Consider the following 60948-nt stretch of genomic DNA (forward strand, 5'->3'; position numbering starts at 1 on the left):
TATTTATTTATACTGGGTGAAGGTTTGCGTAGCAGATGAGTTTTCCATCAACAATTCATAGACAAGTTGTTTCATTTCATTAATTGCATTGTTTTTATTAAAACAATATTCACCACCACCACCCCCAGGGGGAAGAATAAAAGAAATGTGGGTAAAGGGAGACAAAGGACAGTGTAAGACATGAAATAACAACAATAATATATATTTGGACAAGGATTCACAAGGGTGGGAAGGTGGGGGAGGAAAAGGGAAAAGAGTTGCTGATACTCCAAGGGCCTGAATAGAAAGAACGTGCTTTGGAAATGTTGATGGCAACATATGGACATACGTCCTTGATATAATTGAATGGTGGATTGTTATAAGGTCTATAAGAGCCCCTCAATAAAATGATTAATAATAAAAATTCAATGGGGGTTATTATATTCTTTTTCCTTTCCACATCTCTATATAAAAACACAGTTTATTGATTTTATAAATACTTGAAAGTAACATGGAGTGCCAAAAAAAGACCCATCTGGATTGAAATACAGCCTGAAAGTTCCGGGGAAGTGAAGATGGAAGATGGCAAGGTTCCTTGGACATGTTATCAGGAAAAACCTGTCCCTGGAAAAGGATATCATGTTGATAAAGCAGAAGATCCTTGAGGGATGTGTGTGTGGCAGTTACATAATCTGTCAACTTCTGAAGGGGTGGAGGCTAGCCTGTCAATCAGGTCACAGACAATGAGGCCTCTGTGTGGGCATGGCCTTCTCCTGAGGATTCTGGGAACTCCTGTCTTCCTCACTGAAGGCACAACACAAGCTCTCCCTGTAAGAGAATTCTGTTGACAAGCCTGATGGAGCTACACTGATGCAGCCAGAGCCCTGGAGCTGCAGAAGCCACGAGGAGACCCAAGCCAGCACTGAGATGTTTCCACCACCACTGGATCCACAAGACTCTCCACCCACTGGCCTGTGAGCTTCCTGAATTCAGCATCATTGCATGTGTTGCATGATTCTCAAGAGGAATTTATAGATTGGTATTGGACATATGGGCTAATATCGGACTTATGGACTTGATCTTGTCTGGGCTAAGATGTGTTCTTCATATACAATTATTTTGGGAGGGGCGTTCACAATTTATTTCTGACCCCCAGGACTCTCCTGAACCAGCACAGGTAGTGCCACATCGTTCCCATTAAGGACCCCCCTCTGTCCAGGATTCATGCCATCAGAAGTTCTTGGAGACGATGTCATCCGCCTTGGCGCCAATGATGCGGTTGCTGGCTGAGCATATCCGTGGCATGTACAGGTCCACAAACTCGCCTGCGTTGTTCTGCATGTTGGGGCCAGGCCTGAGGACACCATGCTGAAGGCGACCAAAGAAAGCACAATGACTTTTTATATAAAGCTCTTTTTTATACACATGAGTCTCCCTAGATTTGTTTCTCTAGTCCACCTGGACTAACACAGAGTGGTATAGGGGCCACACCGGACCTCCTCCAGCTTCACAGGAGGAAGGAAAATTCAACTCCACATCTGCCCAAGGATGATTGCCACAAGGCAGGGGTCCGACATACCTCCACTCTCTAGCCTTCTTTACCCTTCCCTGACACCAACCATCTCCCAGTGGCACTCTATCTCTCTGCTGGGTTGTATAATCCATGCAATGGCCACACAGAACTCACAGAGAATACTCACACCTCTGGAAGCATATCAGAGAAGTTAACAGGTTACTACAAATTAGGATCAGAAAAGATTAAGGATACAGTCCTTTGTCCCCAGCAGCACCTTTCCTCTGCCGTGCCCGCAGCCATGTCTCTCTCTGGTCCTCAGCATCTCAGCCGCACAGCCCCTAAGCCTTGACTCAGTCCATAGGCCAGGAAGCCCACGGCGCTGTCTTGTGGTCTCGGTACTCTGACCTCTTGTGCCTCTGCTCCTCACGACTTCAGGCAAGAATCTCACACATATTCTACAGGTGGATCTTCTTTCTTTTTTTTTTTTTTTTTTTTTTTTTTGGATCTTCTTTCTTGATCGCAGTAGGATTCCTTTCTTCCTGCTTCTGTGATGATGACTTACTGAGATGATGACTTACCTGGCCAATAGGAACACGCGGGATTAGTACGGTCACAGTTTGATTGTAGGGCAAAGAGATAAATGGCTCAGCAAGCCCGCCTCTCTATCTCTTGCTCTCTGGTGATCAGACCAGCCTGCAGCTGCCTTTAGCTAGTTTTCTGCCTCGACTTGTGAGCTACACTACCCGTGGGACACCCAATCCATGCATCATGTCGCTAGAACTTGAGTTTCCTTTGAGACCTGCTTCACCATGGTGCTGATGCATACATTGCTTCAGCTTGAGGTTGGTGGATTCTGTCGCCTTGCATTGTTTGAACTCGATATCCCATCCCGGCCTGCTTCGCTAAGCTCCTGAACTGCTGGCTGTTGGTGACTCGCCATGCTGTTGGCTGCCTGTTGGCAGGCTGCCTGCATTGCCTGAGGGGAGGACTCAGCTGTCTGTTTCCTTGACCTTGGACCCAGCAGCCCTTTTGAGTTGTGGGACTCCTAATACATTAACTGTTCCACAGAAGTGAGTTGAACTGAGCCCTCTGAACTGCTGTTATATTCCTTCATGCTGTATAAACCTATTTTTTTATCAATCATAAGAGTCCTGGTTTTGTTTCTCTAGAAAATCCTGCCTAACACACTCACTTTACATACCCAGTGGAATGGCAAAATTGATCAATTCCAATATCTTCAGTGTTTCCCATACCCTGTTTGCATGATCCTGCCCAATCATTTAGTGAAAGTTCCAGACTGGATCGAAGAGCCATACCCAGCACTGTCACTTTACCACAGCCCTCAGCAAGATGAATTAACATATAACAAAAATATAGATATCATAAGTCATTCTTGTTTTGCATGGGGCCCTGATGAGTCAAAGATGCCTCAACAGTACCTAACAACAAAGCAGGTTTGTGAGTTGATGGGTGTTTTGGGTTTTGTTTGGGGGACGGGGGGGGGGTAAGAGAGAGCATTATATCAAAAGAGAAATTGTATGGGATACCCCACCCAAATGGATTTTTCCCCTCAAAGCTATGTATTTAAATTTTTAAAATGTATGCACCCATTTTATCTTCAGCAACTGTGTCGGGAGGGTGAACATCACAGAATGCCAGGTTATTAGAACAAAGTGTTCTTGTGTTGAAGGAAGTCTTAAGCAGATGCCCAAAGTCCGTCCACTTCTTCAATGTGTTGCCATATAGATATAGGTACATAGATCAATACCTCTATTTTAAGAATTAATTTATTTACATAGGTGCACACCTACCTCTATCCATCGCGGTGCCTCCTAGATCTTTCCTCTGTTTCTTATTACCTTCTCCTGCCCCACCATTATACTCGCCCTTCTTCTGCCTCCTAGTACTTCCTCTCAGCTGGACTGCTGTTGCTCCAGCACCCCAGGATCTCTACTGCCTCCCGGTTGTTGCTTTTAATTCCCTAGTTGTTCCCATCTATGGCGCTGCTTTCTCACTGCTCCTTTCCCTGCCTGCCCCTCCCCCCTAAGTCCCTCCAAACCGTTGGTCCCGTTGCTTTCTCCTTGGGCTTGCTTCCTGTGCCTATCTTATATTGGCAGGCAAACCAACAATAACAAAGACAAAACAAAAGAAGATTGAATAAAAAGAGAAAACAATAACAACAAAAGCATACATAATTCCAGGTCTGTCCGCTGACCTTTAAGACTATCTCTCCACCAGACCTTGGGGGTGCTGGGAACTGCTCCTCTATCCTAAAGCCTATTGTGGAGGCTTCTGGGGGGGGGGCGGCTTTGCTTTGCTCCAGTTGCTGACCTGGTATGTTCCCTTCTTGGTTCGCCTCACTGTCGAGGGTTCAGACTGGACACACTTCCTGCTGTGTTGCTGTGTGTCCCCAGTATTGTCCTCTGTCACAGTATGTTCCAACTAGGGGCCATCATGTCACAAGCTGTTATCAGCCCTCCCTGTGCCTTAGCAGCTCTGTGCAGGGCCGTCATCCTCAGGGCTTGGTGTTCCAGTATGGCGGTGGTTCTCCACCTTCCTACTGTCGCCACCCTTTAGTACAGCTCCTCATGTTGCGGTGACCCCCCAACCATAAAATCATTTTCATTGCTACTTCATAACTGTCATGTTGCTACTGTAATGAATCAGGCCTCCCCCGTGAAAGGGTCATTTGACCCCCAAAGGGGTCGCGACCCACAGGTTGAGAACCACTGCAGTAAGGGTCTAGTCCTGTGCTCTCTCTTTTTCCTTCCTGGTTCGCTTCTGTGAGGGCACGGTAGGCCGGCCCCTGTCCCCAGCCTGTAGGCTTAGTGTTGTCCTCTAGAGAACATATTCCCTGGGGAGGGGTCAGTCTGCCTCTGACTGGGGCCTGTCCTGTAGACCTTTCTGTTCATGAGCTGCTCCGTGTGGCTGCATTGCCCTCAAGGTTTGGTGCGCCGTGTGGGACCTGCACGCACACTCCCGTTTTAGTGGAGACATGAACGGTACCCTCCCCACTGGGTGGATTAGGGCCTTGCTCCCCCCGTGCCATCATCTTCCCTTTTTTCCCCCCTTCTCCCTTCCCCGCCCACCTTTCCCCTTCTTTGTGTTGGAATGAAATGTGCATCCTTGGGTTTGGTCTGTCCCCACCTGGTTGCCTGTACCTCAACCTATAAAGTGTGAGATTAGTGGCTTTTCTTCTAAACCTGCTGTGCTGATTATACTTGCCTCAGGGGACTCGTGTACTTGTCCTTTTGTGGTTGCTGGCTTTGCTTCATGTCATTTTGCTGTAGCACCCCTATCTTCAGGATCTCTTCATGCAGTTGAGCATCAAGCAGGGCCATGTCATAAGAACTCGCTGTCCGTAGGTTGGGACTAGAATTGAGTGCAAGCCCCAAGTCCATGCATGCATCTACAGTTGATATAGGTCTCAGTTCACCTAGAGCCATCATTGTCACTTTATGTCATCCCCGCGGAGCAGCCAGTCCAGGTGACTGGTAGCAACCCTGTAGGGCAGGGTAGGGCTGCCCCTTCATCAAGTTTCTAATGGCTGGCTGTTCAGAGAGAAATCACCAGGGATTACTTTGGAGGCATCTCTGGATTTCAGCTTTTCTATTAGCAACGCATCGTACGTGCGCATTTAGAGCAGTCAAGGCCTCCCACATGGATGTGTCTGTACACATATGAGTCGGAACTGACTCAGAGTGACCCTGTGGACACCAGAATGAAACACCACCTGGTCCTGAGCCACGCTTGCAGCTGTGTTTGGGCCCATTGTTGCAGCCACTATGTCAATCCATCTCTCCCACTTGTTCTCTGCCCCTTGACTTTGCTAAGCATGGTGTCTTTTTCCCCAGCGATGGTCTCTGAACTGTGGAGCATTTCACAGGTTTTAAAACAGGATGAAGGGAAGGGAGTTCTCTGAAGTAGCTATTTACATCAATGAAGGAGGCCACAGGAAGGCTTGCACCCCACCCTTCTCTTCCCACGATTCTTGCTTCATTATGTCAGATCACATTACGGGGAAGGTCTTCCTGCCAAACAAGGGATTAACCAGTAGAAGAGTGGGAATTCCAGAACAATTCATTGTATTCGAACATGGGCCATGAAGCAGTGTGGGAGCAGACCAAGGAGGTAGTGCATGGTTTAAAATCAGGAAAGGGGTGCATCGGGGGTGTATTCTGTCACCACACTTGGTCAATCTCTCTGTTGAGCAAATCATCGGCGAAGTCGGATTCTATGAAGAAGAATGCGACATCTGGATTGAAGGAAGGCATAACAACCTTGAGTCTGAGTCTGTCCCACCTGAAGGTCAAGGACAGATTTGACACATTGACCACCCATGACAGAGGCCTGATGAGCTGTGGGAGGACGTCGTTCAGAAAGAAAGCAGGATGGTCATTGCAAAGACAGGACAGAAGGAAACGATCAAAGTGGTGTAGGGGCAGCACCGTCTGCTCCTTGGGCAAGTGGAAGAGGACCACGTCTTCCACGGTCCAGGGAAGGCTCTGTGGGAAATGCTGACGGCTCAACCGGGGAGCTGAGGATGCACTGGATGGTCTGACTCTCCCCTAAGATAACAGACACTTTCCCTCCTGTTCTCTGAGAAAGCTGCTGAACACAGCACTCTACAAGGATCAGTTACTCCCTGTTCCTGGCCTTATCTCCCCTTCCGGATCATAGACAATTTGGATAAGAAAAATTAATATTTCTTTGTTTGCCCTCGGCTCATTGTCAACAATCCCCTTGTGTGGGAACTTGCCACAAGACGCAAGGTATTTTGCAAGCGTGGTATATAAAGCTGCTTTGAATAAAGCTCTGGGTCTTGCAGTGTCTATTTTCCATGTGTCCCTAGGCCTCACCTGTCTCCTTGTCTTTCTCTTAATCTATAGGTCTTCTTTTTTCCTTTAAATCATTTTATTGGGGTCTCATACACCTCTTATCACGATCCATACGTCCATCCACTTGCACATTCATTGGCCTCATCATTCTCAAAGCATTTGCTCTCCACTTAAGCCCCTGGCATCAGCTCCTCATTTTCCCCTCTCCCTTCCCACTTCCCTCTCCCTCATGAACCCTTGATAATTTATAAATTATTATTATTTTGTCATGTCTTACACTATCCGACATCTCCCTTCCCCCACTTTCTGTTGTCAGTCCCCCAGGGAGGAGGTTATATGTAGATCCTTGTCATCGGTTCCCCCTTTCCACCCCACCTTCCCTCCACAATCTACAGGTTTTCTTAATTGAAGAGCATGCGCCTCTTGAACCCTGTTCCGATCTGTCAGAGAGCTGGTCTCATGAATCTCACACAGTGGATGTCAGAAGAGACTCTGAAACTTGCTCTTAATCATAGAGTAGCTAAAACAAACGATGAAGTCAAAGGGCTGAACAGAAACTTCCAAAGGTTAGCTTGAAAAGACAGTCACCCTTTGACATTTTTGGTTCGGCTCTTTTGTTTCATCTGGGCTTTTTGTTTTTGCTTTCAGTATTTATTGTAGACAATACATATACAATGCATGAAACATATATAGGGAAAACATAAAGTGAAGGTAGAATTTAATGGAATATAAGGTAATCACCACCAAGGTCACTCTTTAAAAAAATTTAGTGATCATTTTATTGGGGGGGGGCTCTTACAAATCTCATAACAACCCATCATTCAATTGCAGCAAGCACACTTGAATACATGTTGCCATCAACATTTCCAAAACATTTTTTTTACTTGAACCCTTAGTATCAGCTCCTCTTTTTTCCCCTCCCTCCTCTACCCACCCACCCTCATGAATCCTTGATCAATGATATATTATTATTGCTATTTCATGTCTTGCACTGTCCACTGTCTCCCTTCACCCACATTTCTGTTATTTGTGTCCCTGTTGGGGGGGCCACGATATATCCAACCTGGTGATGGCTTTCCCCTTTCCTGTCCTCCCCAACCCCCCCTGCCTTTATGATATTACTACTCCCACAACTGTTTCTAAGGGTTTTATCTGTTCTGAATTCCATATGTCAAGAACTCTTAGCTATACCAATGTGTGTATTCTGGTCAAGCCAGTTTTATAAGATACAATTGGGTCATGGTAGTCAGGGAGGAGGAAGCATGCAGGAACTGGAGGAATGATGTGTGTTTCATTGGTGCTACACTGCACCCTGGTTGAATTGTCCCTTCCTTACAATCCTTCTGTGGGGGGATGTCCAATTGTTGACAGATGGGCTTTCGGTCTCTACTCCAACACCCCTCTTTTGCAGCCATATAATTGTTTGTTGTGGATCTGTTGATACCTGATACCTAAGCCCGTTGATGCCTCATGATCACACAGCTGGTGTGCTTCTTCCATGTGGGCTTATTTGCTTCCCTGCTAGATGGCTGCTTGTTTAACTTCAGGCCTATAAGGCCCCAGATGCTATACCTTTTGATAGCTGGACACCATCTGTTTTCTTCACCACATTTACAGTGAGGAAGCAGCAACAAAAATAATTTTATGTCCTGGCCCACCAGGCTTTGAGGACAATGACCTCAATTAGAGCAGCCAGTCCACAGGAGGACCACATGGCCAGCCCCACTATAAGACATGACGTCCCTCACTGACCCATGGCCCTGCGGGGGACAGCACCGGAGACACGGTGTGGAAATTGTGCCCCACCTGATCCCACCGCACCGAGGCAAAGCACTGGGGGAGTACAGCGGAACAGCAAGGGAATGGAGCGGCAAGGTCCCCAGGGAATGCTGACGGTGGACTTTGGGGCCAGGGCGTGGTGCCCCAACAGACTGGACTGGAAAACACTCCTAAAGGCCAACAATTGATCCTTGAACTAACTACGAGCTTTTCTTTCTTGTTGTGTTTGTTTTGTTCTTTGTCAGTGGTTTGTTATTGTTGTTGTTTTGCTGTATATTGTTGCTTGATTTGCTGTCTTGTTTTTGTGCATGTTATTATCTCCGCAGGTCTGTCTTAATAAGATTGGCTGGATGAATGAACAAGCTGGAGGAGAAAACAACAGGACCGACAGTTCTCGGTGGGGGGGCATGGGATAAGGGGAGGCGGGGGGAAAAGAAGTGGTGTTAACAAACCCAGGGACAAGGGAAAAACAAGTGATCCAAATTGGTGGTGAAGTGGGCATAGGAGGCCTGGTAGGGCATGATCAAGGGTAATGTAACCAAAAGGAATTGCTGAAACCCAGGTAGGGATGGAGCATGATAGTGGGACAGGAGGAAAGTCAAGGGAATAGAGGAAAGAGCTGGGAGGCAAACGGCATTTATAGAGGTCTAGATAAAGACATGTACATATGCAAATATATTCATGTATGAGGATGAGGAAATAGATCTATGTGCCTATATTTATAGGTTTAGTATTAAGGTAGCAGAAAGACATTGGGCCTCCACTCAAGTACTTTCTCAATGCAAGAATACTTTCTTCTATTACATTGGCATTCCATGATGTTCACCGCTCCGACACAACCACTGAAGACAAAGCGGGTGAACAAGCAAATGTGGCGAAGAAAGCTGATGGTGCCCGGCTATCAAAAGAGATAGCATCTGGGGTCTTAAAGGCTTCAAGGTAAACAAGCGGCCATCTAGCTCAGAAGCAACAAAGCCCACATGGAAGAAACACACCAGCCTGTGCGATCACGTGGTGCCAGATGGATCAGGTATAAGGCATCATCAGAACAAAAAACCTTACCATAGTGAATGAAGGGAGAAGTGCAGAGTGGAGACCCAAAGCCCATTTGTCGGCCACTGGAGATCCCCTCACAGAGGGGTCTAGGGGAGGAGATGGGTCAGTCAGGGTGCGATGTAGTACCGATGAAGAATACAGCTTTCCTCCAGTTCATAAATGCTTCCTCCCCCCCAACTACCATGATCTGAATTCTACCTTGCAAGTCTGGCTAGACAAGAGGATGTACAATGGCGCAGATAGGAACTGGAGGCACAGGGAATCCAGGGCGGATGATACCTTCAGGACCAGGGGTGTGAGTGGCGATACTGGGAGGGTAGAGGGTGAGTGGGTTGGAAAAAGGGAAATGATTACAAGGATCTACATGTGACCTCCTCCCTGGGAGACAGACAACAGAAAAGTGGGTGAAGGGAGATGTCAGACAGGGCAAGATATGACAAAATAATAATTTATAAATTATCAAGGGCCTCATGAGGGAGGGGGGAGCGAGGAGGGAGGGGAAAAAATGAGGACCTGATGCCAGGGGCTTAAGTGGAGAGCAAATGTTTTGAGAATGATGAGGGCAATGAATGTACAGATGTGCTTTACACAATTGATGTATGTGTGGATTTTGGTAAGAGTTGTATAAGCCCCTAATAAAACAATTAAAAACAAACAAAAAATAAAGTATTGAAGAACAAGGAAAAAATAGTGTTATGGTTGGGGGGTCACCAGCACACGAGGAACTGTATGAAAGGGTCGTGGCATTAGGAAGGTTGAGGACCACCGGACAAGAGGGTCTGATTGCACTCTACTTTGGGTAGCGTCTGGGCGAACTAGAGAGCAGCCTGTGCATAACAGAAACATCTCGAAGTAGCCTATTACGGGGGGAGTCTGTGGGGATAATTTTTAGTCAGGAGAAGGTGACTGGGATTCATCTCCAACTCACAAATGTGAAGGCCTTCCTCCACCAGAGTCTGCCTCCCAGACTCCTTAAATGTGAGCATAAAGAATTTGTCCGCATACACTGTCTTCCCGGTTCGCAGTTTCCCACAATTCTTGAGATGACCTCTAACTTTTGGTGGAGTATGCTCAAGGTCATAATCCGGCTCTTGTGGATTTGTTTTCATTTTCTTCATCTTCAGCTGGACTTTTCCTGTGAGCAAATGGGGTCCGCTCTGCAATCGACCCCTGGCTTGACTCTACCGTGGCTGAGCTTCTACATCGCCTCTTTTCACGGGGGCAGTGGCAGTCTATCCCACTTGTGCATGGCATCTGGTGAAGCCCACGTGCATCATCTCTTCTATGTTGTTGAAAAGGGGTTTTGCAATGATTAAGGCATTGGGCTTTCAAAATTCTTTCTTTTTTAATAGTACTTTTATTGCCATATCTTACGCAATTCAATAAATCCACTGGCACACAATTCTGTTGTTCAATCCCACTGCATGGAGTGATGTAATCATCAGTGCTATCAGCTCCCCATTCTCCCCCTTAACCCCACCTGTCTTCCCATCCTCTCAGGGAACCGTTACTGTTACTGCTTCTGCAGGGTTCTCTCTCTTGACTTCCACGTACTGATCAACCTTAACTATACAAATGAACATACGCAAATCTAACATGATTAATGAGGTAGAACAAATAATGGCCTTAATAGTAAGGGGAGGAAATATTAGAGAACTGGAGGAACTACGCGTTTCAGCAGTTCCATACTGCGCCTGGATTGATCATCCTTTCCGTGTGGCCCTTCTGAGAGGGACTGTCCGATTACAGAATTGTAGGTGAGTCTGGGTCTCTGTTCACCCACACCCTTTCACATCAAGTTGGTTGCTTGTTTTTGAACTTCTGATATCTCTTCCCAAGGACACCTCATGATCACACAGGTTGGTGTGCTTCTTCCATGTAGGCTTTGTCACTTCTCTGCTAGATGGCCATTGGTTAGTTACAAGCCTTTAAGACCCCAGATGCTATGTCATTTAACAGGCATGCATCAACAGCTTTCTTCACCACATTTGCTTATTCACCTATTTTGTCTTCAGAGATCTTGACAGGAAAGTGAGTATCATACAATACCACATTATTAGAATGAACCGTTCTTGTACTGAGGCAGGATTTAAGTAGAAGCTCAAAATACATCTGCTTACACATGCATACATGTGTATATTTTAAATTTTTTCATATTTTCCCTCCCACCCCACAGTTATGTTTACCCATCATTCACATATCAGTAACTCCTCTCCAATACAATTCAATTATTTAACTACGTCAATAAAAGCAACCCACAAGCAGCAAAGCCCACGTGGAAGAAGCACACCAGCCTGTGTGATCACGAGGTGTCGAAAGGATGAGGTATCAGGCATCAAAGAGCAAAAAAATCATATCGTTGTGAATGAGGGGAGGTACAGAGTAGGGACTCAAAGCCCATCTGTAGACAACTGGACATCCCCTTACAGAAGGGTGGCAGGGAGGAGACGAGCCAGTCAGGGTGCAGGGTAGCAACGAAGAAACATACAACTGACCTCTAATTTCTAAATGCTTCCTCCCCTCCCACTATTATGATCCCAATTCTATCTTACAAATCCGGCTAGACCAATGGTACAGATGGGAACTGGAAACACAGGGAATCCAGGGCAGATGATCTCTTCAGGACCAGTTATGAGAATGAGGATACCAGAAGGGTGGAGGGAGGGTGGGGTAGAAAGGGGGAACCAACTACAGAGATCTACATATAACCTCCTCCCTGGGGGGACAGACAACAGAAAAGTGGGTGAAGGGAGATGTTGGACAGTGTAAGATGACAAAATAGTAATTTATAAATTGTCAAGGGTTCATGAGGGAGAGGGCAGTGGGGAGGGAGGGGGGAAATGAGGAGCTGATGCCAAGGGGCTTATTGGAGAGCAAATGTTTTGAGAATGAGGAGGGCAACAAATGTACAAATGTGCTTGACACAATTGATGTATGGATGGATTGTGATGAGTTGTATGAGCCCCCAATAAAATGATTTTAAAGAAAGAAAGAAGAGCTACCCACTCCTCTCTGTCAATTTTAGAACACTTACTCTTCTCTTGTACCCCTCATTATGGACTCCCTGCTCCCCTCCCCTGGCCCCTCTCCTCCCAGGCCCCCCAGGAACCGTCAGTCCAGTTGCTGTCTCCCTAAGGTGACCTATCCTGGATTACTTGTATAGATAAACGCCAAAAAGAAACCACCCATAAAAATAGTCCCAAGTCTCGCAAGAATAATAACGTAGAGCAGATTAATGTCTGTCTGTTTAAAGAAAGCAAAGGACGACATGTTCCATTCCCCGTTTATTTCAGGGTTACCACTCATACATACCTTTCACCTTCAGTGATTGTGGTCTGTGCGAGTCTGGGTACTTAAGAGAAACACATCCACAGAAACTCATATGCATAAGAGAGTATTATATAAAGGTTAAGTGCACATCAAGAAAACATCCCAACCCAGTGCTGCCCAAGCCCACAAGTCCAACATTAACCCATATGTCTGACACCAATCCACAAAATCTTCCTCCATCTCACAAAACAGACGCAATGATGCCGACTGCAGGAAGAAAGCAGAGTCAGTGAATGTGTAAGCGTCTCAGCTCTGGCAGGGGTCTCCACACTGCTGCTCCAGCACCCAGGGCTGCATCGGGGTAGGTCCATGCGGCTTCTCCTTGGGGATGTCTTGCAGGAAGTGAGCTTTGTCAGCTGAAATGGGGAACTGGCTAAGGCAGCTGCACGCTGGTGCGACCATCACAAAGCAAGAGACCCAAGAACTATAAAGGTGAGGCTCACCGAGCCATTTTTCCCTCCACCCTTCAATTCACCCCACATGTGTTTATTGGTCAGGTTGGCACATAAACTTTAACTAACTCATGTCTGAAAGGCGAGCATCCCATAAGTTGGGAGTGTCAAACTGGAGACCTGCGTGTCTCATGAGGCCCCCAAGGCAAATTTGGTGGCCCACAATGCTCTGAAATAAAATGTAACAAGGGAATTGTGTATACGGTATTGCCTCGATCTCCCCTAAGTGCTATTTTCTTCATAACAATTTTTCTATTTTCATTTTATTTCAGGGCATTGTGGGCCACAAAAAATTACCTCGGGGGCCACATGCGGCCCTTGGGCAGCCAGTTTGACACCCCTGCCGTAAGTCCACATTGCTATTCCAGTGATTAGGGATGGAGCCATCTAGTGCCCCGCAAAACCCCAGTTAACCCGCTAGTCTTTCAGTGTGGCCCCTTGTGAGTAATCCACATCTAGTTCAGATGGGGTGCCAAGTGCAGCTCCCCAAATCTGAAGTCTATGCGTGGGATTCTTCAGGGACTTGGTGGCTTCCCACACATCACTGGCCTGTTGCACTCTGATCTTGGTCAACAGGCCACTCTCCCTGAAAGGCATCTTCAGGGCTGCCCGATGTGGCCCTGTCACCAAGGGCGAGACGTCACATCTGGAAGCTGAGGGTGGCCCTGCAGTCGTCTCTGGGGACGAGCTGCTCTGAGCAGTAACAGTGTCCTTGGGAACTGGCACACCGGAATCAGGTCTACTTCACTCCCCACTTCCTGGGGAAATGTAAACAAGACCCCGCCATTGAGTGGTTTAGTACCGTGACACCACCCCCACCCCCACTGCCATCTTTATTCTTCCCCCACCCCTCTGTTGGCCTTTTAGCACAAGTGCTTTGTGAACCTGGTGTTGATGATGCCTGAATCACTGGTTCGTCTGGCTCTTGCCAGAATATCTGGTCCTCAGCCTGGGGACTGTGTGTTGTGTGTGTTTTCCCTTGTGCCTGTTCTGCTGTTTGAACTTAACTCGGTGGACTCATGTTGCACTTGACCTTTTGTGCTTGGCTAAGTTCACTCAGCATGCTATCTTCAACTCTTTCTATGAGATGAGGTGCTTCACAGTTTCGTCAGTGTTTTTTAGGGATGTGTAGTAATCCATTGTGGGAATGTACCAGAGTTTTTTTAATCCATTTGTCTATTGATGGGAATTTAAGCTGTTTCCAGTTTTTTGCAATTGTGAACTGTGCAGCAACGAACATTGCAGAGCAGACGGCTGGTCATGGTCTGTTTCTTATTTCTTCTGGGTCTATGCCCAGCAGTGGAATTGCTGGGTCATATGGTAGCTCGATTTCCATCTGCTTTAGGTAATGCCAAATCCCTTTCCACAGTGGCTGCTACGGGACCACCAGCAGTGAATATGAGTTCCTGTCTTAGCACACCCCTTGAGAATTTGTTGCTCTCTGTCTTTCTGAATTGGGCTATCTTTGTGGGTGTTAGGTGGTATCTCATAGTTGTTTTGATTTGCATTTCCTGATGGCTAGTGATTGGGAACATTTTCTCATATGTTTATTGACCATTCGGATTTCCTCCTTCTTGTATCTCCTGTTCAAGTCTTTTGCCCGCCTCCTCAGTGGGCTTGTCAGGAATTTTGTTTGCTTGGTTTGTTTTATTCTTGTTGGAAACTTTCAAGGTTCTGTAGATTTTCATAAGAAGCCCTTTGTTATGTCATGACTAAGTCTCTTTTACTAGTCCTGGGCTCTCATTGCTCTCCTGAGGAAGTCTCTCGCTGTACACCAGGGTTTCATCTTTAGTGGGTCTCAGCTAGCCCATCTTCCTCTTGGAGCGCATCCTTTCTTATGTCCCACAGGCCATGTGTACCCTGCTCTGAAGGACTTAGCTCTGTCCCAGTTTTCCCATGGATGATCCTGATAGTTTGAGGTTGACCTCAAGGTCTGTGACCCCTCTTGAATTTGTCCTCGTGAATACAGTGAGGGAAGGATCTTGTTTCGTTCTTCGGCAGGTTGACATCCAGTTTGTCAGCACCATGTGTTAAAAAGGACCTGTTTCCCATTTGATATTTTGGGGGCCTTTGTCAAAGGTCAGTTGTCGGTATGCAGATGCTTTTATTTCTGGATTTTCTGTCCTGATCCATTGGTCCAAGTAGCTATGATTATACCAGGACCAGGCTGTTTTGAAAACTGTGGCTGTGTAATAAGTTTTAAAGTGAAGTAGTGCAAACCGCTCACTTTATTCTTCTTGAGGAGTTCTTTGCCAATTCTGGGCTTCTTCCCTTTCCCTATGAAGTTGGTAGGCAGTTTTCCCATTTCTTTGAAAATGGCGGTCTTGCAAAATCCTATCATGCAAATGTTGCAGTCATTTTTATCACCAGCATCATATTTTACAATGACCAAGGCTTCTTTGTTCCTGCCTCTCCCACTCCAGTCCCCAGTAGGCCGGCGATTTACGGGCGCGTCTGGATGGGAATGGACTCCGTGGCAGGGAGTTTGGGTTTGGGTTGTGGGTGGCACAGTGGTTTGCCATCAGTTGAAAGCCCAAAGGTCAGTGGTTGAACCGACACCCAACAACTCTTTAGGAAGAAATGCCTGAAAATAAACTCAAACCAAACTCCATGTCATGGAGTTCTTTCTGACTCAGAGCAACCATGTAGGCCAGGGAGAATTGGGTTAGCTGCCCCGCGCTTAACCACTATTCCACCAGGACTCTTGGCAATATGCTTCTAGAAAGATACGTCACAGCGCGTTCTGCCCTTTCCCAGCATTCAAGATGTCAACGTGACAGTGTGGTGGGTTCTCCGGTGCAAAATTGTGGATTTCTCTAAGTGTTTGGGTAGAAGCCGTGATCAACTGGGCTGACAACACAGGAGCCCCAAATCTACCGTTCTGTGAAGGGGAGAAACACTGCTGAACAGATCGCCCTCTGCAGGGCGACGGTCACGGTCAAAAGAGGGAAACCAAAGCTCAGAAAGAAAGTATATTGGACTGCTAACCACAAGGTCAGCAGTTCAAAACCACTAGCCACGCTACAGGAGAAAGACGAGGTTTTCTACTCCCATAAAGAGTTAGTCTCCCAGGCTCCCAGGGTGGATGATACCTTCAGGACCAAGGGTGTGAGGGGTGATGCTGGGAGAGTGGAGGGTAAGTGGGTTGGAAAGGGGGAACTGATTACAAGGATCCACATGTGACCTCCTCCCTGGGAGATGGACGGCAGAGAAGAGGGGGAAGGGAGACTCTGGATAGGGCAAGATATGACAAAATAACTGTGTAAATTACCAAGGGCACATGAGGGAGGGGGGAGCGGGAGGGAGGGGGAAAAAAAAAGAGGACCTGATGCAAAGGGCTTAAGTGGAGAGCAAATGCTTTGAGAATGATTGGGGCAGGGAATGTGAGGATGTGCTTTATACAATTGATGTATGTATATGTATGGATTGTGATAAGAGTTGTATGAGCCCCTAATAAAATGTAAAAAAAGAAAAGAAGAAAATAAATGATTAGGGCAAAGACTGTACAGATGTGCTTTATACAATTGATGTGTGTATATGTATGGATTGTGATAAGAGTTGTGTGAGCCCCTAATAAAATGTTTTAAAAAAAAGAGTCTCAGAAACCCATAGGAACAGTTGAATGCTGTCCTATAGGGTCACTATGAGTCAGAATCGGTTCATGGCAGTGAGGTTGTTTGTTTGTTTGTTTGTTTGTTTCAGCAGGGGGAATACGGAAGTCATACAGAGGGCAAGATGGTGTGTTCTTTCATTGTGAAGATAATGTGGGGGTTGTAGTAACTGACAGAGGTGATATGAAAACTTCTGCTATCACACAAGCAGTTGCAACGGAGTGCACAGACCGGTAGCTCAAGATTGCATTCATTGAGAACGATGAGGGCAACCAATGTACAAATGTGCCTGATACAATGGATGGATGGATTGTGAAAAGAGTTGTACAAGTGGAGGGAGGGTGGGGGGGTGGAAAGGGGGAACCGATTATAAGGATCTACATATAATCTCCTCCCTTGGGGGAAGGACAACAGAAAAATGGGTGAAGGGAGATGTCAAACAGTGTAAGATCGGGGAGGGAGGGGAAAAAAAAAGAGGACCTGATGCAAAGGGCTTAAGTGGAGAGCAAATGCTTTGAGAATGACTGGAGCAGGGAATGTGCAGATGTGCTTTATACAATTGATGTATGTATATGTATGGATTGTGATAAGAGTTGTATGAGCCCCTAATAAAATGTTTTTAAAAAAACAGTGTAAGATATGACAAAATAATAATAATTTATAAATTATCAAGGGTTCATGAGGGAGGGGGAGCGGGGAAGGAGGGGAAAAAGTGAGGAGCTGATACCAAGGGCTCAAGCAGAAAGCAAATGTCTTGAGAATGATGAGGGCAATAAATGTACAAATGTGCTCGACACAATGGATGTACCTGTAGATTGTGATCAGAGTTGTACGAGCCCCAAGAAAATTATTTTTTTAAAGTTTGAATTCAATGTTGGCAGCATGATTTTCCAATGTATTTGTTTTACTTTGCTTACTTTATTTTCTAATTAACATAAAAATGTTCAATTATGTTTTGTTATTTTATAGGAACACTAAATAATAAATACAACTAACTAAATAATACAATCTTGTGATATAAATACAATCTTTATATCAAAAAAATGAATGGGTGCATCATTATTTTTGTCTCCAATGTATTTGTAAAACCAATGACTGGTCTATTAAAAATTATTTACACCCAGAAAGAGAGAGAGAGAGTCACCATGCGTCTGGTGAACTCCATGGTGGCTACAAACAAAAACCCACTACCCTCCAGTCGAATCTGAGTCACCGGAACTGCCCCACAGGGTTTGCAAGCCTGTACAGATAGGCCAAGGAGCTGGGTTGGTTAAAAGCGCCGACCTCTTAGTTGGCAGTCAAGCTACGTAACCACTGCACCCCGCGGAAGTGTCAGACACAGGAGCGGAGGCTTTAAATATGCCTTTGTTGACCAGGCAGAGCCTTTGTTTTCAATCAAAGATGTAGGCCTGTTTCTCTGATTTCATCCTAATAATGCCAAACGTCCTTGAAATGGAGTGTTAGAGGGCACTCATCCCTTCCCAGAGCCCTTACTGCTGATTCCTGGGTGCAACAGAGATAGGAGGCTCTGAACGAGTAGGCAACAGGGTGGTTGGGACTAGGACAGATGTCTGAGATGCCAGGGTTTAGGGGTGAAAGGCTGAAAGGGGGGGGGATAGTAGGAGGAGAAGACACCGGCTCTGAGCCCCTGCGATCTCCTCGGCGCCCACCAGGTGACGCCCCGGAGCTTGAGCTCCCGGCGCCGAGCCAGAGCCTCGGCCGCAACCAGCCCTGGATCTGAGCAGTGCGGCGCCGCGATAAGAAACGCGTGCCGGGCGGCTGCAGGAGCTCTCTCCAACGGCCAGTGGAACAGGGGTACTGGGATCCCCGCCCCCCCCAGCCTTGCTTCCTGCGGCAAAACGTTGCCTTTTCTCAATTCGATTGCTTAACCAGGAAACGCCCAGAAATCATCTCCACGTCGCTGTCCACAAAGCCCGGGTGCGCGGGCGGGAGGGCTCGGGCGCGCTGCTCAGGCTGCAGGAGCCTCGCCCTCCGGCTCACGCGCGCCCCACCCCCGGCCCGCGCGCCCCGAGACCGCCGGCTCCACGAGGACCCCTAGGCCGGCGCTGGGAGCCCGGCGCGGATCCGACTGCAAGCTGGCCTCGGCTGCAGAGCGGTAGACAGGTCAGCCCGGGCGCGACGCGGGCCGAGTGGCAGGCGGGAGGCGTTGGCATGCGCGCCGGTCCCCCCCACCCAGCATCCATCCCTTCCTCCCACCGCTTCCCGAGACAACCCCCCCACACACCAGGTCACCTCCGCCGGCGGGGAGGGATCACCTCCGCCGGGCCAGCCAACAGCACGGCCGGGAGTCTCCGTTTTTCATGACCAGCTGGGTGTGGAACCGCTCTCTGCAGCGCACCCTGGCCCAGGTGATGCTCTGGATGTGGGGCGAGGGCTGGGGGCGGGGTGCGCAAACCGGGGCGGGCGGCGGCCTCCGGGGTATTAATGGCGCTATCCCACCCACGAGCTGCCGCTTCCAAACCGCCTCCTCGACCGTCTATTGTATCAAGATGCTGGGTCTCGGGGCTGCAGACAAACCCAGCTGCTGCCTAGGGCCAGAAGAAAGGAGGCCGCGAGCCCGGCGGCGGGGAGCGAGAGGAAGTGGGCGGCAGGGCGGTGGTAAAGAATCACTGGGCGCACTCTCGATTTCCGGAGGAACGCGCCCCGCAGAGCTGCGGGGTTCCCCGGGCGCGGTCCACGACCGCGCTCTCACGCGTCCCCTTGTCCAGGATGCGGCTGGGCCGCCGGGCCCTCTGCGCGCTGGTCCTGCTGCTCGCCTGCGCCTCGCTGGGGCTGCTGTACGCTCGCTTCCGAACCTCCCCGGGCCTCCGGTCTCCGCTGGCGCTGTGGACACCCCCACAAAGAGCCCCCAGGCCTCAACTACCTGATCTTACTCCTGAGCCCCGCTATGCACACATCCCGGTTCGCATCAAGGAGCAAGTGGTGGGGTGAGTGTGGAAGCTTCCCATTGAGCTGCTAGCTGGAGGGGGGGTTCTTCCAGCGCTGAGCGCTAGTTCCTGGTTTTAGGGAGTATGGTGGGGACAGGACCGACAGTGGGCAAGGGTTCCAGCCCATGGGACCTGGGTGGGGGCGGGGTGGCAGGCGGGGAGGGAATGGCAGGTGGAAATCTATCTTGTCTGGAGGCTGGGTGTTCAGTTAGGGGAGGGGACTGGAGTGAGTCAAAAGGGGGATTCCACATGAGGTTTGAATGGTAGGCAGGCGCCTCCTGAAAAGCCCAGTTAATTGGCCCTGTAAAATCCAGACCTAGGGCACGTGGCATCCTCTCCGTGGGCCTGTCTTGGGAACCACGTGTGGCGCAGGGTTTAAGGGGGACACATATTGGACGGGGCCGTGCTATGTAAACTCTGGCATGGACACAGGGAGCTGGGGGGCTGCGAGTTGATGCCCCACCCCACCCCCATCCCCTCCAGACTCCTGCCTTGGAACAACTGCAGCTGTGAGTCCAGTGAAGGGGGGATCCTGCTGCCCCCCTTCCGGAGGCAGGTCCGAGCCACTGACTACACCAAGGCCTTTGACCCCTCGGAGCTGAGGGCTGCCTTTGCCGCCAGAGAGCAGGAGTTCCAGGTCTTCCTTTCAAGGTGCCAGCAAGAAAGACTGGGGGAGAGCAGAGGAGGGCCTGTGAGGGGCATCTACTAGGAGAGCCCCCTGCCCTCTGACTCCCTTCTCTTCCTCTTCCTCCACTTGTCAGGAGGCAGTCCCCAGCTGACCAGCTACTTATCGCCCCTGCCAACTCCCCGCTACAGTACCCCCTGCAGGGGGTGGAGGTGCAGCCACTGGGGAGCATCTTGGTGCCAGGTGGTTGGAATGGGGTGTGGGACTCTTGATGAGAAGGGGGCTTGGAGGTCAGAGGGGTCTCGGGAGGTGGAAGGTGGGAGCAGAGGGGTGCTAGGACTATCAGGAATTGTGAAAGACATACGCCTTCCACTAGGTACCTAAAGGTTGGCATCCCAAACCTACCCAGTGGTGCCCAGGGAGAAAGGCCTGGCAAACTGCTGCCATAAAGATGTTTTAAAAACGAAAATGAAACAAATCTGTTTGCTGCCTTCTGGTCAATTCCAACTCTGACACTATGAAAACAAACTCCCTGTCATCAAGTGGGGGCCGACTCACAGTGAACCTGGAGGCCAGGGTTTCTGAGACTAACTCCTTACTGGGATAGAAAGCCCTGTCTTCTGTCTGGGAGCAAGCTGGTGGTTTCAAGCGTGGGACCTTGCAGTTAGCAGTCCAACGTGTAGCCATTATGCCACCAGGGCTCCTCAGAGTAAAACTGCCCCAACCGCACCTTTTTTTTAAATCATTTTATTAGGAGCTCATACAGCTCTTATCACAATCCAGCCATCCATCCATTGTGGCAAGCACATTTGTACATATGTTGCCATCATCCTTTTCAAAACATTTTCTTTCTACTTCAGTCCTTGGTTATCAGCTTATTTCCCACCTCTCTAATCCTCCCACATGAGCCCTTGATAAAATAGTCAAAAGTTGGTCACTGTAGGCCAAGACAGCCAATGTGCCCAGCTGAGCCTCAGCAGGAGGATAGGTGGAAAGTGCTGGGTTGTGTGTGCTGAGCCAGGGGAGAGAACTCCAGCTTTCGGTGACTTTACTCTCCATTCTTCTCCCAGGGCTAAGCCTGCTGGCAGCTTCAGGGCTGGCACTATATCAGGTGAGAGGTAACTGGAGGGTGGGGAAACCAGGTAGGCAGTGAGGACGCTGGGGAAGAGGGTCAAGGGAGGGATGGGAGGGGCAGGGAAACATGAGGTGAGTGTGGGACCTAACCCTGTACTCTCCAACCCCTCCCCCCACCCCTGCCCCACCCAGGTGAACCTGACTGCCTCCTTGGGCACTTGGGATGTGGCAGGGGTAGTGACAGGAGTGACTCTCACAGGAGAGGGGCAGCCTGAGCTCACTATCACTAGTCCAGGGCTGGACCAGCTCAACCGGCAGCTGCAGCTGGTCACATACAGCAGCCGAAGTTACCAGACCAACACCGCAGACACAGGTGTGAAGCCTGGGTGGAGGGAGGAGCAGGGTGGGCAGGTAGAGAAAATCCAGAAAGGCTAAGGCTGGGGCTGGGGCTGGGGCTGGGGCAAGTGGCAGAGGATGTGGGAGGCACTGGGGCAGTGGCCAGAGCTGCCAAGCCACACAATGGGCGTTTCAGCTGCATCAGCAGAGCCCAGAGAGAAGGAGTCTTTGTTCATCTAGGGCCAGAGCAGGTCAGGGGAAACTTAAACCTTGGGTGTGTCCCCCCTCCAGGGCAACCATGAGGGCCCAGGAAGTGACCTGGCCCAGAACCCAAAGCCCCAGGCTCTAGTCCCAGGTCACCACATTCTGGAGGACAAAGGTGTTACCTTTCTGAGCTCTTCCTGTGGCACAGAGGGTGTACCACAGCCCTCCTGCTGCTTGTCACACCAAGCCTGTTCCCACCCCAGGGCCTTTGCACTTGCTGTCTCTTCCATCCGGAATGTTCTCCCTCCAGATTTTGGCATGGCTGGCTCCTCCTTGTCAGATCTCAGCTCCAATGTCTCCTCTTCCCTATCACATTACCTGCCTTATTTTCTTCTTAATAGTTATCAGTCTGTGACTTCTGTTTACTTAGCCTGGAACCAGACTGGCGGGCTGCCTACCCCAGTTCTCTTGCTTCCATAGCTGCATAAATTCCATAGCTTTGGACAAATTGGCCAACTTCTTAGTAGGACTCTCCTTAGCAGGGCAATTGTGAGGATTCAGCAAGTGGATACATTTAAGGTATACATCAAAAATTGCCTGACCCAGTCAACATTAAGTAAAGGTGTTAGGGTTTTGTTTTGAATCAGTTTCAACTTTTTTATTCTTCCTCCCACTCATAATAATGTCAGCACCGTGGAGACAGGACTGTGTGTTCTTGCCCACCCAGCCTCGGAAGCAGAACACAGTCGACTGAAGAAAGAATGGGGGACTGACCAGGGCATGCTGCCCCAGACAAAGGCCACTGGGAGCAGCCCCCATAACATCTCCTTTCTCCATAGTCCACTTCTCCACGGAAGGCCATGAGGCTGTCTTCTCCATCCGCATCAGACATGCCCCCAACCCTCGGCTGTACCCTCCCGGGGCTTCATCTCAGGGAGGTGAGGCTGGTGGCTGATGGGGGTGGGGAGGGGCAGGTACCTGGATCTGCCTGTGGCAGGCAAGGTGGGGGCAGAGGCCCTAGGAGGGGGGCTGTCTTCTTTACGTCTTCACTCACTCTCTCTTTTGTAAATCATTTTATTGGGGCCTCTGACAGTACCCGCCTCACTCTTGACCCTCCTTATCTACACCCATGCCCTGGGTGCCCTCTTCTAGCCCAGTACAACATCAGTGCCCTGGTCACCATCGCCACCAAGACCTTCCTTCGTTACAACCAGCTGAAGGCACTCATTGCCAGTATCCGCCGCTTCTACCCCACCATCACCATCGTCATCGCAGACGACAGTGAAAAGCCAGAGCGCATTAGCGGGCCCCACGTGGAGCAGTATCTCATGCCCTTCCGCAAGGTGCAAACCTGGGCTGGGCCGTGCCAAGTGTGCCGGGAGGGCAGGCTTTTGGTCGGCAGGCCGCCTCCCCACACCAGACCCACAGGTTCCCGGAGTGTCAGGGCACAGCCTGTCTGGTTTGCAGCTTCCGTTCAGAGGGTTGCCGCTAGCACATATGGGGCCCCGGGGAATCGCCGCTGCATTACTGCCTGCCCGAATGAACGTATGCATTCCAGGGCTAGTCAGCCCCAGAACACTGACTCACTCCGTGGGCCTGAGAGTGTTTGGGGTTTGCTTTGGTTGGGAACCCAGCGTCCAGTCCATTGCCCTGCTCTGAAAGGCTGGCAAAGGGGCAAATGCAAACCTCGCTGCATCCAGGGAATGCCACTCAGAGCAACCCTGCAAGGCCAAGTAGAAGCGCCCCTGGGGCTTCTGGGGCCAGTCTGAAAGCACTGCTGCTGGCACTTTCAAACTGCTGACCTTGCATTTAGCAACCCGACTTAAGCACTACGCCACACGGCTCCTTGGAAAAGGGTCACAGTCTGTCAATCCGGTCAGGGGCGGAGGACGGAAAGGGACAGGAGGCGGAGGAGGTCTTATCTCGGAGTCTGCTCCATCTGACCCTGCCCATCGAACACTTCCCGTGTTGTCCACTCCTCCCCCAGGGCTGGTTCGCAGGCCGGAACCTGGCCGTGTCCCAAGTGACCACCAAGTACGTGCTGTGGGTGGACGATGACTTCATCTTCACGAGGCGGACGCGTCTGGAGAGGCTCGTGGAAGTTCTGGAGAGGACGCCGCTGGACCTGGTGGGCAGGGGCGCCAGAGGTGGAGGGGCGGGAGGCAGAGGGTTGGAGGAGAAAAGAGGAAGCCAGGGTTGTGGGGGGCAGCCTGGAAAGGGATCTGAAGGGCCCCCCAGCATAGCGAGGGGGCTCAAAGAGGGAGAGGAGGGGGCCAGAGAAGGTGGCAAGGGAGCGAGGGCCACCTGCTTCCTGTGTCGCCAGGGTGTCTGGAGCCCCTTTCCACTCCCCGCAGGTGGGGGGTGCGGTGCGTGAAATCTCTGGCTTCACCACCACGTACCAGCATCGGCTGAGCGTGGAGGCCGGCCCGCCAGGCCTAGGGAACTGCCTCCACCAGCGGCGCGGCTTCCACCACGAGCTCCCGGGCTTCCCCGGCTGTGTGGTCACGGACGGTGTGGTCAACTTCTTCCTGGCGCGCACCGACAAGGTGCGCGAGGTGGGCTTCGACCCGCGCCTCAGCAGCGTGGCGCATCTGGGTGAGTAGCCCCGCATCCCAGTGGTGGGACCTGGCAGAGACCCCCACCCTGATTCCTCAGGGTGCTGGACTGGGGTCCCTCTTCCTCGCGCCCCCTGATTGCTGCTGGGTGCAGTGATAATGCTCCTACACCCTCCCAGCCCATCTGCCCATAAACCTCCACTCCTAGACCACTGGTGAGGTGGCAGGGAAGCGGTCCTCCCCAGACTGTTCCCGCAGAGGCCCCTGGCTCAGATCACACTTGGAGCAGCCAGTGAGGTCTCCATTGGGCTTCAAGACAGAAGTGGTGGGTTTTCCTGTTTTCAAAATGCAAGGCAAGATACGCAACACCAAGACCCAGAGGGGTTTACTGACATGATTTCTTAGCCAGGAAGTCTTTGGGAACCCACCTCTGCCCATCGGTTCTCCCTTGGCCTGCTGCATGCTCAGGGCCTTGCTCTGCGCCCCTCCCCACCTCCAGAGTTCTTTCTGGATGGCCTTGGCACTCTCCGCGTGGGTTCCTGCTCCGATGTCATCGTGGATCATGCGTCCAAGGTGAAGCTTCCTTGGGTATCAAGGGAAGCCAGTATGGAGACTTACGCCCACTATCGTTACCCGGGGCCACGGGACGAAAGTCACGTAGCCAAACACCGCCTGCTCTTCTTCAAACACCGGCTCCAATGCATGACCATAGATTGATGGCCACCCAGAGCCTCGGCCCTGCCAGGACTTCCCAGCAAGACCACCACCCAGTGACCACTCTCCAATGACTGCCTCAGCCCTCCTCATCAGTGCCCGATCCCTAGTAAGGGCTTATCCTGGTGACACCCCTCCTTTCCTTGAGTGCCCAGTGTGGGCACGATGGAGCCAGACTCTCTCCCACAGTACCAAGTTGCCCCACCCTGCTTTAATAGTGCAGGAAAGGGAGGGGTCAGGCTTTGCTTCCCAAGTGCCAAAGAGCCCAGGGGGACTAAAGTAGAAACCTTGCCACTCCTCTCCTTCGGTGTGGGGCTCCTCCCCACAGATGTAATCCCAGGACTATGTCCCCAACTCCCACTGCTGGATCCAGGACTCTGATCACCGCCTTCAGCCCCACCCGGACAGAGAGAACTGAGGAGGGAGTGGCTGGTGACCACCTGGTACAAACCAATCTCCATGGTGTCTTTTATGATGCTGTGGGCATAGAGGGAGAAACCAAGCCTGACTTCATGGGCTCCAGAGGCCCCAAGCTTTGTTTTATTAGCCACACTAATTGTGGGTGCTTAAGAGCATAATCCAGTCCCCCCCAACCCCCCACATTGTTGGAGCTGTCCACTCTCCAAGTGACCGGATCAGACCCACACTGTGCAATTTTTTGGACCAGTGAGTTCCTAGAAAAGAGAGGGGATATGTCAGAGTAGATCAGGAGAAAATGGGCAGCCCCCACCCCTGCCTGAGATTTGGCAGTTCTCTGAGGGCCACTACCACCACCCCGTAGGAGGTTGAGCCTCAGCTTTTTGCCCACAGTGAGGCCCAACCTCCCCAGCCTGCTCTTAACATGGTCTAGTCATTTCAGCCCCACTTGTTCCTCCTTGATCTTTTCCTGAGTGTCCTCCAGCCATGACCCACATCTCACATGCTAGAGCCCAGCCCCTCCTGTTCCCCCCTCCCTTCCCCTTCCCTCACCAGTCTTTCCAGGGCGTGAGCAGCAGCATCCTGGACACTCACAAACAGCTGACCTGGGGTCACTGTGTCCAGGAGTCCAGCCCAGGTCAGGGTCCCCAGCACTGAGGCTACATGGAGAAGGGATCAGGCTCTCAGGTCCCAAGTTCACACCGTGTCCTATTACCCCTCCCTTCCCTAAGTGTCCAGTCATTCCCAGGCCTAAGGTTCCTCCACGCGACGGCTCGTCTCACCATTACACTGAGCCAGGAGAAGGTGGATCCCCGCATCTCGACAGCGGCAGGCCAGCTGTGGGGATGGGGATGGGGGCGGGGGTAACTGAAGTCAGGGATTTGAGTGGAGTGACAGGGGGCTTTATCTCCATCCTCCTCTCCCTCACCTGTACCACTTCTCTGGCCCCAGCAGCATCTGCAAAGGTCACCCCACTGCAGTCAAGGACCACCACTCTGACAGGCTCAGCAACTAGGGAGGAGGGGGGGAAGGCAGGAGGACGGAGATCTTGTCAGGGTCAGTCTCAAATCTCCCTTCTTGTCATCCCAGCTCACCTGCGTCAGGAGGCTTTGGAGTCTCCTGTGGGGAAAGAGGGGCAGTCAGTGGGCACCAAGGGAGACATGAGCCCAAGCTCCCCTCCCCACCACACCCCCAAACACCTACTGCCTCCCAGGCCTAATGGAGCCACTCTCTTGATTGGAGGCCCTTACCTTGCCCCTCTCTCCAAGCCCCAGATGCCACTCTAGAACACGGCGGAACTGCCCACGGGTTCCAAAGTAGAGTGGTGTGGGATAGCTGAGGACACAGAGCCCAGGAACCTGGAGGAGCTAAGGGGCCAAGGGTCAGAGTAACATTCCAATTCCATTGATTGAACGGACTCTTTCCTTCCTTCCTCCCTCAGTGGTAGCCCACCCACCTTGCGGCTCTCCCTGAGCGGCCTGTAGAGCTCTGTTCCTTCAGCCAGTCCAAGCGCCAGGCATTGCACCCTGAGCAGGGAGCTGGGGGTCATATCCCCCAGCTTGGTCCAGCTGGGGAATCACCCAGAGCATCACCCCCCCACCACCCCTCCATTCAGCTCCCACCTCTGAGTTCGGCAGACCACAGTCATCATGGAGAAGACCACGCCCACAGCCAAACCCAGGTCCACACTCAGGGTCACGACAGCAACCCATGTGACCATCCACACAGCCTGGGGACACGGAAGGGGATAGTAGCCAGAGAGAAGGGTTTAAGGCCGTACTGGCAGGGAGAGGCACCTTTGGGAATGATTGCCAGGGCAAGGGTGAAATACTGCCCAGAAAAATGGCTAGAACTGGCCCAACATGGGGGAAACCCCACATGCTGAGCTCAGTGCTAGCTGGAGGGTTATGAAGCTTCAAGACTAAGGGCATTCAATCAACCCCACCCTTCAGTTTATCTCTGAGGAAAAGGTACCATGAGGTATGTGCATTGCAACAGTGGGGGAGGGGAAAGGTGAGGGGGAGGGGCTTGCAAGCTTAGGACCAGGACAAGTGGGTTAATCTCGGGCAGAAGCAGGGGATGCTGGGAAGCTGGAGGGGATGGGCGATGGGAGAGCAGGGCTGCCACTTCTCACAAAGTCCACTCGGCTGATCCGCCACAACTGTGGGAGCTCCTGCATCTGGAAGAACAGCTGGCGCATGCTGGAGATGTTGATGCATGCCAGGACAGCCTGGGTGCAGAAGAGGGAGGCTGACTCCCCCAGGGCCTGGTCCAGAGCCCGTGCACCCAGCTGCCCGCCTATATCTTCTCTGCCCCTTACCTTGGGTAAGTAGTAGAAGAAGGGCCCCAGCCACAGCAGGACCGACAGGACCACGACGCAGGAGAAGAGGCCGGCCAACTGCGGGCAGCGGGGCAAGAAGGAAGGCTCTGCAGTGGGCAAGCAGACCCCTGCCTGCCTCTCCAGCTCCTAAGGAAGTCTCCCTTCCACACCTTCTAGACCTCACCACTCCCATCCACCATTCTCCTCCCCCCACCCAAACACCTGTCATGGCCAGAAAGCTCCTAGTCCTCAGTTCTCAACCTGTGGGTCGTGACCCCTTTGGGGGGGTCAAACGCTCTTTTCACAGGGTCACCTGATTCATATCAGTAGCAAAATGACAGTGATGAAGTAGCAACGAAAATAATGTTATGGTTGTGGGGGTCACAACAACATGAACTGTATGAAAGGGTCTCAGCCTGAGGAAGGTTGAGAACCACTGCCCTGGATGTAGTTCACCTCCATCTTGAAAGCCACGCCTGGATCACCCTGGGGCACAGTTCTAACACAGTTGTCATGGATCAGAATCAACTCGTGCAGCGGGAGACCCCAACGGCAACCTAACACATGCTTTAGCAAGCCCGGAAAGAAAGGAACACCAAAAAATATTCAGGGGGCGGGGGTGAGGATTTTGCTATGATATTTCTTTTCAACACTTTGTCAAAAACGCGCCTCATGAGAGAGGGAAGGAAAAGAGGGATCCTTCTCTCTTAATGTGGTTAGTGGTTGGCAATGTTTCTATCTTCAAATACAGATGGGTCCACACGATCTAACTCAGGGTTCCAGTTGAGTGTTATCATTGCCGTCAGCTGCTGGTGAGTTGGTTCTTGCCGAGTGAAGGGTAGAATCAGGCTGGAGGGTTTTCAAGGCTGAAAACTTTCTAACGCAGATGGCCAACAACTGTCTTCCAAGCCACCAGCTGCACTGGTCAGTTTGACCTTCCAACTTTTCAGCACGGAGCCTTTGTGGCAGAGCAGTTAAGCACGATGGCTGAGTGCTGAAAGATGGGTGTTTCGAGGCCACCTAGCAGCTCTACAGGAAAAACACTTGGCAAAAAGCTCAATGGAGCACTTGGACTGTGTCTCATAGCAGTTGGGACTGCTATGAGTTGAGCTGAAATACAGTTGAACGCACTGTGAGCACAGGGGCACTGGTGGTGTAGTGGTTCTGCATTGGGTTACTAACTGCAAGGTCAGCAGTTTGAAAACATCAGCTGCTCTTTGGGACAGAGGCCGGGTTTCCTACCCGTCCAGTGTTAGTCTTGGAAACCCACAGGGGCAGCTCTACCCTGCCCTATAACGGTTACTCTGAGTTGGCATCAGCTTGATGGCAATGGGTTTACTTTGGTTTGGTTTGAACATCAATGTCAACAACACTGAGTACTTGTACCTCCCAGGGACTCCAGATTAGAGGCTGCTGTTATAGGCAGTAAAGTGGATTCTGGCTCATAATGACCCGATAGGATCCTATAGCGTTCCCTTAGAGGGTTTTCTAGGCTGTCATCTTTATGGGAGCAGATCATCAGGTGTGGACTTCGTTGGTCTTCTCATTACCTTACCATTGACCCTACCTACCTAGACAGTCCACCTCCCTCCCCCAATCCCAGCCTCCTCTATCTACATGCTCCCTGGGTATCCAGTTCTCTACCTGGCCCTGGATGCCCCAGCCTTTCCCTCATGCCAAGATGCCCTCTTACCTGTGTATTTCCCCCAGCATCCACTAGTAGGCTGGTCGTGGCCAATGTGGCAGAGTTGGGAAAGCAAGAAAAGAGGGAGGAGATGAGGTTGGAGACACCGTGTGCCAAGAGTTCCTGGAGGGATGCAGTGAGGGGAGGGAGGTCAGACCAGGGCTGGTCTCTCGAGTGTGGTTGGGCTCCCCAGTCAGAGTCACACCTGATTGGAGTCAATTGTGTAGCCGTACTTATCCGCATAGATGGAGGCCAGAGAGGCAGATACAGCAAACGTCACCAGGGCAATGGGCAGTGAGTCGGCCAGAATCCCGGGCAGCTCAGTCAGGCTGGGAAGGAGAGGGTGAGGGAATCTGGAGAGGGAGGGGTCCGTGATGAGGCAAGGCCAGAGAGGAGAGAGGTGTAGGATGAGAAGAGGTGCTGGGTAGGAAAGGACTTGGGTTGCCAGACAAGGGGTGGGAGGAGCACACAGGCCTCTTACCCTGCAGGGAGCACCCCCACTATCTGGATGTTGTATCTTGTGTCCAGAGAAGAGGTGAAGCAGAGCACTGAGGCCAGGAGCACCTGGGGAAGAGAGACAAGCAGGGGTGAGGGTGGGGACCTTGAGGGGCTCATCATGCAAACTCACTGCCATAAACTGGTGCAGACCCATAGTGACCCCATAGGACAGGGTAGAACTGCTGCTGTGCGTTTCCATCTATCTCCTTTGGTGCAGCTGGTGGTTTTGAACTGCTGCCCTTGGGATTAGCAGCCCAATGTGAATCTCCTATTCCACTAGGTCTCTATGGTTCAGCATGAGAAGGGACCACAATACACTAGGAGGTGATCAGGGGCACAGGACTGAGGGAGCTGAGGTGTGTCTGAGCTCAGGACCTGACAGCAGATGTGCAGAGATACAGGGGTGAGAAAGAACTAAGAGTGGGCTGGCAAGAGCGCTGTTCTCAGGAGCAAGGCTAGGCTACATCCAGCGGGTTGTAAGGTCTCTGGGGGGGCGGGGAGGGGGACATAGCAAATACTCAGTCCCAGAAAGAGAACTGTAGGTGTGTGTGGGACCTGATGGTGGTGAGGACAGGAAATTACCCTGCAGGAGCCTGTGCGGTGGCCAGCGAGACAGCAAGGGAGCCCTGTGGGGAGGACGAGGAGGCAAAGTGACAGGTCTTTGGGACAAGTAGGGAAGTCAGGGTGGGAGGTAGAAGGGAGGGTCATGGCCCATCCTAGGTTTCTGGGAGAGGGCCAGGAAAGGTGGGCAGCACCTCTCGCCTGCAGTGCCACTGCCTTCCACGAGGGGGCGGTGGCGCCCGCACCAAGTCCTTAGGGACCGATTGCCTGACGGTGGGCCGGGACGGACGCGTCCAGCGGGGCATTTGCGCCAGACGCTGCAGGGACCATCCTCACCATGACGACTTCCCCTGGGATCGGGGTGGGCAGTCTGTCTCGGAATCTCACGTTCAGTTCCTTCACCGGCACCAGCAGCGCCAGACTGAGGGCTGAGACGGTCAGCTCCGCCGGGCTGCTGCGGGGCAGCGCCCTCAGCACGACGGCCAGCGTCTGCGGGCAGGGTAGTAGTGATCTCAGCGTCTAGCCTAGCACCAGCCGCCTCCAGCCCCGCCTGCATCCGGGCTTCCACTCCCCACCCGGCGACCTTCACTGGACAGACAAGAAGCCGTTCTCCTTCTACCCGCCTTCCAGGCCGGCCTCCTTCTTCCAGGGCCTGCCCTGAGCCTCCACCCTCACCTTGAAGATGGTGAAGCAGCCGATCTGGCGCGGGAGGGGCAACCCCAAAAGGCTGGGCAGCTGGGACACGAGCACGTGCAGCGCGGCCCCGCTGGTCAGCGCCTTGACCACAGGCTCGGACAAGAAGGTGGACAGGACCCCGAGTTGCAACAGGAACATCCCCAACTGCGAGAGAGAGAGAGAGAGAGAGAGAGAGAGAGAGAGAGAGAGAGAGAGAGAGAGAGAGAGAGAGAGAGAGAGAGAGAGAGAGAGAGAGAGAGAGAGAAAGAGCCCTGAGCGCCGGCCAGAGACCCAGCCCACCCTGCAAAGCCCGCTTGTTCCAGCGCTCCCAGCGCCATGTGTCCCCAGGGTCTCCCCACCCCATCCTCCCTCACCATCAACGCCCCACTCCCGAAAGCCAAGGCAGCGGCTGCCCCAACCCGCTGAGCATCCAACTGCTCCCTCTCCAATGCGCTCAGGTTCCCCCCGGGGGCCTCGGGGACCAGCCGCTCCACAGCCGAGCCAGTCATAAGGCTGAGAACTGCAAACGTTCCTGGGCAGGGGTGGGGCAAGAGGCAGTGAAGAACAAAAGGGGAGATCATCGCAGCTGTGTGGACCCCCGCCTCCCCCCTTACCAGGTCGCCTCCCCCCTTACCAGGTCGGGGCGCTACCCTCAGACCCGGGTCACCCGATGGGAAGTTGCAGGGTGAAGGCTTACCAGCTCAGCCAGGAGCTGCTGACAACGCAGGCAGCGAGAGCGACTAATGGGCGCAGAGCTGCCAGGAACGCCCTACACCACAGGGGGATCAATTGCCCCTCCCGCAGATTGGGGAAGGACTGCCCTTTGGGTGACTATTCATCTCTTCTCCCGGCCCCAAGTCCCAGCGATGTTCATTTCAACTGACTTTTCTCCAGAGAGAAAAGTTCGAGTACATCCTCCCTCCCTGGAACCTCTGTCTCTCTCCAGAGAGCGCTGTGCTGCTGCCGATGGTGTGGGTAGATGATAGGAAGGAGGTGGGAGGGTGAAGAGGGGAATAAGACTGTAGGGGGGCGGGCCTTTATGAGCAGGCAAACCACAAACCGGGGGTCCATTTCCATGCCCGAGAGGAAGAGCAGTCCTGGAAGACGCCGATCACTCACCTGTGGACAGGTGTCTCCCAGTACCCAGCAACGTGTAGATGAGGACAGGGAAGAAAGAAGTGTAGAGTCCGAACACGGGGGGCACAGAGGACAGGAGAGCAAAAGCCATACCTGGGGGTGGGCAAGATAGGGGTAGGAACGATCTGAGGGGGGGCAGGGGGGCATGAAGCTCTGAATTCAACGCCTGGCCCTACCCCCACAAATAGAAGCTAAGATAGGAGATGGGAAACCTGCCACTGGAGGGAAGGGAGGGGTTAACTGGCGTGTCCAGGGGGGAAGTAGTGGGGCGGACGAGGGCACAGATCCGGACGAGGGCACAGATCCGTGGCAGTCGAGTCCTGGGGGGCAGGCGTCTTCTCTCCAGTTCCCTGAGCTGAGCTGGAGCCTGTCCCAGACTTCTTGCAGGGTTGAGCAGAGGAGGTGGCACAGAAGTCGGGGCTAGTGCGCTCCAGAGACCTCAGCCCAAGCCCGCCTTCAGGCCCCTCCCCCTGACCTCTCCGCGCCGGGAACCCACCAGCACGCTCGGCTTCCCCACTCGGGCACCCCCTCCCGGGCTGGTGTTGGGGGTGCTCACCTTGGGGCACATGCACGACGCCCACGGTCACTCCGGCCACCGCATCCCCCAGCAGCCAGGCCCGCCAGCGGTAGCCGGGAAGCCACCGCAGCGGGGGCAGCCGCGCCAGCAGCATGCGCCTAGCCCAGGATCCCGAGCAGGCGCCAGCCCGCCGCCGCCACAACCTCAGCCACGGGGACCATCGGGACTCAGTGGGTAGCACCGGTTCCTCCTCAGCGTCTCCGAAGAGCTGCCGGAACCCAGCCTCGGTGAGCGGTTTCCTGAATCCCGGGCCCAGGGAGGACCTGAGGTCGGAGACCTCTCCTGCGCCTGGGCAGGTGCTGGCACCCAGGAGCCCACTCATTCTCCTCAGCGCTGCCCTGATGACTTCCAGTCTTAAATACCCTACGCTCCTGGGCCCCAGCCCCGCCTCCACCACTATGCAAAGCCCAATCCTGCTCCAGCCTGGGTCAGAGCCCAGGCTGGAGGAGGAAGGGGATTTCTGTGCTAGGCTATCCTCAGACACTTGGCCTTGGTTGATTCTCTGGGGCTACTGTAGGGTGGAGGTGGGAGAGAGAAGGAACCATCAGGGAGCTCCGTGCCCTCAACACTCTACCCCAGCTTTCTACCCCTCCCAGGGCCTCTGACTCCATCCTCTTTTACAGGGGCTGCACTTGGGGGCCAAGCCAGGCGCTTGCTCACACCTGAGAGCAGTTGGGTCCCCTTCCCCACAACAGACCCACACTCTCGTGGGGCACCCCTCACCCCAAGAACGAATGTGCGGTGGACTCAGTGTGTTGGACCCAGTAGTTTCTAAGATGGAAACATGTACTGGGCCAGGGATGATGGGAGAGCGCCCTCTCCCACAATTCTGCTGGGAGTGGCTGGGCCTATGCTCCCAGCTCAGGGCCTGAAGGTGGAGGAGGGGTTGCTGAACTCAAACACTCACTGCCTGCAAGTCATTGCTGGCTCATAGCGCCCCCCTGGGGGAAAGTCCAGTCTTTCTCCTGAGGAGTTGCTGATGGTTTTGAACTGGGGACCCTGTGGATCTCTATAAGGGGTGGGGATGGGGAAGGTGGTTATGCTGAAGAGATAGAAAATTGTATTTTCTAGGAGCAAAAAGCAGCAGCAGCATTTCATACATTCAAGTGCTATCCACAAATTTAACACTCAGAAAATTTGTGGTTAAAATAAGTACAGTGGGGTTACCACCCACCTACCTCATCTACCTCTGGGGTACCTAAGAAAACACAAACATTCTGAGCCCTAGAATCCCATTTGTCTCAACCCCTCCTCTATTCACTGTAGAATCTACCACACCCCTGCCCATCACCCTGTGATTCCCCAGACCCTGACCCCAAAGGTCTGGAGGTGGGGTGTGGTGAGGGCGGTTACCTCTCTTCAATTCCTCCCATTGTTCCCCAGAAGTCTTATCGGGGGGCCCACGTCCTGTCCCCCCCACTCCACTCTGGAGATCCCTCCCTTCATTGTGGGCCAGAGGGACCTCAGCCCATAGGGAGCCCAGCTCATCACCCTCCCACCCATCAGTCCATTGTCTTCTGAGGAAGCTGCAATGCACATGACCAAGCCCAGGGGATGGGTGGACGCTGCAGACACACGTATGCTCAAGGGCCCAGGACAGGGCATCTGGACACACACTGCATCTCGGCCTGTTTGGTTCTCCCGGTCCCAGAAGTTGGGGAGAGACAAAGGGCCCTCTGGGCTCTCACTCTAGGGTCTGGGCTTGATGAGGCATCTCCTGTTCCATTCAGTGCTGCTTTATGGCAACAAGAAGGCCGGCTGGTGGGAGCTCCGGAGCCACAAAGAGGCCAAGGCTCTCAGGATCCTCTCCACCTTCCCTCAGCTGAATGTGGGGCCTCTGAAGACAAGGTACTTTGGGCATTTTCTGCTTTGGTGCCTGGGTATTGGGGGACTGGGTATTGAGGGACAGTTGGAAATCATACTACACTGCACCTGCCTGTGGGACCTCAATCTAGTGGGAGGAGAAGAAAAGAGGGGCTGGGTAAAGGGGAAGGGAAGGTATGTCAAAGATCTAGAGCCTTCCACTGACTCCTGGGTAGGTCTGAGAGGTGCAGAAGCTAAGAGGAACAAAGACAGTAACCGCTTTAATCTTGTACCCGCTGCCCTGGCCCAGACCTCACCTCCCAGAACTGGTGCCAAGTGGCCCTTTTCCATGCCCCCGACTCCAGCAACACCACTCCAACCCCACCGCCGTCCCTGTGCCAAGACAGCAGCCTCGGCGATGTAATAAAACTTTTATTTTCAGAAAACAGGAAAACAAGATCAAAACCCAAACCAATCATTCCTATCAGGCCCCTGCCCTAGCCCTCCCACCCCACCCACTTTTGCTCTTTGGGGGGGGCATTGTGATGCATGCATAAGGATGAGAGCTGAAGAAACCCCGTGTTCCTTGGGTAGAAAGAAGTCCTTTGGGTTGTAGGTATCTTCCTCCCAGGCTGACACTGCTGCTCCCTGCCTGGCCCACCCTCCAGACACACTGGGAGGGAGGACAACAACCCAGCTGGTGCCACAAGGGGTGCCCTGAAGCTCCCTAGGGGACAGAGTGGCGGCTGCCGCAGAGACAGCCCCACCCTCATGGCCTTCACCAGTTACAAGTTACAGCTCATCTTCATCCAGCTTGGCAAGTCTGGCCTGGCAGAGAGGGGCGGAGGGAACTGGAGGACTTGGAGGAGGGTCACGAGGAACCTGGGGGGCTTCACTGGAGGTCTGAAGAGAAACTCAAGTCAGAGGGTCACAGAAGGGTAGAAGTCCACCCCCACTTCCTCTCTTCAGTGTCAACCCCAGCCAAGCCACCCCTTTTTCCAAGCAGCGTAGATGATTTGAAGCCATCAGCTTTCCCCCTGGTTAACCTGGGGTGGGAGGGTGGGAGTGGGGTAAGAGATGGGAAGCTGGAAGGGGAAGATGGGAAGCAGGTGGCAGCAGGCAGGCAGGCATGACAAGGGGAGGGGGCTTGGGGACCCAGAACAAGACAGGCCCTCCTCATTGTGCCCCTGTAACCAAAGAATCCCATTCCTCATACCTGTGTGGCCAGGGGCAGGGGGGCTCTGGCTACCTCCCCTTCAGGCAACAGCAGTAGGGAGGGGAGAGAGCCATTGATGGGGGTGTGTGTGCTGGACTGGGCCCGGTTCCCAGGCCTGGTTCTTCCAGGACTCCCCACCCCAAGCCCTCCTAGCCGCCCCAGACTGTTGGTCTGACTCTCTCGTCTCTGGTATTCGATGGGCGATTGCAATGCTGGGACAGAAAGGATGGGAAGGAGAGTTAGAACAGACAGGTCCCTTCCCTCAGGGCTCTGCTGCCACCCTCCCATCCCAGTCCCACTCCAACCATGCAGTCAATGTAAACTGCTTAGAGCTAGCTTTCGGTGATTTTTCAAGCTACCACATCTTAAGCCAGAAACCAACAAGTGAGGCTGGGGTCCTGGGGGTGGGGGGGTAGTTGGAAGAAGGAGCCAGGCTGAGAGGACAGGGCTTGAAGATGGGGGTAGTGAGGGTTTCCCAAAGTCCAAGGGCTGAAGGGTCTCATGGGGGAGGGGAAGCGGAGTCTCACCGTTGAGAAAGTCCCTCTGCCTTTCCAGGATCTGGGCCACGTGCTTGATCCAGGCCTGGCTGGTTGCAGGGTCTGTGGCCTGCAGGACATAGCGCTGGATTCTACCCTCCGGCCCTCTGGAGGTCAGCGCAAAGCGGCAAGGGTCACTCTGGAGGTTCCCCTCCAGTCCCAGGCAGCTCACCTGGATTAGCAAACAGGAGAGAGCCTCCAGCACCTTCTCTGGCTCCTGCTGCCTCCACAAAGCCAAGAGCCAGGCATCCTTGCTGATGCCTGGCCCCAGTCCCAGCCAGCCCTCCAGGGGACCCCTGCCCACCTTGATGCTGTTCTTATACACGTATCCCGCAGGCTGGGCTACACCTCCTCGCACGCCTCCGCCTCCTCCCAGGGCCTCACTGAAGATGACGATTTGCTCAAAAAGGAAGACGCGCCTCTCTCGGCCCCGGGAGGAGAGCAGCCCCCCTGCCTCTGGCTCCGTGACCCAGAATGTGTCCTGGCCCAAGAGCTTCCCCTGAGCAGTCAGTTTGCCCTAGAACCAAGAGGCAGTGGTTTTCAAGGAAGACCAGAAAGAGCATGGCAGGAAGAAGGGGGATGCTCTGCTCCTCCCTCCCCTGCCGAGCTCGAACAACCCTGGCCAATTCCCCACAGACCTCAGACTGTGGGACAGAGAGGGGACTGGAGCCCCGATCTCCGTGCCCCGCCCCCATACCTCAAAGCCCCGCAGTCTTCCCAGAGTCATCATATCATTGCAGCGTTTGGGCACAAAGCGCATGACCTCCAGGGCTCGCTGGTTTTGCGGCGAAAAGAAGAACGGCGTCGTTTCAGGGAGAGTCTAGGCCTCCGTCAGCCAGCTGCCTCTTCAAATCCTATCTTGGCACCAACCAGCCTCCCCTAAAAGCCAGCACCACTCAAAAACACCCAAAGGCCTAGGAGAACCTCGAGGGGTGGAAGGTGTGGCCTGGAGGAATGGGGGGGGCAGGGGGGCTCACCTCCAGCTGTTGGCACTCCATCCCAGCTCTGCTGTAATACTTGAGGAAATCCTAAAATGTGGTGAAGAAACGCAGGGGCTTCATGAGGACATCCTCAGCAGCTTTGGGAGCCACCCCCAGCCCCCAAGGACACAGGTGGGGACCTCCAAGAGAGGCTGCCCAAGCCACCTGTGCCACCCAGGGAGACGGTGGCCCAACCTTGAGCAAAAGCTGGTATTTCATGATCCGCTGCACAGGCTTGATGAGAAGGTCATTGAGCTGCAGGCGGTGCCCCAACTGCTGGCGAAGCTCCTGGGGACAGGGGCAGTGTGGATTAGCAGCCCGAACCACGCCTGCTGGCGTCCATTCTTCTCCCCTTCCCCAGATACCTGTGGCACAGACCTCAAAATAACTGTCCCCAAACTCCGACACCACATGCTCCGACTTGGGCTTATTCTGGCAGTACACCACATACATATGCAACCGGCGCTCCTTAGGAAGGCAAAGGTCAAGGGTGAGAGAGCAAGGAGAGAAGGCACAGCTCCAGTCCGGGGAGCCCCTTCTACTCCCAAACCCCGCCCCTGCTAAGTCCCACCCTCTTGAGGCTCACATGTTTGATGAAGAGCTGAGCCAGCCAATCAGGATCCTTCAAGCACCTCTGTAGCTCCTGCAGAAAATAGCTGGAGGGGTTGCCAGCGGAGGAAGGGATGGTCAAAGCCATTTCGGATCAGAGCCAGCAGCGGCGAGCACACGCACCTCCCGCCTCCCCAGTTTCAAGTCTTCTGCACTAGGTGTGCTCCAGACCCAGCCCCTCCAGATGTTCATTCTGTTGCACTGCACGAGGCTCCTCCTTAGGCCACGCCGGGTACAGATGTGAGTCCCTCCCTAGCCCTTCGTGCCCAGGATCCCACTACTCACTCTCGGTGCCACTCGTAGATTTGCTGGATGTTGCCAAACACAATCCTGTCGCGGCCTCGAAGGCTCTCCGGGACGCCCTGGGCAGCCATGGTGGCCATGTAACCCTGCGGGAAGGGTGGGAGCAGAGCGGAAAGAAGTTCAGGATGGGATGGGATGGGCGGGGGTGAGGGGGTGAGGTGGGGGTGGGGTGACTGGGTGGATGGAACAGAAGCGTGCCAAGGCATTTCCTGGGCAATGGGGGGAGGGCAGGTGGGTTAGGGCTGGGGAAGGCTAAAGAGGGCTACCTCCACAATCTGCCCCAAGTCCTCCACGTACATCTTCTCTGTCTCCACTAGTTCACTCAGCACATACCTAGGGCAGGAACAGGAGCACCCCCACTTGAGGGCCTAAGCCCATCCTCCTCGGTTTGGGCAGTTCACCCCACCTGGAGTCAAAACCTCTCTTCACCCTTCATCACCATGGAGCAGACCTCAGCGCCAAGTTTAAAATGTGAGAAGACTTAGGGGGAAGGCCCAGTGAGCCAGCAGGCGCTTACCTGCTCCTTTCCAGAGCTTTCTTCTTCTGCTCCTCCTCACTCTCAGGTGCCTGGGAAGCAGTCTCCTCCTCAGCTGGCTGGAAGGAAAGGGTGTTGTTGTCCTTTCGAAAGCAAAGGCATGCCTCCTGGGTGAGGGAACTTCTTGGACCCTTCGCTCTATACCTGAGCCTGGTCTTCAGAGCTCTCCAACAATGTGGTCAGCAGGGTGAGCTCTGGCAGTTCTTCTCCTGTGGCCAGAGCTGGCTCCAGCATCCAGTTCTGGGGGCCAGAGGTCAAGGATAGCAGCTGAGTCTCCCCCTAGACCTGGGGACACAATGTACCTTCTCCCGAAGTGGCCCTCTCTTGTTGATGTATTTCTGCCGCTCTCCCTGCTCACCTCATATGATCCTGGCTGGCCACCATGGGTCTCACTTTCCACACTGAGACAATGTTTGGAGTGATCCAACCATCTCCTCAGGCCACTGACTGGTCCTGGGGGGCCCGGGGAGCAGGGGCCAGAGCTGAGGCCAGAGCTGGGGCCGGAGGGGGCAGCCAGACCCGAAGCAGCAGAAGCAGAGATGCTCCCTTCACTGCCAGCAATGGAATATGACTCTGGGAGGGAGAGGGGAGGGGTGGTAGATGCCAACTGGGCTCCAGCTCCAGGCCCCCAGGGAGCTCCCAGGGTCTCCAAACCCTCCCCCTCCTTCTGCTCAAGGTCTCACTAACTGCTATTCCTCAGGTGAGCTGGTCAGGATAGAGAATCTCACCCAAGGAAGCATCCTCCAGGAGGGAGGAAAACAGCAAACACCTGGAACTCCCAAGCACAGGTGGAGGCTCCCCCACAGCCGAATCACGGCATAAATACCATAAATACGGGTGTGGGGGGGCAGCCATCTGGGCAGACACTGGGGTGGCCATCTGCTCTCACACAACCCACCCCCTTCCAATGAGTACAGACCATTCTCTGGGAAAGGAGGTGGGGCAGGCAGGAAAAAGAGCTGAATCCATCTGGCAGCCCCAGACCCCTCCTCCACCACTTGCAGTAATCACTATAAAAAGAAAGGGCTGTGCGGCCCACCTCCCAGGCAGGCACAAACGCAGCAAGGGGCCCAGTGGGGGCAGCTCATGGGGTCATCTCTGGCTAGGACTCTTGTGCAGAGGAGCTGCGTCTCCCTCATTATAAAGCCCCTCCCCCTCAAACCCTCTTATCCCTCATTCTTCCAGGCCCCCTTCTTCAGATCTGAAGTTGGCAAAAGGGTTTGTGAGGAGGAGACCAGTTCCAGGCCCAAGGAGGTTGGGGAATGGGTTTTTCCGCATAGCCAGTTGACGCTGGTAAAAAAATAAAAATAATAAAAAAAAAGTGCCCCCTGCCCCTATTTTCTGAACTTGAACGAATAGAATTTGATGGCAAAGGAACCGGAAGAGACCCACCATGAAGTCACTTTCCTGGAAAACGCCCGCACAATCTCTAACCCTTCAATCCCCAGGGCCAACCTGAACCCCCAGCCCACGCCCCAACTCAACACTGGGCCCCTCTGACCTCGAACTCACCACGTCCCCCCCGGGAGAAGCAGCAGCCGCATTTTGCCAGCACTTTTCGGATCACATGGGGACAGGCACAGCGACCCCCCTTGTGCCCCCCCCGCATGGCGCCCGGGGCCCCCCGCGCCCCCCACCCGGGCCGGCCATGCAGGGGGAATCACGGGGGCCGGGGCGGGGACGGCGCAGGGCGCACACCCCCCCTCCCTCCTACCCCGGTCCAGGCTGGGGGAGGAGGAGAGGGAGGGGGCAGATAAGGGGCGTCCAGGGGTGGGCGGAAGTCTGGTCTGGAGAAGGGCGGGGGGTTCGGAAGGGATGGCGGCTCGGGCCCAGGTCCGCGGAGCTGGGCTGGGAAGGTTTCCGGAACCCTGCCGTTGCGGGCCCAGAGTCCAGATGTCCAGCTGGGGAGAGGGATGTTGGGGGGAGGCTGGGCCGGGATGAAGCGGCAGCTCCAGCTCTGTCTCTGGCTTCTCAGGTTGGGGGTGGCTCTAGGCTCGGGCGCGGGAGGAGCCGGGGGCTGACACCCCGTGGCACGGGCGCTGCGCGGGTCTGGGCAGTGCGGCGAGCCGAATAACAGGCCGGGCCGCGGTGCTGCCGCGGGGAGGGGCCTCCGAGGCCCAGCTCCGCCCTCTCCCCCCACCTCCCGCGTTCCTGCTCCAGCGGGTGCGGGGTTCCCGCCCCAGTGCCCCCTCCCCCAGGCACCACCACGTTCTCATTCCACGTCCCCTGCGCCTCGGTCTGCCCCCTTCCCCAGGCTGGGCAGCTGGGGCTCGGGCTGCGGAGCGCTGGGGTGGGGGTTAAGCCTGCTTGCCGCGTCGGCCCGCGTTGCCCTCTCGGTCTCTGCGCTGCCCGAAGGCCCCTGGGGGATGGGGTCTTGGCCTATGTGGAGGTGTCCTGGGGTTGGGTTGCCCCTTGTCCCTGGACCAGGCCCCCTCTGCAGGGGGTGTGCGCATGGGGAGCTCTTGGCGGGGAGCGCAACCCAGGTGCCGCCCCCTCATCGGACCCTCCAGGCCCCGGGACTCCAGCTGAGGCTAATCACCAATTAAGGCGAAGTCCTGGAGCCCAGGCTGGCGAGGGGCCAGGGGTGGGGCGCGGGGACACTCCGCCTGCAGGGACTCAGGACCGGCTGGGTGGGGGACACGCATCGGACTAGAGGGTAAGAAGAAGCGGGGAGGTCCGTGCGATGATTAAACGAGTGTCTTGCAAAGGAGCTGCAAGCCCTCCTGCTCTTAAGAGCCGGGGGTTTTAGAGTTCACCTCTCTGCGCAGGATGGCAGGCCTTGCCCCACCCTACCCCCCTCCAGCTGCTTACCGGGCCGCGGAGCCCAAGCTGGGGCCTCCTGCTCGCGCTCCCCTCTCAGATCCCCCTCGGGATGGCCAGACTCTGACTCAGTACCCCCAGGCCCTAGGGGACGACTCTTTGGGGGCTGCAGGGACAGAAAGACCGTAAAGAACCCGCCCTCCACACCCAGGCGGACCTCCCACCTCCCTTTCTCTCTTCTGTCAAAACCCACATTGTTGTGGAGGGGTCAGCAAGGCTGGGGTGGAGGGAGCGGTTCACCCACAACATGGCTAGGGCCCTTCTAAAGGACCTTGGCGACTCAGGCGTGTTCCCCGCAGGGCTCCTGTTTGCGGGTGAACTGAAGTGTAAGGCGCAACACTCCTGAAAAGGTCCTAAAGACCCCAACCCTTTGGCAACCCACCGCCTTTCTTACCCCGTCCTGCCCGGGCAGGGCGCATGCGCGAAGCATGCCCCCCATTACCCCCAGTATCCGGTCAGTGCGGCCAGGGGTGGGACGGTCTGGGGGCTTCATGCTGGACCCCTACTTTGCTCCAAGTTCCAGGGCCGAGGGGGCACGGAAGCTGGGGGGCTGCGAGGACTGCGAGCGTCCGGGGAGTTGCTGAGTTGCTGTTGCTGAATCCGCCCCCTGCCCGGCTCCGCCCCCACTCCCACCCCAGCCAAACTTCACAAAAGGGGTAGGGTTGCTCCTCTCCCTACCACCATAGTTCAACAAACAAACCTCTGCTTCCAATGTCGTCGAAGCGTGACCCAGGGCTCCACTGGGTTAGGATGGCGCCTAAGAAGCACATCCCCCGTTTCCCAGGGACTCCCTCAGGAAGCAGAAACACTGGGAAGCAACCCAGGGATTCCCCTATCCCACCCCCCACCTTCTTTTCTTCTCAGCAGGCCCCACTCAGCTACCCCACCCCACCCTACTCCACCCACGGACTAGAACGGGTGTGGCATAGAGTTGCATATTTTACTTTATTTTTATTAAATTAAAAGCTACAGTCTGGCGGTGATTCCAGAACAGGGGTAGGTGGGGGCTCTTTATAGGGGTGGGGTTGGGAGCAGAGAAGAGCAAGGGACAGACTGAGACTTAGACACACAGAGAGAGAAAGGTCAGGGTTAAGGTGGAACGTGGAAGGAGGAGCGTATCTGATGGGCACACAACTGGCAGCTCCCACCCTGCCACTGAAGCTCAGAGGGGGAGGGATGCCAGGAGACACCCCTCCCCACCCATACCCCCTAGGTCCTTTCTCAGCTTTGTCACTGGAGCACAGCACATAGCAGATAAAGCCAGGGGCAATGGATCCTGGGGGAAGCTGGCAGTATGTACAGGGGGGTGGGGGTAGGGGTGGTGAGCAGAGCCTAGGCCACCAGCCTCTGCCAGGAGGGTGTGGCTCACAGGACACAGAAGCACTTGGCCAGTGGAAGAGGACAGGGGGAAGAGGAGAAGGGGAGGGTTGCCCCCTGGCCCTCTGAACTCCCTTCCCAGTCAGATAGGCACCCCTACTAGTATGGTGTGGGGGCTGGGGGAGAGAGAACAGAGGCTTCCATTGGGTCCTAGTGAAGGACAACAGCAGGGGCCTTGGCAAAGGGGTGTCGTCTATCAGTCATCTGTGATGCCCTTGGCTCTCAGTTCTTCTTGCACCCGGGTCAGGTAGGTGGGGTCCGGGTACCCAAACCTAAGAGCAAAGAGAGATGAGGCTCAAGGTCCGCTGTTAGAGCTTGCTGCCCCTCCTCATCCTGGGTGACTCAGTGGAGACCTCATTCAGACTCTCCCCACCTCCTCGGGGGGCAGGGAAGACTTCTAACCCAAGATGACTCTCAGCTCAAGGCAGCTTATTTAGTAAGCTGGGCCCTTCAGACCAGGGGGAATGCTTGCAAAACTGGGTTGGGAAGACAGCTGAAGTTTGGGGGGAGTGGTCCTTTCCAGTTAGGGGGCTCTCTGAGTGAAGGGCATGACTTGCTTCCTGGGCGTACATGGATCAAAAGGGGGGAAGAGCCTAAGGAAGGGGAATGAAGGGGTGTCGCACAGCTGGGGTCCCCCTGTGCAGCTGGTCTTGTGGTGGATGTCGTTCCAGGTGATGACATTCGGTCTCCCTGTGGTCATGGACGTGCCGATAGTGAAGGTGAGGCGCTGGTCAAATGCCTTTCGGAACAGGGTCAGCACCTTGTTGCCCTCAGGGCAGTCAGGGAGGTAGGCCACCCGGGTGGTACCAGGATACCGAACGCCTGGGTTTGGGTGTTCAGCCTGCGAGGGAGGGGAAGCAGAGTGGGCAGTGAGCAGCTGAACATCCTGGGGCCCCTGAGGGGACCCCAGGGATATGAACTGGAAGGGCAACTCAAAGAGAGGGAAGGAAAGACTCTGGGGCCTGGGGCAGCCGGAGGAGCCTGTTTCTGGAGTTCATCCCCATTTTTCTCTGCTGTCTCAAGTGCCTCAAATCCCAATTCAGCTTCAAATGGATCCACAGAAATGATCGCAGCTAATTGGTCCACAACGCTCCAGCAGACAAGTGAAGACTAAGACTAATTTCTCTGCCGGCTTTTCCTTATGCAACTGAAAACACAGCCAATGCTTCTTCCACTGTCTAAGCGGTTCCATTTTCTCTAAAACCCATGGCTCAGCCGACACCAGAATCAGACATGACTCTGTCCAGCACCGAGGCACCTGTAGACCCTTGACCATTATCTGAGTTGACCTTCCAATGTGGTTAAGGTTTTAGTCTTAGAAATGTTAAAGAGTAAACACTGCCAGCCTGCAGGGAGGTCTTCTGGGCTCATCTCATCCCTCCCCACTGGGCCCACCTGCACCTGAACCAGAAACTCCAGGACATTCATCCCTGCCAGGAGCAGTTGTCAACATCCAGGTTCCAGTCCTTTCTCCCATCTACTTACCCCCTGGACACCGGGTGGGAAGACATACTGGATGACAATGGTGCCGTACTTCTCATAGCTGGGCAGTAGGAGAGTGGCGTCCTTAGAGACCAGCATCCGCCCATTCTGGGGCTGGTTGCCCACCAGCTGCCCATAGAAGCGGCCGCACATGGGGCAGGCCTTTTTCACCTGCAGGGCCCGGGTGATGCAGCCCTCACAGAACGAGTGCCGGCACTTCTCCAATGTCTTGGCATTCTGGATCTCCCCCAGGCAGATGGGGCAGGTGCTCTCCTGCTCTTCAGCCTCCTCCCGAAGGCGCGGAGGGAGAGGGGGAGGCAGAGGAGGGGGAGGAGGGGGAATCCCTCGTGCCCCCGGGGGCAGGAGTGGGGCTGCTCGAAGAGGGGGCGGGCCTGGGCGGTGAAGCTCGGGGTGCTCCCCTCCACCCCCCAAAGCCAGGCAGCCCATAAGCTCCCCCTGCCTCTGAGCTTTCTTCAACTCCTTCTCGGCCTCTTTCAACAGCCCCTTGAGAGCCTTCCGGGCCAGATAGAGCCCATTGGGCTGGGCCGGGGGTGGGCCTTGGGGTGAAAGTTGAAGGACATAGATGTCGGAAGTCTCGCCATCTATGAGTATGGACACACGGTGCTCCTCCCGAAGCCGCGCCAGCCGCGCTGGGGTCTCCTTGCTCAGGAAATCCCACACGGGCTTGGAGACAGTCACTTTGTTCTTGCAGGTGCCTCCACAGGCTGCCATTCTGGACAGGACGAACGACACTGCCCCAAGGGTGAAAGGGACTCAGGGTGGGGGGTTGGGGTCCCCAGTTGACAAATACCCATGCCTCCCACTTCAGACTCTGTATTACCTCCATCCTCTGGAATCCAACCCTGAACCCTCCCTGAATTCACTTTTGGATTTCCCGGCACCCGTTGGGGAACAAGACAGTTCCTCTCACTTTATCATCTCCTCACACTTCTCCCATGATGGCAGAGATGACAGTCCCCACCCCCCTCTGGGTGGAAAATGGGCTCTTTCAAGGGGAAGGGGACTTTGTGACCCTCCCTTTTGCTCACTTTGATCCTGAAGAGCTTAGAATTGGCATGCAGGCGCTCTCTCTTTCCCTGCTCCCTACTTGTGAGTTGTATGACCTGGTTGGGGTGGAAAGGAAAAGGAGGGAAATGAGAAAAGGCTCCCCCCAATTCCCATCCCCCCACCTACCCAGCAGCCCGTGCAATGCAGGAGCAGGCTCTGTGTCACAGGCCATGGGATTACTGGGGAGGTGGGATGGAGGGGACCAGGTTACGGATGAAAGGTGAGGTCTTGGTGCAGGTACCTGGAAGGTCCATCGACGATGGCTACAGCAGAAATCGCTCAATTTCCACACTCAGGTGACCAGGACTAGGGAGAGGGCAGGGTTAGCATGAACAATGTTGACATTTTCCCCAATCAGCCCAGAAACCAAACAAAACTTCTCTTCCATCGCATCTCTGGCTCCTCAGCGGAGCTGCACCCACAGACGCTCCCAAAATTGGTAAGAACGGAACTTGTCACATTAACCTCCCATCTTTTCTCCCCCAGTGCTAAGGCCCTCCAGAAAGTCTAGGGCAAGGATCAGGAGTCTGGAAGTCTACCCAAGGGGAGGTCTTTCCGACCACCTGCCTCAGAGCTCATGGTTGGAAGATGTCCACTGCTAACTCTTCACTGCTCCACAGTCCCGGTGCCCCCCTTCCCAACCTCAGTCCCTAACTCAGCCCTTTCTGTTGAAGTAGGTTAGGAAAGCAAACCAAGTGGCCACAGCCCCTGCAGTAACAAAGTTCTCATTGTCACCAGACTGTATCTATGCGGGTGGGGCTCACCCCAGGGCTCCACCGGAGGGGCCTGCTGTTCCCCCTGAGTCATGTCATGTTCAACTGCTATAGGGTTGCTCCCACACCTCCAATGGAAAGGGACCGTGAACATGACCTCAATTCCTTGATAGATGGGAAGAGAGGCAGCTGTCCATTTGTGCCTCCATCATAATCCCTCCCAAGGCCGGATTCCCTAGGAGACCCGGAAAGTGAAACTTGAGGCCTGGGACTCAGTCTCCACAGTCTCTCCTGAGCGGAATCCCCCTCTCCCCATCCCCAGGACCCTGGACCTAGGTGTCCTAGCTCCGAGTCCTGCTGGCACAGAGCAGGGAGGCGGGGCCACAGTTTATGCTGGGGTTTTATTCCTAGGGCAGCCCGGGCGGGTGGCCACCCGCCAGTCCCTCCCTCCAGACAGACGATAGCTGAAAGCGCAAGGGTCCCCGGGGACATTCACAGAGGTAGCTCCCCCCTCCCCCGCATGGCCTCCGCCAAGAGTGGGGGGCAGAACCAACCACTCACAGCCCCTCTCCCAGAGGCCCAGGAGACCCACTGCTGAATGGGGCTGCCAGCGCCTGCCCGCGGGCCCCCAGAACCCCCAAATAGAGGCCATGGCTGGAGGATGGGGAAGGGTATTGGCGGGGCCTAGAAGAGCCCCCCAGAGCTGCGTGCGTGAGAGGGGACGAAGGAAGGGGAGCAAGGGGAGCGGGGTGGGGCGCAAGGGGGCGCGAGCGGGGTAGGGGGGCGCGCGGTGGGTGTGAGGGACGCCGGACTCACCTACCTCTCGTCAGCGCCGCCATTGCCGGTCACATGACTGAGGCTGTTGCTGGGATGACGGTCCGGGCCTTAGCAACAAGGGGGGGGAGACCCCGAACCGGTGGGGAGGGTTGCAGGGGGTGAGACTGGGAGAAAGCAAGGGAGGGAGGAGTGCCCTCCCATCCCCCTCACAGGTGATCTCGCCGCTTCCTTGATGGGCCCTTTGGGTCCCGGAGCCCCTGCCCCTCCGCCCCAAAACAAAAATGGAGGCTGCGTCCCAGGCTTGGGCGGGAGGGAGGGAGGGAGGGAGGGGTGGCGTCATGTAACGGGGTAGGAGGTGAAATCCCTTCGAGAAGCCCCTTTCTTTCCCAGCCAGCTGCCAGGCAGCCCCGCGGAGCCGCGGTGGAGCCCGGGCGGGGTCGGCTGGGCCTCGGGGAGCGCTCTGAGACCCTGTGGCCCTTGAGGACCACTGCGGGCTGGGAAGACTCAGCCGAGAAAGGAAACCAACCCCGGTGCTAAGCCGCTTCTATCCCCTCCCCGCCGGGTCTCCCGCCGCACCCCGCTCTGGGTTGGCTCATTTTTGGGAAGTGCCTGATTGTTCTGGGTCCACGAGTGGGGCTAGTCTGGTGTCGAATGGGAAGTGAGTTTGCTTGTTTTGATTTCAATGGCTTGCGGTGGTGGTGGCTTCAAGGCTACAGCTCCAATAGAGTTAACAACTCTCGTGGGGGGGCGGAGAGATAAAAAGAGAGCTCTGCTCCACTTCCCACGTCAGAGCAAGCTCCGCCCCGGGTCCAACTCACTTCCCTGGGGCCACAGCCAGCCAGGCTTCTCCAGCCGCCAAAAGACGTCCCCAGCCAAAAAGTGCTGTCTCCCAGACGGGCGACACCCACTCCCTCCGCTCGTCAGCCCCACTGGAGGGCTGGCCCCTTTCGCCTTCTTTCCCAGGACCCTTCCTGCCCTTCCGCTGCCCTTCCAGGCAGATGTCTTTCCCAGGGAGCCGGAGGAACACAGTGGAATCCCTGTGCTTTCCGGCGGCAGCCTGCTCACTTTCACACAACTGGCCCTTTCTTTAGCCACCGAGGCTGGACGTGAGAGCAGGACAGGTTCTACCCCGGTGTTACCATGCACTCCTCCAACCTTGTAACCGTCCGCTCCCATGAGATGCCCACATCCTCTTACTAGGCCCATAGGTTCAAGGCCAGCCTTTTCCACCTGGTCATTGCACCACTATGCACATGTTTTCTCAAAGTATGTGTGGGATGGGGACTTATTTTTTAAAAAAAGCACTTCTGTGAAGGAATTTGGATTCAATAATTTATTTTCTATTTTGTGACAGCAATAGGAGTAAATATACAAGATCTTTCATATTAAGGAAAAAAAAGATGAAAAACAGAAGCAACAAATGCAGACCACGCTGCCCATGATCCATCAGCCACATAGTCAGAAAACCCATTTAGAGAGAACGTTGCTGGTGTCATGGAGTTTTATTGCATTTGACAGGGAAAGGTCAACGTTTGGAATGAAAAAGATCCATCAGGCCTCTGATGGGAAGATTAGGGGCTCCAACCCCTAACTGGGGACTCCTCTTTTTGTCTTCCTTTGGATGAAATGAGAGGGATTCCACTTTGTAGCTTCTTGTGTGACAGATCAGTCCTGCCAGAGAGAAAGCTGCCTTGCATCTCCCCAGGCCCAGTGCCTGGTGCCCATCCTAGGTTGGGGGGACGGGGGAGTGATTGCCATAGTCTGGAAACTCAAAGGCATTCAGGAGGGAGAGGGGAGTGACAAGCTATCTCATCTCATCAGGCTCCTCCATCTTCTGAGAATGCCACGCTTCCACTCAACTCTCTTTTGGGGGGTGATTGAGCTATGGCTCCAATTCCTCTCGGGGGTGGAGAGGGAAGATGATCACGAAGGCCATCTGTCCCCTTGGGAGACACAGTAACAGTGCAAGACAGGAGAGAACAAAACGATGACAACCTAACTGGGAAACGGATCAGTGAGGGCTGAGGAAGGGAAGTGTGTTTGGCACACACCTCCAGGGCGCAGGGGAGAGCCCCACACTAGAGACCACCACCATCTTCTGGGAATGGCCAGGACTGGCCCAGGCGGGGAAATTCCCTTCAGCTGGGAATAAGCCACAAGGATCGCTAAAAAGGAGAAAAACTTACTATGGGAATGAAACTCATACCCCCACGCCCTCACCCATCTCTCAAACTGGCCACAAGCCTACCGAAGGCTTCCAGAAGGGATGTGAGGCTGTGGGGACGAGCAGCAACAGTCAAACACCTTGCCCCAGACTTCCACCATGTGAGCCATCCCTGGGCTCCTGCACCCGGGAGGGACCACAGGTGGGGAGGGAAGAAATGGCGGGTAGTCAATCCTCCGTGCAGATCCTCTCCAGATCCTGGCATAATCCTGAGAGCTGTTTTCGGTCCCCACCTCCAGGGGCAGGCAGCACGCTGACCATGCTAGACTGGCCGATTTCATGGCTGGACCCACATGCGTACCTTCAACGCTCTCCATCCCAAGGCCTTCTCGGATAGAAGCATGCCACAATAAGCTCTACAAAATTCTCAGTAAAATTCATATACCTTAGTTCATTCCACAGAGCAAAGTGCATCCAGAGTAGTTGCTTGAACCAGGTCCATCCGTCCAATCAGGTTCTGAAGATCGCAAACAACCCCCCTCCCCGCCAGCTCTTTTTCTTTTATAGAAACAATAGGACTTTTTACAAAGATCAAGGCACTTGGGAGAGTCAACAATGACAGCCTAATGAAGCAAACAGACTTGTCCAGGGAGGGCAATAGGGAAGGAAAGGACAATGTATTTCTGAGGGCCGGGAAGAGCCAATGCAATGTAATGGGTTATTTGGATGGAAGGAGCCTGCAGCCTGAATTGCGCACAGGAGGAAGCAAGGATGTGTTGGTCAAAATATCCCCCCCCATCCCTCCAAGCCTCTCAGAACCTCGGCACCCTGAACAGCAAGCAGCAGTCACTGTGGAGTCAGGCAGCCTCTTAGGCAAAAATGTTGGTAATAAAATCCAGGAATCGCTTAGCATACTGCTCAGGATGGACAGTAGAGATCTCTGCTCCAGCCTGTGAGAGGAGGGAGGGAACAATGTGGCTGGCCATCCCACTGCACCTCCCCCACCCCACCCGACCACCCACACTCTCTCGCTCCTTAAGGAATGGTGCAGGAGAGGCAAGGCTCTGGGGGAAACCCTCACCCCATGCTTGACTGTCTTGGCTGCATGAGCTGCTTTCTTCTTAGCGTCATATTGTGTCAGGATGTCAATGAGACCCATGAAATACACCTCCTTCTGGGGGGCCCCTGGCAAGGAAGACCAACAATGAAGGGCAGAGATGGCGTGGATTTCCCTGGCCCAGGAACCGAGGTTGACTCACGTGGGACAGCCCTCCACACCCCTAGAGTTTTCAGGGTGTCTCACCCTCAGCACTTCGGATGGCGTAGACATCGATGAAGGACTCAAACTCTCCAGGGCCCAAAGGCCGATGGGAATGGATGTAGCCGCCAATGCCCTCAGGGGAGGTGCCATAGGAACCCACCACAGCAGCAGGTCCAGTCAGGCCACAGTCTCCCTCCCCCTCGGCCTCTTCCTCCCGGGCAGGCCCCTCCTCTTCTGGCTCAGAGCCCCGGATGATGTCGTGGATGCCCAGCAGAAGGCTGTAGTCCATGATCTTCAGCTGTACTAGGAACTGAGACCACTGACCATCAGACACCCACCCCTCCCTTTTCACACCCAGGCACCACCCTTGCACTTCTACCAGTGACATTCAGAGCCGTGGCGGCATTGTGGGGATGTGAGGGCTGCTCACCGCAAGGTGGGCAGGAGGAAGATAAGGCTTTCTGTTCCTGTAAAGAGTTCCAGGCTGGGAAACCCACTACCCTACCCTGCAAGGGTGCCATGAGTCAGAAGTGACTTGATGGCAGTGAGTCTGATTTGGGGGTTTTCCCAGGGAATGGATGATTATTGAGGTTTGAGTACCCCATCACCCTTTAGTGCCTAAAGGTCCTGGAAGATCATCCTTTTAGCTCATTCCTACCCACCCCCTTCCACAGGCTAGCCTTGGCGGGGGGTTATGTCTCACAGCCACCTCCCCTCACACAGAGGCTCTGAAGAATAAAGGAAAGGGGACACACTCCCTTATAGTGCACATGGGAAAGACATCTGCCCTGTGGGGCAGGGGAGGACAAAAAGGGCAGAGAGCCATTCCCAGAACACCCCAGTCATCACCTCCACATCTCTCTTGAGCTTCTCTAGAAAAACTTTCTTCTCTTCTTCACCAATATAAACTTTCTGGTTCTTGTTGAGAAAGTCCATATCCTTAAGGGTGGGCAGCTCTTTAACCTAAGAATAGGTCAAGAGAGCCTTAGAATATACATACCTCTTTTGCAAGGTCTCAGAGAACCCTACCTCCAACTCAGCGGCCACTAGAAGAGACCTTACTCCTCTCGCCTTGGTTCCACACTTTGAGGTGCCCTAGCGTCCATTACCGCCAATGGTTTCCCAGACCTGCCAGGCACTGCAGCTGTGACCTAGGTCACAGCCCACTACACTCTACTCAAGATCCCCCATGCTGACTTCTCATTCCTCTTACAGAAAATCAGCTAAGACGACTTGAAAAGAAGAGTCTAGAATTGGAGTTCTTAAATTCTGGCATCCTCACCCATCCCCAAACGTTCCATATGGGGTAACGCATGCCCACAACAAAACAGCTGTTCCCTTTGCCCATCTCTAACAAGTCTTTTTCCTCCAATAGCTTAAGAGAAAAACAAACTGTTGATGATTCCTAACCCTTAATGGAGAAGAGTATCTTCATGCTAAGAAAATCCGCTGTCCCCAAGCCCTCACTCCACTGCCTAAAATGAGAATCACCTTTTCCTTATCGCTGGCTTCCCGGGACACTAGCGACCCCTGTGGAGAGAGCCAAAAACCAAATCAGCAGAAGCAGTTAGAAGACCAAGACCCAGTTCCCAAGACAACCTCTCAAACCTCCCAACGCTCCCCTTCCCACAGGCCCTTCCCCAGTCTCAGGTCACCAGAAGCCTCCCCTCTGGCCCCCGTGATCCAATCCTGACCTTGAGGTCATACTTCCTATGCACAGGAAGGCGGTGGCTAAACATGTTGCGCATGACAAGCATGTAGCAGTCTTCGTTGTCCACGCTGACTCGGTACATCCCCAGGAACTGGGGGAGCAGGGTGTTGCCATGGCACTTCACAATGTACTGTGAGGGAGGAGGAAAAATGGGAGAGGGTTAGGGCAGACGCACAAACAGCCAAGGTGTGGGAACTCAAACACCACCATGCCAGAGTGGGGCAGAAAACCCAAGGAGAGCGGTTACACGGCGATTTCTGACTGGCCACAGGGTTTCTGAAGGTCACCTCTTCTTATTCAATCCATTTCTCAAAGTCCCATCTCTCATTCCATTTCTTAGCATTGAGATGGGGAAGGGGAGGAGTCTTTGCAAGGGATCTGTCTTTGCCAGAAGTCACAGAAATAGGATTAAGATTTCTGACTATCAACCAAACGAGTTCTCTGACAACAGTGCTTGGGGGCGGGCTAGAGTCCCAGAGTAAAACTCACTGCATAATCATTCTGATGGTTAAAAAAAATTCCTCTTTGGTAAACAAGAGGCCATCTAGCTCAGAAGCAACAAGACCCACATGGAAGAAGCACACCAGCCCTGTGAGCATGAGGTGTTCAAGGGATCAGTTATCAGGCATCAAAAAGAAAAAGAAAAAAGAAGGGGGGAGTGGGGAGGGAGGAGGGAAGAGGAAAATGAGGAGCCGATTTCAGGAGCCCAAGCAGAAAGCGAGACTTTTGAGCATGATGAGGGCAATGAATGTATAAGTGTGCTTTACACAACTGATGTATGTGTGGATTGTGATAAGAGTTGTACGAGCCCCCAAAAAATGATTTTAAAAATAAATGAAAGAAAGAAAGAAATCATATCATTGTGAATGAGAGGGAGTGCGGAGTGGTGACCCAAAGCCCATCTGTAGGTAATTGGACATCCCCTTATAGGAGGGTAGCAGGGAGGAGACAAAGCCAGTCAGGGTGCAGGGAAGCAAGGATGAAACACATAATTTTCCTCTAGTCCATGAATGCTTCCCCCCCTCACTATCATGATCCGAATTCTACCTTACAAATCCAGCTAGACCAAGGATGTACATTGGTACAGATAGGAACTGGAAACACAGGGAATCCAGGAAAGATGAACCCTTCAGGACCAGTGGTGAGAGTGGCGATACCGGGAGGGTGGAGGGAAGGTGGGGTCGAAAGGGGGAACCGATTACAAAGCTCTACATGTAACCTCCTCCCTGGGGGACAGACAATAGAAAAGTGAGTGAAGAGAGACACTGGACAGTGTAAGACATGACAAAATAATAATTATAAATTATCAAGGGCTCATAAGAGAAGGAGGGGTGGAGAGGGAAGGGGAAATGAGCTGATAACAAGGGCTCAAGTAGAAAGCAAATGTTTTGAGAACAATGAGGGCAATAAATGTACAAATGTGCTTGACACAATGGGTGGATGTATGGATTGTGATGAGTTGTAAGAGCCCCCAATAAAATGATTACAACAAAAATTCCTCTCTCAAAAACAAAAAAATAAAAAAATTCCTCTCTCAATGCTACAATCTCTCAGCACTGCTGTCTCCTCCTCTTCAAACCACCCTTCTCTGAAGAGCAAGTGCCGTCTCCACTCCCCAGTGAGCACTCACCACTCCAATCACTGAATTCAGATCGGCCCCTCCTTTTTCCTCAGCAAGTTACTTCTCCCCACCCCTTCGATTGCCAAGTCCATGAATACTTTTGAGTCCTTGTTGTATTTAACTCTGGGTGGCACTCGGTACTGTTGGCCAGTCCCCTCCTCACCACATTCTGCACCCTCAGCTCCCATTATGTCACTGTGCTGAGCCTCCATCTCTGTCCTCAAGTCCTTTCTGGTCTAAAGTAAGGCATACAAATTGAAAGCACCTGCCACTTTCAGTCTTGTTTGTGGCTCTTTTCTGCACTTGATCCGGATGGCTCCGTCCTCAGCCTTCTCATCCTCTCACCACCCCTCCCCTTCCACTTACTGGGCAGCTATCAGGTTGAACTACAGAAACCTCAAGCCCACTCTGTCTAAATCAGAAGGGCCTTCCTCCGGAAGCCTAGTCCTTTTTGTTCCCAATGTGAGGCCACACCACCTCCTCCCTTTGCCTTAACTCCCAGGATTCTCCCCATCTTTTCCATCTCAACTGCCCTGGCTTCTCCAGGCTCTCATCTTTTCTCACTTAGATTAGGATATTGCCTCTTAAGTGGTACCTCCACTCCCAGTAGCCCCACCCTAATCTATAAAGCACTCTCAGAAAGACACTTCTGCATCACGTATACATCAGCCCCTGCAAATCACCTTCAGGCTCAAGCCCAAACTTCATATGGCTCCTTCATGATCTCGGAGAACCCTGGGGGACAGAGGTTGTGCACTGAGCTTCTAAATACAAGGTCAGCAGTTCGAAACGACCAGCCACTCCATGGGAGAAAAGTGAGGTTTTCTATTCCCATGGAAAGTTACAGTCTCAGAAGCCCAAAGGGGCAGTTTACTCTGTCATACAGGGTTGGAATCGACCTACTGGCAGTGAGTTTTCATGATCTGACCGCTGCCTATTTTTCCACACCACCATGTCCCAGCCGTAATGCATTTCTCGCAGTTCCCCGACACTGAGTATGGCTCTGTGCTTCTGTCCAGACTGTTCTACTCTGTCTGGAATTCTTTCTTCCATTTTGTCCAGTGGTTAACCCCTACTAATTCTTTTGAAATAACTCTCCTGAAAAATTCCCTTTCAACTGTCCCACTGCACCTCTTTCCTAAGGGGAGTTGGGACCCCCAGAACATCCTGTCCCTCTCCTATTACACCCCTCATGCTGTGTGCTAATGCTGTTCTATGGCCTTTGCCAAGAGACCAGATGTCTCTTGCAGGGACACAACTGTTTCAGTCACTTCTTTCTCTACTGCTTCCCACAGGACCTACTAATAGTGGTCATTCACTCTTTGTTAGATAAACAAAAGACTTCTCTTACAATCTTTTCTGTAGTCCTCATGTTTCTTGCTCCTGGACTTTGGTGAGATTTTTTTTTCCATCAGTAGAAATACATTCAGGCAGAGTACTTTTTAATCGCCGGAGAATCCCATAAGCCCCACATTCCATGTTAACATGCTCAGACTGGATGGGGCGAAATATGACTACGGTCTCTCACCTCCAGTTCATCCCAAGGTGCATGTACCCTGCCTTCTCCTTCCACATGGAGTTCATTCCTGAGACATTTATTTGGTGTTAGCACTTCACCCAGCTTTGACTTACCCTATAACTTATACTTTGCTAAACATAGCTCTTTATAAATCAATCCATAGCACTGGCTTTAGAGTGTTAAGTAGCAGATGAGAAGAAATATACCTAAATTATTCTATTTAGAAGAACACCACTAGATACGCACATGCCTTTTTTTTTGGGGGGGGGGCAATCCCTAGTTTTCAAAAACATGTTACCCGATGCGTCTGCACTGAACTCATCTCAACCACTGAAGATCAAAAGGGGCAGCATCTACTCACAGGCAGTGCAGACAGCCGGTCGGGAAAGAAAAAGGAAATACTCAGAGGCGTTGGGATAAGTGAGGATACGTTGAGGGAACTATGTTGGGCGAGTTAAAACCAAATAAAAAAAAACAACACCAAAAAACCAAATTCATTATGAACTACTGAATGAATTAAGCAATGAATGCCCTGCTCTGTAAACTTCCACCTAATTCACACAAGAAAGTTACAAAACAAAAACCCAAACCAAACAGGATGTCAGGTGCTTCTTGGGGCGTAAAATGGGTAGTAGGGGAGAAAATACAGGGGAAGTCTCTCTACGCACACCGGCAGCTCAGCTGCGGGTAGGGAGCTGAGGGAGAGAACGAAGATGGGAAGAGGTCTGACCTGGTGGTAGTTGGAGAGGTTGCTATGCATGTCAGCAATGTCCTCACTGGATACTTCTTTGATGACCAGAGTCCGATCATAGGAGATAAGGAAGCGACCATCACTGCCTTCACTTTCACTTGGGGGGCTCCGGGTAAGGGATACCTGGGGACACAGAAGAGGCCAGGGGATCTTCTCCTCCCCCTTGAGATAGAGATGCAAATCACATTATAATAGTCTGGAGTGAGTGATGGGCTGGAGTAAGAGGCTGGCTGGAGGTTCTTAGCCTGGTGTTTACTGAATGAAAATCACTGCAAACACTGAGTCTACTTACAGATGCCTGTGGCTGGAAAAAGCATCAAACCCGCCAGACTCTCGTTTCTCCAAGTAAGACTGTTCCCAGGGCACCTGGATGCTAGGTAGAAAGAACTACTCTCACCCCGTCATAGACTCTCACCAAATAATCCTGATCATCGATGCCAAACCGGTCACGGAGGTTCCTGAAGACCTGAGGACAATACTCCTTAAACTTGAAATGACTGGGCAGATTTTCCCTGCAATAGAAGTTCAAGGTAAGAAAACGATCCAAGTAACACTACGACACTTCTATAGGACTCAACAGTTTATAAAGTACCCTCACGTATTTGACTCCCATAAAACCTTGTGAGGTTCTTTAAAAGTATATGGTCCCTGTTTTACGGAAGAGGAGCCTGTGACCTGGTGGGGTTGAGTGACCCGCCTAAGCGGTGAGCAAAAGGGAGTTGAGTCAGGGACTATTGCTCATCCCAACAACACTGCTCTGACCTCAAGCAGATGAGACATCCTGGCACTGGCAATCGGGGCCACTGTTTGCAATGACATCTTTTAACACAAACAGGGCTTGGAAGACCTGGATCGTTCTTTCAGGAGGCCCCTACCAGAAGCTAATGATAATACTATCTGAGCATCTACTCTGGGCAGGTGCTACGCTAGAGTAAATAAAGGGTCTAGGGAACACTGGAAATGACTCTAATGGTTTCTTTACACAACACAAAATGTCTGCATTGGGAAAATGATTCGATTACAATATTGGTAAGTTGCCTTCTAAAACTAGAACCTTCGAACCCATTGACTTGTAACTTTCCCAAAGATCTCGCTTTCTAGGGCAGTTGACCTAAAAGAGGAAGGGCAGAGGTCCACACTGACCTGTGGAAAAGGTGATTGTTGACCTTGATCTTGGAGCTGGCCTTAAAGTCATCTGGAAGCAGCATCACAGGGAGAGGGACCTGGCTGAGCTCATTGATCTGGGAAGAGAGAGGCAGTGAGCCGGGTGGAGAGGGCTGCTCATGTCCCGTGTCTAAGCAGCAGTCAGGAAAGGGCAACTCACGCCTCGCCTCGTTCCCTTCACACCAGCAACTGTGCATATGCTCCACAGAAGGGACAGAATATGCCTAAACCTTCAAGGCAGGCTTGCCGGAGCAACCCTCACAGAGAGGCCCCCACCGCCCCCACAGCGCCTCGTGCTCGCACAGTCATTTTATATTAGGAAAACCCTGTAAGCAATGCAGGGCTATTTTTAAACTGTGAGAAATTCGGGAGTGGGGGGGGATACCCTCAGCAGGCTCAAGACAAACAGTTCCCCGCTCCATTAAAAACAATTAAAAAGACACTGACAAAGGGCATGAAAGTTAATGCGACTGAAGGCCGAACACAGCCAGGGGGCTGCAAAGGAAGCGGCATCTCCTCACAAACCCCTCCAGCCCATCCACCCTGCTCTGGCCCAGTTCCCTGCAGTGGGTTCCCACTTGCCTGTGTGCGGTGAAAAAGGAGCGTCTGATTTGAGGGAATGCAGGCAGGCAGAGCATATGAGCTCGCTCACTGGGTGCCTGCTCACTCGAGTCACGTTATCTGTCATCACATGCTCTCCTTAGCTCCCAGGCTGCAGTCGGCTAATGTAGGGGGAGAGGGAGCTCTCTCCTACTCAAACATCCCAAGATGTGCTCCTCTGTGGGGTTGCCACAGTTCCTTCCACCTGCCTTGAACAGTGCACTGATCACATGGCTGGGAGCACTGGGCTATATCACAGGCCCCACTTGGGCTGCGAGCTCTCCAAGGGCAAGAGCCCGTTGCTGCCTCTGCATCATCTCTCCAGGGTCTCGTGAGCACAGGAGTCCTTCAGTGTTCATTAACCGAATCAGTGACTGCTGAAGTCAAGCCTTCCTGTGCTCATGTGCCAGTTTATCAAGTGCATTCGAACCTAAACCCTATATGGTGCAGTGCAACCCTACGCCTTCCATTTCAGTAAAAACAAGAACAGAACAGATCATTCCAGAAACGCCCCTCAAAAAAAAAAAAAAAAACAACCAAAAAACCCAAACTTGAGATTCCCAGCCTAAGACTCAGCTATAGCTCTTCCTGCCCCCTCCTCCCCACCTGCTGTTAAGCAGGCTGAATCATCCTTAAGACATATGTTCAAGGAATTTCTCAATTCCAGCACTTGAATTGTGTGCAAGGTGGAGTGTTGGGGCTAACATATATATACACACACCTAGGGACCTTAAAAAGAGCCCTGGTGGTATATGTTGGTGATTACGTGATGGGCTGTGATATGCATGGTCGGCAGTTCAAAACCACCAGCTGCTCCTTGGGACAAAGACTGGACTTTCTACTTCTGTAAACAGTTCCAGTCTTGGAAACCCACATGGGGTCACCATGAGTCAAGCATACACTCTATGGAAGTGAGTTTGTTTTCGGAGAGAACCTGAGGCAAGTCTTGGGTATAGTTCCTTCAATCCCTACCAACAGAAAATCCTCCCTCTGGAGCTTCTCAGAGGAACAGATGAGTCACCTGGAACCATGAGAGACAGCCCTACCTCCAGAGGCCTTGTCCACGCTAAGTACCTCATGTCAAGTATCCAGCTATTAAGACCTTTTCCCCAAGTAGCTGGGTACAGTCCACAGTCACAAATGTACGAGGGAGCTGACCCACCCCACACAATCTTCTAAAGCACAAATTACGAATGTGACAAACTGAATTCCTCTTCACACCCTTCCACCTACATAAGCCTGCCATGGCTCTAACAGCTCAAGGAAGCGGCTTTCTAAAATAGGCTCTGTCCCATTTGAGGTCGATGTACCCTTTATAGCCCACATCTCAGGAGAGGGGGCATGGGGCTGCTTCCTGCCCTTGAGGCATCCTCAGAAACGGAGGTACACTGGCCTCCTCCTGCTGCCCAGTCACATACCCTCTAGAGCACACTCGGGGTTTCTAAGGTTCCCCATGATCGCGTTCCCAGGGCCAGAGCTCCTCAGTCCTTTCGCTATTCCAAGACGACACCTACATCCATAAACTCTGGTCCTCCAGCCAGCAATGGGGATTCGGTTAAGACCAAAGGCATACATCAAAGGCAAAAGCCCTGATGGACGGTACCCACTAGGCTCAAGGCAGGGGCGGGGCAGCCTCTCTGAAATGCTGTACCTCTGGGAGGGAAAAGGAGGGACAAGCAGGATTAGAAGGTCCAGGTGGCCTGGAGCTTCCCCCAAGACAAAGTCAAGGTTCCAAAGCCAAGGACCCCGGGCTGAAAAGCAAGGTGGAATCAAGTTACGGCGTACACACGTACTCATTCACTCACTCTCGTTCTCTCAGTCTCACCCCAGACCTCACCACCGCCAACCCACGATAGCCACTCCCTCCACTGTCCTTGCAGTAGGAGGCCGGTCTCCAGTCCAGGCAGGGCTCTAGCCTGGGACTGTGGCTGGATTTCAGGTGGGGCAGGCGGAACTAGGGCGGAGGGAGTCCAGGACTGAGGGGGTACCTAAGAGCCTACAACGAGAAAGGAAAGTACAGCAACACCTAGGGGCTGGTGGGCAGGGGCACCGGGGCACCCAGGGGAAACGCGGGAGACGGCACCCAGGGTTCCGGAGCGGGATCGTGGAAACGGGGGCGCCCTGAGGGGCAGGAGCCGGGAGGAGTGCGGGGGGGGGGGGCTTGGGGCCAGGTCTCACCGAGTGGGCTACGCCCCACAGGAACACGCCCACCAGCGGGTCCGCTGCCCGAAACACCTTCACCTTCTGCTGCACGAAATGCTTCTTCTTGGTTTTGGAGGCGAAGCCAAACCCCGGGCCGGGGCCGGCGGTCGCCGCCGGTACGGTGGCCGGCGGGGCCGAGGAGGACGCCATAGTCGCCCGCGCACCCGACCGAGCCGGAGATGGAGCGGGCCACGATCCGGGCGCCCGACCCCGGAAGCGGCGGCGCTCACCTGCGCCGCCGTCACGTGACCGGAGGCCGGCCGCGGAGGGGCGTGGCCAGGGATGTCTCCGCCCCCTTTCTCCGCCCGCCGGCCCGCGGCGGAGGACCAGGTGGGTGGGCGCTGCAGACGTGGCTGGCAGCCCGGGCAGCTCGTCCCCCGGCGGGGAGCCGCCCGGCCCACCTGGCGGGGCTGCGTGGCTGCGGGCGTGTGACTCACCCTTCGTCAGTGTGTGCTGCAAAGTCACCGCTTTCCGGTTTTGCTTAATTTCTGATGCATAACGCCGGGCCGCACCTGACCCGAAAGCATTTCTTTGAGAAGCCAGGGCTAGGGACGCGACGGGCTGAGAAACCCAAGCTTCGGACCCCAGGCCTCACTTGCCCCTTTTCACCTTTCGTTCAAGTATTTTTATAGGGTGGCTACAAAACAGCTCGTGGAAAAATGAAATGGAAAGGTAATGGCATTATTCCACAGACTTTTTGAAGCCCCCTCAGGTCAGCAGTTCCAAACCCACCAGTCGCTTCCACGGGAGAAAGATGAGGCTTTCTACCTTTCTACTCCCTTAATGATTTACAGCCTCAGAACACTCTCTTTCCACCACACCACCCCCCTACCCCCCCCCCCCCCCCCGC

General features: G+C 53.6%; 5 protein-coding genes across 8 annotated transcripts; 1 reads left to right on the top strand and 4 right to left on the bottom strand.

The window, feature by feature from the left end:
- Window positions 1-18303: 18303 nt before the first annotated feature.
- On the top strand, window positions 18304-25879 carry B4GALNT1 (beta-1,4-N-acetyl-galactosaminyltransferase 1). The gene is made up of 11 exons (XM_075551379.1): window positions 18304-18930; window positions 19291-19509; window positions 19993-20160; window positions 20271-20377; window positions 21205-21245; window positions 21401-21581; window positions 22588-22686; window positions 22901-23091; window positions 23736-23876; window positions 24103-24343; window positions 24803-25879. Exons 2-11 carry the CDS (start codon window positions 19292-19294, stop codon window positions 25018-25020), a joined length of 1605 nt encoding a protein of 534 aa, XP_075407494.1. The 5' UTR covers window positions 18304-18930; window position 19291; the 3' UTR covers window positions 25021-25879.
- Window positions 24685-33208, bottom strand: LOC142449984 (solute carrier family 26 member 10-like). Of its 2 annotated transcripts, XM_075551381.1 has the most exons (18): window positions 32866-33208; window positions 32292-32402; window positions 31547-31704; window positions 31173-31337; window positions 30834-30986; window positions 29920-30002; window positions 29644-29791; window positions 29448-29561; window positions 27755-27832; window positions 27569-27664; window positions 27057-27163; window positions 26891-26960; window positions 26685-26801; window positions 26529-26553; window positions 26363-26445; window positions 26217-26271; window positions 25987-26093; window positions 24685-25691 (listed from the first exon to the last, which is right to left on the bottom strand). In XM_075551381.1, the coding sequence occupies exons 1-18, from the start codon at window positions 33206-33208 to the stop codon at window positions 25653-25655; spliced, it is 2052 nt and encodes a 683-aa protein (XP_075407496.1). In that variant the 3' UTR covers window positions 24685-25652. The 2 variants fall into 2 exon arrangements, with proteins under 2 accessions (XP_075407496.1, XP_075407495.1); XM_075551380.1 differs by lacking the exons at window positions 32292-32402; window positions 32866-33208 and having other exon boundaries at window positions 24912-25691; window positions 29644-29767; window positions 31547-31699.
- A 1942-nt stretch (window positions 33209-35150) lies between these two features.
- ARHGEF25 (Rho guanine nucleotide exchange factor 25) lies at window positions 35151-42273 on the bottom strand. Of its 2 annotated transcripts, XM_075551382.1 has the most exons (16): window positions 42083-42273; window positions 41680-41794; window positions 39227-39441; window positions 39013-39108; window positions 38851-38927; window positions 38600-38666; window positions 38316-38419; window positions 38008-38077; window positions 37800-37889; window positions 37617-37709; window positions 37419-37469; window positions 37139-37216; window positions 36746-36958; window positions 36433-36613; window positions 35906-36117; window positions 35151-35592 (listed from the first exon to the last, which is right to left on the bottom strand). In XM_075551382.1, exons 1-16 carry the CDS (start codon window positions 42179-42181, stop codon window positions 35482-35484), a joined length of 1872 nt encoding a protein of 623 aa, XP_075407497.1. In that variant the 5' UTR covers window positions 42182-42273; the 3' UTR covers window positions 35151-35481. The 2 variants fall into 2 exon arrangements, with proteins under 2 accessions (XP_075407497.1, XP_075407498.1); XM_075551383.1 differs by lacking the exons at window positions 41680-41794; window positions 42083-42273 and adding an exon at window positions 40381-40954 and having other exon boundaries at window positions 35152-35592.
- Window positions 42274-42614: 341 nt separating this feature from the next.
- DTX3 (deltex E3 ubiquitin ligase 3) lies at window positions 42615-47748 on the bottom strand. 2 transcript variants are annotated; one of them, XM_075551384.1, is made up of 6 exons: window positions 47149-47748; window positions 45857-45921; window positions 45597-45671; window positions 44551-45299; window positions 43689-43906; window positions 42615-43337 (listed from the first exon to the last, which is right to left on the bottom strand). In XM_075551384.1, coding segments are annotated over exons 3-6 (1044 nt in total). In that variant the 5' UTR covers window positions 45598-45671; window positions 45857-45921; window positions 47149-47748; the 3' UTR covers window positions 42615-43261. The 2 variants fall into 2 exon arrangements, with proteins under 2 accessions (XP_075407499.1, XP_075407500.1); XM_075551385.1 differs by having other exon boundaries at window positions 47145-47748.
- Window positions 47749-48423: 675 nt separating this feature from the next.
- Window positions 48424-60331, bottom strand: PIP4K2C (phosphatidylinositol-5-phosphate 4-kinase type 2 gamma). Its single transcript, XM_075551387.1, has 10 exons — window positions 60075-60331; window positions 57276-57373; window positions 56548-56644; window positions 56112-56255; window positions 52225-52371; window positions 52022-52060; window positions 51380-51493; window positions 50573-50840; window positions 50351-50454; window positions 48424-50219 (listed from the first exon to the last, which is right to left on the bottom strand). The coding sequence occupies exons 1-10, from the start codon at window positions 60246-60248 to the stop codon at window positions 50139-50141; spliced, it is 1266 nt and encodes a 421-aa protein (XP_075407502.1). The 5' UTR covers window positions 60249-60331; the 3' UTR covers window positions 48424-50138.
- Window positions 60332-60948: the final 617 nt, after the last annotated feature.

This window comes from Tenrec ecaudatus, chromosome 6 (assembly GCF_050624435.1).
Source record: "Tenrec ecaudatus isolate mTenEca1 chromosome 6, mTenEca1.hap1, whole genome shotgun sequence".
In the NCBI taxonomy this organism is placed as follows: Eukaryota; Metazoa; Chordata; class Mammalia; order Afrosoricida; family Tenrecidae; genus Tenrec; species Tenrec ecaudatus.

Coding starts and splice junctions, on each gene's coding strand:
- B4GALNT1 (XM_075551379.1), top strand. CDS start 19,292: ATGCGGCTGGGCCGCCGGGCCCTCTGCGCGCTGGTCCTGCTGCTCGCC. Junction 20,378..21,204: donor GGGGAGCATCTTGGTGCCAG/GTGGTTGGAATG, acceptor TTCTTCTCCCAG/GGCTAAGCCTGCTGGCAGCT. Junction 24,344..24,802: donor CAGCAGCGTGGCGCATCTGG/GTGAGTAGCCCC, acceptor CCCCACCTCCAG/AGTTCTTTCTGGATGGCCTT.
- LOC142449984 (XM_075551381.1), bottom strand. CDS start 33,208: ATGAGTGGGCTCCTGGGTGCCAGCACCTGCCCAGGCGCAGGAGAGGTC. Junction 30,987..31,172: donor GCTGCTTCACCATCTTCAAG/GTGAGGGTGGAG, acceptor CCCTGCCCGCAG/ACGCTGGCCGTCGTGCTGAG. Junction 26,094..26,216: donor TCTCCTGGCTCAGTGTAATG/GTGAGACGAGCC, acceptor TTCTCCATGTAG/CCTCAGTGCTGGGGACCCTG.
- ARHGEF25 (XM_075551382.1), bottom strand. CDS start 42,181: ATGAAGCCCCCAGACCGTCCCACCCCTGGCCGCACTGACCGGATACTG. Junction 37,890..38,007: donor CTCAGCTCTTCATCAAACAT/GTGAGCCTCAAG, acceptor TGCCTTCCTAAG/GAGCGCCGGTTGCATATGTA. Junction 36,118..36,432: donor GCAGAGGGACTTTCTCAACG/GTGAGACTCCGC, acceptor TTTCTGTCCCAG/CATTGCAATCGCCCATCGAA.
- DTX3 (XM_075551384.1), bottom strand. Junction 43,907..44,550: donor TCCCACCCGGTGTCCAGGGG/GTAAGTAGATGG, acceptor CCTCCCTCGCAG/GCTGAACACCCAAACCCAGG. Junction 43,338..43,688: donor TGCACAGGGGGACCCCAGCT/GTGCGACACCCC, acceptor CTTTGCTCTTAG/GTTTGGGTACCCGGACCCCA.
- PIP4K2C (XM_075551387.1), bottom strand. CDS start 60,248: ATGGCGTCCTCCTCGGCCCCGCCGGCCACCGTACCGGCGGCGACCGCC. Junction 51,494..52,021: donor AAGCCAGCGATAAGGAAAAG/GTGATTCTCATT, acceptor ACCTATTCTTAG/GTTAAAGAGCTGCCCACCCT. Junction 50,220..50,350: donor CCAAGACAGTCAAGCATGGG/GTGAGGGTTTCC, acceptor CTCCTCTCACAG/GCTGGAGCAGAGATCTCTAC.